This window comes from Cataglyphis hispanica, chromosome 1 (genome assembly GCF_021464435.1).
Source record: "Cataglyphis hispanica isolate Lineage 1 chromosome 1, ULB_Chis1_1.0, whole genome shotgun sequence".
NCBI lineage: Eukaryota > Metazoa > Arthropoda > Insecta > Hymenoptera > Formicidae > Cataglyphis > Cataglyphis hispanica.
The window spans coordinates 9,752,530-9,824,618 of record NC_065954.1 but is presented as its reverse complement, the minus strand read 5'-3'; the positions used below and the strand labels follow the sequence as shown (position 1 = coordinate 9,824,618).

The window sequence follows — 72,089 nt, the reverse complement described above, 5'->3', positions numbered from 1 at the left end:
GCGGGGAGCACACACTTTTGCATAAGCGCATAACAATAAGCATAAGGAAATTGATTGGTTCATTTTCTTATGCATACATTTGTGGACCAATCAATTTCTTTATGTTTATGGTTATGCGCTTATGCAAAAGTGTGTGCTGCCCGCTTAAGAGTGAATATAAGGTTGTAAAGGAAGATGCGGGATAGTGACAGTTAGGCCATAGGATATAGATAGTGGAGAGCGTAGATCGGATTAGCGGATAGCGAGAGTACTCATAGAGGGCGCGGGAGAACAAGATGGCGCAGATCGCCCTGAAAGATGGGAAGGAAAGAAGAGGTAGCTACGGAAATGTGGAGCTTTTGAAAAGAAAAAAAGAGGAGCCGGGGTTAAGAAAGGGAGAAGAGGAGGTGTTAAGGAGTAGGACAAAATCGAGATTAATGATAGATGCGGAGTTAGGAAGGATGGAGGAAGAAGGGGAGTCACAGCATATGATGAGAAGTTGGAAGATAGAAATTGAGGAGGTAATGAATGAAATGAGAGGCATGAAGGGGTGGTGGAGGGAAGAAATTAGAAAAATGAAAGAGGAGGTTAAGGAGGGAATTAAGGAGATGGAAGGGTAGGAGGATAGGGAATGAAGAATGGAAGAGATGGAAGGAAGAAAGAGAAGAGCAAAGATGATAAGAGTGGAGGGAAATGGAAAGGAAAATCGGAGGAAGGAGGGAAGGAAGATGGATGGAATAAGATGAAAAGAAAGGAATGGAAAGGAAGGAAGAGGAAAGAAGGAATGGAGATGGAGAAGGAAGGAGATGGAAGAATGGAAAGAGAGATGGAGGTGGAGGAAGGAAGGGAATGGAAGAAGATTGAAAAATGAGGATCAAAGAAGAGAGATTTGGAATAGGAAGAAACTTTTGAAAGGTAGGAAGGAAAGAATTTTGGAAGATTGGAAGGAAAGGAGAATGAAATGGAGATTAGAAGGGATAGCAAGGAGGAGAAGAAGGGAAGGAAGGTTTTAGATAGGGTATGGAAAAATAAAAATAGATGAGAAATAGTGGAGGTGGGATGAAGTGGAAGAAGTGCTGAAGGATGGGAATGGAAACTCAAAAAAGGGGAAAGAGGTAAGGAAGAAAGAAAAGGATGGAGTGTAACGTGGAATGGAAAGGAATGGATGGAAGGGATGGATGGAGTGGATGGATGGAATGGAATGGATGGATGGAAGGACAATGAAGGGATGGAATGGAAGGAAGATGGAAGGAATGGAATGAAGAAGGGAATGGAGGAATGGAAGACAAAAGATGGAGTGAATGGAAGGAAGGTAGATGGAAATGGACAGATAGGAATATATGTAGGGGATGGAGAGGAAGTGAAGAGTGAATGAATGGAGGAAAGGAGGAAACAGTAGAATATTGATTGGAGGAATGTAACGGAAAGGGAGGGAGTGGAATGAAGAGTAGGAGAGACTGGGAAGAAGGTCGAAGGACAAAAGAATTAACAAGGAAGGAAAGGAGTTGTTGAGATAGATAGAAAAAGCGAGGTGGACAATATTCAATGGATGCAATGAAGGAAATGGAGGGAATGGACGGAATGGGGAGGATCAGGGATGGAGGATGGAGGTGTGGAGACGATGGACTTGACCAACACAGTTGGATAAAAGGGAAGGAATGGAAAGGAAGGGAAAGAGAGAAATGGTGTGACGCAAGAGGGTAGAAGAGTAAGGAAAGGAAATGTAAAGGAAGTGGTGGGAGAGGTAGATGAGGTGTGGGAAAATATGAGGGATAAGATAAAGGAGGTGATGATAGGTGGAGAGGAGGTGGAAGGGTGATGGAAGTGCAAGAAGGAAAGAGATAGTGAGAAGACAGAATGAAGGAGGTGGAGGGAAGGAAGGGATGGAAATGGAGAAGGAAAATATAAATAGAGGGAAGGAAGGAAGAGGGAAAGATGGAATGGAATGGAAGGAATGGAAGGGGATGGAAAGAGAGAATGGAATGGAATGGATGGATGGAATGGAAGGGATGGAATAGTGGATAAATGGAATGGATGAATGAGAAGGAGAGCATAAGCAGGAATGAGATAACGTCAGTAATTGGAAGGATAATAAAGCGATAGAGGTGGATGGAATTCCGGCGGAGGTGTGAAAGTACGGAGGGCAGAATTTGGAGGTATGAATGTGGAGAATATGTAATAGGGTTTGGAAGGGAGAGGGATGGATAGATGAGTGGAATGAGGGGGTGATTGTGCCGATATTAAAGAAGAGAAAAGGGGAGAGGGTAGAAGAGTATAGGGGAGTGTCGCTGACGCCGACGCTTTATAAGGTGTACGCTTCGGTGCTGGCAAGTAGATTGAGCGATGAAGTGAAGAAAAAAGGATTGGTGCCGCAGAATCAGACGGGTTTCAGGAAGGGGTTAGGGACAATGGACAACATATTTGTACTGAATTATTTAGTGAATAGACAGTTGAGCAAGAAGAAAGGAAAATTGGTGCTTTTTATAGATCTTAAAGCTGCGTTTGATTCAATGGATAGGAGAAAATTGGCGGAAGCGATGAGAGAGAGGGGGTTGAGGGAAGGGCTGGTTAGAAGGAGTTAGGAGGAGTTAGAAGGAGTGAGGATATTTTGAGGGAGATTAGAAGCAGAGTGAGAAGAGGAGAGGATTTGGGAGTAGGGTTTTGGACAGGAAGGGGAATAAGGCAGGCATTGAGCCCTCACTTATTCAATTTGATAACGGCGGATATGGAAGAGGTAATGAGTAGAGGAGGATGCGGAGGAGTTAAATTAGAGGGGATGAAGATTTACTTGGCATACGCGGATGATGTGGTTTTGATTGCGGAGGAGGAGGATGGGATGAAGTGTATGATTGAAAGGTTAAAGGCTATCTGGAAAAGAAGGGGTTGGAGTTAAATGTAGGAAAATCGAAAGTATTAAGATTTAGGAAAGGAGGAGGGAGAGAAAGGAATGTAAGCTGGAGATGGAAAGGGAAGGTGATAGAGGAGGTAAAAAAATTTTCTTATTTGAGTTATGTAATGCAGAAAAATGGAGGACAGGAAGCACAGGTAAGAGATAGGTCAAGGAATGGTGCTGCGGTAATGAGTCAGGTTTGGGGAATGGGAAAAAGGAAATTTAAAAATGATTGGGGAAGAAGATTATGGCTCTTCGATAAACTGGTGTAGACGGTGGTGGGGTATGGGATTTGAAAATTTGGGGATGGAGAGAGAGAAAGGAGTAGCAGAAGCTACAGGAAAGGTATCTGAGATGGGTGTTAGGAGTGGAATGAGTAACGCCGGGTTATATGGTAAGGGAGGAATTGCAGAGGGAGAAGTTAAGAGGTAGGGCCGGGAGAAGGGCGTGGGGATTTGAGAAAAGGTTGGTGGAAGGTAGCGGGAGTGGGATTGGGAGTAGATGTTGGGAGGAGTTGAGAGAGAGGAATAAGAAGAAGAAGGATCTATCGAAATGGGAAGAAGAAAGATGTGGGTTCTTTGAAGACGAAGGTATGGGCATGATGGAGGTAGAGGCGAAAAGGTCGGAAGGAGTGCTAGACTTCGGACTTTTTTTATTTTGTGAAAAAAGACATAGAGATGGATAAGAAGGAACGTTGGGAAAGGATAGAGGGGTCAAGATACAACAAGTGCTACGGAAAAATCAAGGGGAGTGGGATACCAGAGTACCTGAAGAGTGATTGGGGGAAAGTAAATGGCAGAGGATGGCAAGGTACAGGTTGGGAAATGGAATGAGGGGGAACTGGTACTGAAAGGATGAAAAGAAAAGTGGATATGTTGGAAGGGAGGGAGGAAACATGGGAGGCAAGAGATGGAAAGATGGAGAATGGAGATGGAAAGGATGGATCGAAGAAGAGAGATGGAGGAAGAGAAGATGGAGAGAGAAGGAGAGGGATGGAGAGAAAGAGAGGAAAGAGAGAGAGCTGGATATGGGATGTGAGAATGAGATGTGTGAAAGGATTGGAAACATGATATGAGCCGGAAGCGGAAGTCCCAAGTTAGGGTTGGGCAAATAGCGTTGTGTGTGTGTAGGTAGGTTAGAAATAGATAAAGATTAAGCTAAGATAAGTTAGAGATAAGTTAGTTGTAAGCTAGAGTTATAGTATAAGATAGTTGTAAGTAATTAGTGTAAGAGATTGTAACCCCAAGGGGATTCAATAAATCTATATCTATCTATCTATCTACAGAAGAACATGTTAAATTTTGCACGTCATATTTTTTAAACATTTCGGACTTGTTTTCCAACATTTATGTTGTGTGACAACATCAAAGAACACTCTACGAATTGATTCTGGACGAATATTGCAGTCAGTGTGGCAGGCCGTTGCATCAAATATAGCCATGCAACATATGCCCCATTTGCACAAATTAAAATAATTGTAAGTATTTTTCCAAATTTATAATACATTAATATTATTATTATTTAACTAATAAAATCTGTTGTTATCTGTTTCAGATGGCGTTTATTATTTTTATATTTTTATTTTAAAAATTTTTATAATTTTTATATTTCACACACACACACACACACTTTATATGTATGTTACACACACACACACACACACACACACACACACACACACTCTTTATATGTATTTTACACACACACATATTTTATTTAAATAAATATTATTATTATATATAAAAAGTGCAGTAATAGCACGTTGTGGATAAAGATAGTAAGAGTTAGGTTAGAAGTTGTAAGCGTGGAAAAGCAAGTGGAGGACAGCGGAGGAGATAAAGAGTAGGAGAGAGAGAATGGAGTGAAGTGAGTGGAAGAGAGACGAGTCAAAGCGTGAGAGGGGAAGAATGAGGTGGAGCGGTAAAGGAGAGAGAGGGAAGGCGAATAAGAAGAGGAGCAGAACGGGAAGAGGGAAGAGGCAGGGGAAAGAAACGAGACAAGCAGAGACGGATAAAAGGAGATGGAGAGGAGAAAGTGGACGGAGGATCTGGTGGAGGAGCTGAGAGGTATAAGAAAGGAATTGAGAGGGTTGAAAAAGGAGATGAAGAAGAGAAGATAAAGGGGGGGAAGAGCAGTGAGAGGAAAAAGGAATAAGAACGAGCAAGAGAACCAAGAACAAAAAGGAAGAAGGGGTAATCAGAGACATGCGAGAGAGGGAGAATACGATAATGATTTAGAGGAGGAAAGAAAGAAGGGGACGATCGAGAAGAGGTGAATGGAGAATCGAGAAGAAGGCCTATGATATCAAAGGAGGAGAGGAAGGGAAGGAGAATGGAGAAAAGGATAAAAGGAAGTAGAGAGATATGAGAAAGAGGTGGAAGAAGAGGAAGAAAGATGAAAGATGGAAGGAGAGATGATGGAAGAATATCAAAGGAATGGAAGAGAGAGAGGACAGAGGAAGGATGGACAGGAAGGATAGAAAGAGACGAGTTGGAGAAGAAAGGAAGGACAGGAAAAAAGAAGAAGGAAGAGGGGGAAAAGCGGGAACAAGGGAATAGAAGAAAGAGGAGAAGCTAAGAGGAAAGGTGAGCAGAAGGTACAAAGAAGACGAGGAACGTACGGAAAAAAGAGGAGAGGAGGGAAAGGAGGTCTTGAAAAGGATATCGGCGGAGAGATCAGAGGGATCAAAGGAGAGGGGGTACAGGAGCTACAGAGAAAAAGGTAAGGGAGTGATGAAAAACACAAGGATGGGGAGAGCGGAGAGGAGCGAGAGGAAGGAAGAGAGGTAAGAAGGAAGGAGGCTGGAGTGAAAGAGGGAAGGAGGTGGAAGGAACAGGAGAAGGAAGGAAGGTAATGGAAGGAGATGGAGTGGAAAGAATGGACGGGAAGGAAGAGGATGGATGAAGGATGGATGGAGGATGACATGGAAGATAGAGAGAGATGGAATGGATGGATGCAGGGATAATAGAAAGGGAAGGAGAAGGAGGAAGGAAAGTTCTATTGATAGAGGTAGAAGAGGAAGGGGACAGAGAGAAACTTCTGAAAATGAAAGGCGAAATAAGGAGGAAATTGGTATGTATAGGAGGGTATTGGTGTGAACAAGGATCTATCAATGAAAGAAAGGAAGTTTGTAACGATGCGTACATCGTTACCCGGCCGTCCACCTGCCGGACGCCGCGGCCCGACGACCACCGGTCGGGTCAACACGCGTGAGACCGCCGTCCCACGCCCACCAGTCACGGAACCGTTAGAGCGAAGGCGCTATGCGCCCTATTATATTTTAAACCGGTAAGCGAATATACATAAATATTTTGTAAATATTTATAAGTGTTTACATTTATACCACCGGGTCGGCACACCGTACCGGAGCACGAGTCGCGCGCTCGGGAAACCGCTCCGACCATTTCCGAAACTTCCCGAGCCGCGAACGGGCTCAACCGAATTGTTGAAGAAACAATTATCGCGCCGACGCGATACCGCCGACGCCGGGTATAAATAAGCGCTCCACCAGCTAAAAGATCAGAATCTTCTCCGCCGTTCTGAAGTCGGTAAGACGCTCAGAGCACTCCGAAGAAACCCATACGCTTTACAAGCAAGATAGAGGTTAGGTGTACTCCGCCTCTGCTGGGCTTTCCCAGCATCTCGCCATACAAGCGTTCCTACCGAACCTCCGATCATCCGGCAATAATTCTAGCAGTGGGAAATTACCTACCACCGACGGATATTCCCGTCTGCCGGACGCTCCTATTCCGCCGCGAACCGTTCCCGCAAATCCGGAAAAGCTATCGCGAGGTATCTCGCGCGCCGACATAATCCAATTAAGACTCGCCATCTTTACGGTGACAAAATCCGCGCGGCTAGGGCCGTGAGACCGCCCTATGCACCGAATTTGGCCATACGCAATTCGCCAAGACGCGAGGCCCCCGCCCCTTGCGTAGACATCACCGCGCGCCATCACGATTACCTAGCCAACAGGTGCTACCACCCATCGACGCCAGGTATCGATTATCGCACACGATATTTCGATTCACCGCATACGATCGCGCCGTTCGCGAATGCCCTCCACGCGTGCACTCGAGCGCGTCCCGAACCGAATCGCACCACCGCGATGCATCCGCATTACCGCCGAAAATACATATACGCATTCACGCGTCACTCGCATCCATACGTTGTTACACACGCATCCGATAGACGTTATATACACACACGCTCGTACGATTGTATACACACACACTCATATGATTTATACACGCACATTCATACGTTATCATTCACGCACGTTGTATACACACCCACTCATACGATTATATACACACACACTCATACGATTTATACACGCACATTCATACGTTATCATTCACGCGCGTTTATACACCCATCTACATTTGTAACCCCACAGTATGACATAAATAAACACACTATTTATTCTACACACGCCTTACGATACTTGCTATACCTTCCAAGCCCTGATCCCGGCCGAGCTATCCCGCAACAGCGCTCGGAAAAATCCGACTGTTACAAGTTGAGATGGAAGATGGTGGAGAAGGCAAGGGAAGAAAGAAGAAAAGATAGGAGCACGCTGGTGGACAATAGAAGATTATGAATCGACGGGAAGGAGTGGAAAATGGATGAGGTGAGGAAAGTATGGTGAGAGAAGAATGCAAGACGGTGAAGCAAGGAGTGGTTAGAAGAACGGGAGGCGTATGGAGATAGCAACGGACACTGAGAGGAGCGATAAGGAGAGGGGGATATACGAGAGGAGGACGGGGAAACGAGAAAGGGGAGGGAGTTATTAGTTTTTTGTAAGCCTTACAGGATAGGACGAGGTAGGAGAGGGGAACTGTATAAACGGATAATTGTAAAAGCATAAATGTATTTGAGTATTTGTATAATATTGAATCCCCTTTGGAAGGCAATAAAGACGCTATACTATTCTATTCTATATATAAAAAGTGTTAATTATTGTTAATTAATGTAATGATCGATTTTTCTCGTCGACCATCACGGGATAACTCGGTCGGAATAAAGGTTCGGAGCGGAAAACAAGCAATCGAAATACACGGAGTTAGATAAATAAATAATGGTATATTGTTCGTCTAGATATAATGTACAATGTATGTGTGTGTGTGTGTAGGTGTGAGCGTGCGTGTGTGTGTGCCTAGGTGTGCGCGGGGCACGCAGGTGTACGTTTACGATGTGGGCGAATGCCTGTGCGGAGTACAATTCGTAGCCGGTGTGGTATACGCGGCGTACTCGTGTACGGGCGCGTGTGTGTGTGCCGCACGTTTTGCCATTAGGCGCGTGTACAGTGAGGTCGGGTGCACGCCTAAGATGCACCTGAGAACGGCGACATTACGTGTTGAGTCGGAACACGGTGCGCGAGATTCGATATTCGCGATATGGGCGATCGATAGGCGGTGTCACCTGTCGGATCGACGGTTCGATGGCACTCGGCAGTGTCCTCGCGAGGGGCGGCTGACGAATCGCGTGTTTCCTAATTCGGCGCGTAGGGCGATCTTACGGCCCTCGGTGCGCGGCTTCGGCCGCCGTAAAAATGGCGAGTCCCAGCCGGCTTGTGAAGACTCGCGGAATATTTCGCGATAATCTGGGATCGGCGGAAGCGGATCGCAGTTGAAAAGGAGTGTCCGGCAGACGGGAATATCCGTCGGTGGCGGGTAAATTCCCAGCTAGAAATATTGCCGGATGATCGGAGGTGATTCGGTCGGAAATGCTTGGCTTGCGGGATGCTGAGAAAACCCAGCAGAGGCGGAATATTCCCAACCTCGATCTCGCTTTTCAAGCGGTTTCACGCTCTGAACGTCTTACTGACTTCAGAGACGGCGGAGAAGATTCTGTCTTTTTACGCGTTGAAAGCGCTTATTATACCCGATGTTGGCGGTTTCGCGTCGGCGCGATAATTGTTTATTAACAATTTGGTTGAGCCCGTTCGCGGCTCGGGAATATTCGGAAACGATCGGAGCGCTTTCCCGAGCGCGCGACTCGTGTTCCGGTACGGTGTGTCTAACCGGTAGCACAAACACAAATATATACAAACATAAATGTTCGCTTAACGGTTTTACACAATAGGGCGCATAGCGCTTTCGCACTATGATCCCGTGACTGTTAGGCGTGGGCGGTATTTTACGCGCACTTCGGCCCGACCGATAGTCGTCAGGCGGCGGCGTCCGGCGGTGGACGACCGGGTAACGATCTACGCATCGTTACAATTTCTGCGCCTCTTTTCCTGTTCGTACTCAAGCGCTATCTCTCTCTCTCTCTCTCTCTCTCTCTCTTTCACACACACACGCATGCATGCACGCACGCATACACACAACAGAAAATGTGCTATCGTTTCCGCACCACCTTGCGGTAAATAGCATTTTTTTTTAAAGTGGTATCCCCAATAGGTCTAATCCACTCTCATATTTTAATGCGAAAATTGTTCGAAGTGCCTTCCTCGCTGTAGACAGAGTTCGGCCCTTCGAATAATATTGCGCGTCGCGCGATACGCCATTTCCGACGTGATGGTATTGAAAGCTGCGAGAATTGCTTCTCGCATTTCCGCTTTTGTACCATCACGCCTCTGTTCTATTAAATTTTTTATGTGCCCCCATACAAAATAATCCAAAACATTAAGGTCCGGTGATCGCGCCGGCCAGATGATTGGGCCACCTCGACCCATCCACTTATCCGGATAATGCGCGTTTAAAATGTTGCGAACTTGTCGCGAAAAATGTGCAGGCGCCCCGTCATGTTGAAAAATCAATTGTTGTCTTTCGCGGAGGGGAATATCTTCTAACAATTCTGGTAACTGATGTTCCAAAAAATTTGTATAAACTTCACCAGTTAAGCGGGGCGGTAGGAAATAAGGACCGATCTGAAAATTGCCGAAATAAGAGATTATCGAAACTGCAAAAGAAAATTATTTAAATTATTTACAATTAGTAAATTTATTACTTACAATTCTGTTCGCAGTTATTCCTGCCCATACATTTATCGTCCAACGGTATTGGAAAGCGTGTTGCCGAATAGCGCACGGATTTTCTTCGGCCCATAGTAAATAATTATGGCTATTAAAAATACCGTTAGGCGTAAACGTTGCTTCGTCGGTCCATAATATGCGGTCGGGAAAAGAATCATCCCGCCGACATTGTGCAAGAAATCCTGTGCATGTATCGCCAATTATTAATATTTGTTAAAAATAACACAAAAATACATTAAATAAATGAATAAAAATGCCTGCGCAAAAATTAATGCGTGGTTCCTGGTCTCTCGGCAAAAGTTGCTGGACACGTTGGAAATGATATGGATGCAATCCATTTTGGCGCAAAGTACGATGCACCAAATGTCGCGAGAAACCAAGTGTCTCAGCTAAAAGGCGCACACTATTTTGCGGATTCTCCTCTATCGCTGCAAGAATTTTTTTCTCATTGTTTACATCATTCTGCATTGATGCGCCAGCAATTTCACAATTTGATATCAGTACTCTTGACTTTTTTGCACGTCGTATGCATTTCAAAATTAATCTGTGATTATAGGATAGCTTTCACGCTCGGAGAATTGCTCCGTGTACAAACGAGCAGCGGCACAAGCTTTTTCTTGGCTATTCCGTACGCGATAATTATTTCCGTATAGTCCACTGCAATATACTTTATTTCTGCATAATTGATCAGAAAATTGAGAAATAACAGTAATGTACAATTAATTTTTATTATAGTATTAAAAAATTAATCTGAGAAAGAAATTAAAAAGAAAATTTTAAGAATTTGTATTAGTATTCGTCGATTAGATGTTTTGTAGCATCAAAGTATACCGGCATGTGATCGTTACCGAATGCAAGAGTATAAAATTATGCACATCGCTGAGATGTCTTTTCTGTTACATATGCGGAATCGCTTTATGTAAAGGAAAGCCTCACAAATGTCGGAACAAATGAAGAGCAAAATTCAACGTTCAATTTTTTAAATTATTTCTTCACTTTAGTAGTTGCGTAGTCTCTTATGTGTACGTTTCGTAAGAAATTTTTTTTTAAAAATGAGTTATACGGCATCCGAATATACAAATATGATTATTATGTACGGAATAGCCAGGAAAAATGCACGTGCTGCGGCTGATTTGTACGCGGAGCAATTTCCTGAGCGTGAACGACATCCTAATCCCAATGTAATATTAAGATGCGTTCAACGGGCGAGAGAATCAGGAGTTCTAATTCCAAATCGCCATACTGCTGGTGCACCCGTGCAAAATGATGTCGACAATGAAGAAAGAATTCTTGCAGTGATAGAGAAGAAAAATAGTGTGCGCCATTTAGCTGAGACACTTGGTTTCTCGCGACACTTGGTGCATCGTACTTTGCGCCAAAATGGATTGCATCCATATCATTTCCAACGTGTCCAGCAACTTTTGCCGAGAGACCAGGAACCACGCATTAATTTTTGCGCAGGCATTTTTATTCATTTATTTAATGTATTTTTGTGTTATTTTTAACAAATATTAATAATTGGCGATACATGCACAGGATTTCTTGCACAATGTCGGCGGGATGATTCTTTTCCCGACCGCATATCATGGACCGACGAAGCAACATTTACGCCCAACGGTATTTTTAATAGCCATAATTATTTACTATGAGCCGAAGAAAATCCGCGCGCTATTCGGCAACACGCTTTCCAATACCGTTGGACGATAAATGTATGGGCAGGAATAACTGCGAATAGAATTGTAAGTAATAAATTTACTAATTGTAAATAATTTAAATAATTTTCTTTTGCAGTTTCGATAATCTCTTATTTCGGCAATTTTCAGATCGGTCCTTATTTCCTACCGCCCCGCTTAACTGGTGAAGTTTATACAATTTTTTGGAATATCAGTTACCAGAATTGTTAGAAGATATTCCCCTCCGCGAAAGACAACAATTGATTTTTCAACATGACGGGGCGCCTGCACATTTTTCGCGACAAGCTCGCAACATTTTAAACGCGCATTATCCGGACAAGTGGATGGGTCGAGGTGGCCCAATCATCTGGCCGGCGCGATCACCGGACCTTAATGTTTTGGATTATTTTGTATGGGGGCACATAAAAAATTTAATAGAACAGAGGCGTGATGGTACAAAAGCGGAAATGCGAGAAGCAATTCTCGCAGCTTTCAATACCATCACGTCGGAAATGGCGTATCGCGCGACGCGCAATATTATTCGAAGGGCCGAATTCTGTCTACAAGAACGAGGGAGGCACTTCGAACAATTTTTGCATTAAAATATGAGAGTGGATTAGATCTATTGGGATACCACTTTAAAAAAAATGCGCCATGCTATCTACCGCAAGGTGGTGCGGAAACGATAGCACATTTTCTGTTTTGTGTGTGTGTGTGTGTGTGTGTGTGTGTGTGTGAGAGAGAGAGAGAGAGAGAGAGTAATAATTGATGCACAAGATTCAGCAACTTACTCTTAGATTTAGAGAACGATAGAAAAAACTGGAAATAAATATTGAGTGCTAGGAATAAAAATTAATTATTTTATAACAATAAAATCGAAAGGATCCTGATATACAAATTTAAATATAAAGGCCTCTTAAACTCTTGTACTCTTATTAAGAGCCCCTTATAATCGAATTAAAATTTGTATATCACGAGTCTTTCGGTTTTATTATTTTAAGATTATTTCTGCTTCTACGCTGAAAGAATTTTCTGTTAGAATTTACTCTAAAAAATCATGATAATCATGAAACAATATGATATGAAAAAAATTTTATGAGAATTTTTCTGTTTGGTATTAATCTCTATAAAAATAATAATATCTATTAAAATAAAATATAAAATATGTTTGATTATTTGTACTAAACTGCATAGTAATATATTAATCAAACATATTTTATATTTTATTGTAATAGATAATATTATTTTTATTGAGATAAATACCAATCAGAAAAATTCTTTTATCTCATCTTTTATATCATATTGTCTCATGATTATCATATTTTTCACGATAAATTCTAAGAGAAAATTCTGTCTATGTCATATTCATTATTTTATTATTTTTATTTAATATTTATTATTTATTTTTAAAATTTCTCTACGCCGCTCGTACATACTAACAACTGAAAGATCACATACATGAAACGGAGCGCACATTATGTGTATAATTCTTTCGATTGCCAGAGCGAAGCACGCTCGCAAACCGCTCCTCCCATTGCTTCGCCGCGGACCAAGTATCAATTGACAGTGGGAGGTATCTTCGCGCCGCGAGCTTTTCGCGGCACTTCGTTGGCTGACCTTTTAAAATTAATATTTTCTTAAATATTGAGAAAATCACAAAATAGTACAGGACTTTTCTATTCAGAATAACACCTTCTATCTTCCCTTAAAGGGTAATCCGCGAATTGTAGGACACCTTGTATATATATATATATATATATATATATATATATGTATATATATATATATACGTCCGGATTTTCTATCAAACTTATCAATACGTTAGTCTTACCGCAGTTCGAAGGACCGCAAATGATACCGCGTATAGTAATCGGTAGCATGTTTCCATGCTTGCGTATTTCTTTCTCGGACATTAGTCCGAGTTTTATCGTCAAAATTTGTCACTTTGATTATCGTCACTTGTCGCATGAATTGCATGTTCACACTCGCTAAGCAGTTTTGGAAAACGTGAAGCCCTATTTATAGAGATGCATCGAGTCAAAACCACTCAATATCGAAAATGTTTCTATCGATTAATAGCGATATTTTTGACCTTACCACCGAGCAGTTACAATTTATTCCAAAGATTATTTTATTACGAGACTTTAATAGCTACGTGGAACAATTGTGGGACAAGCTTCCCGAACATATAAAGGCTAATTCAGAGGTTCAACGATATCGTAGATGCATGCGACATTATAATCAATCGCAGCAATAAACGCATATCGACGGTCCAGCACCGCTAAAAAATTGTGGCAAACGTACTTCCTATCGAATTACATATTTCCAGTTATCAGTTTTGCGAACGGGGAATTCATTTAGAAACATGATTGTCTAGGAGCGATCAATCCATTGGATGCTGCGTGTCACGATCACGACATAACTTATTTTCGAAGCAACGATCTCGGCGAACGACACGTTGCAGATAATATACTCGCTGAGAAAGCGTACTACCGCGAGAGATTCGACTCTTGGCGAAAAAGCAGCCGCTACGGCTGTTTGGACGGCTATAAAAGCAAAGACAAAATTCGGTATGGATATAAAAACAAAAAATCATCAATGAAAGAAAAGACTGTGAAAAAACGAGTACTTCCTGTAGCGATGGTATCTTGCCAATTTTATCATTATTGGGAGTTCTCGGTTCTTTGACGGAACAGCGGGAATTGCAAAAGCGGTAAATGATAATAAGGCTACGCAACGTCAGCTCGAAGAAATTGCAATGTCATAATCACGCCATGGAAAGTCACAGACTTTATCTCGCTCCATACAAGTGTGGACGAGGGTTCTCAACAATGATTAAGAAAAAAAGAAAAAAAACGTCAAAAATACTGTAAAAGGTCTGCCGGTGTAACAAGCAATGTGCAATTGCAGCAACTTGCAAGACGTATGCATATACTATTCTTTAGAGGCGTTTTCATGCGCAATAATTTACCGACAAACGGTGTACAACGAAACGAGAGCGGTATTGTCAATTTGGATGACGTCGATGGTCCCGGTATTCATTGGGTAGCGTACGCAAAGAGGGGGAATCGCGCTATATATTTCGATAATTTTGGAAATCTTCGAAACCGCCCATAGAATTAGTGATATATTTTGGACAGAATGTGGCGAATATAGAATACAATCATACGTCCTATCAAAATTATAATCAATGTATTTGTGGACAATTGTGTCTACGATTTCTTCAAACTAGATTATTTAGATAGATTTGAATTTAAAACCTGATAATACACCATTACAGCTCATTATTCGTTCAACATGATATTGACATTGCGAATATCCAATTATGCTTTGCGCTAATCATAATACGCTAAAGAGAAAAATCAAATGTATCTACAGAATAAATTTTAATAAATCAGAAAATGTAGAATCGTTGTTGGGATTCTCAGCGAATCGTATATTGCAACCTTGAAAATGACATGAATCGGATGCACAGATAAATATTATTAACGTAAATATTATTCGTATAGAATGTAATGTGACCACTGGTGCGTAAAGCAATGACAAACGCGTGCACACGATACATGAATTTTCACCGAGCGTGCCGCCAGGATATAAGATATCAGAAACGCCAACACAGATCATTTATCTACCGATTCTACTTCATCGCATGAAGCATTACTGATTTAACGAAAAGTATTATTGATCAACAAGGACGATTACTTGATTTTGGAGGAAATGAAATTACTGTAAGATTGCATATACGGCGACGACAGAAACAGCATGTGATAAATGAAATGTTCGTGTTGAAAACACGGAACAAGCGAAAGAGAATATCTTTACGAGGGACAATATCTTCACGAAGGACAATATTTTTGCAAGAAGGCGAGTGACTGAAGGCGATATCGGATGATAATTAGATATCTACTAAAAAGAAGCTCAACGTCTTGAATCGTGAATTTTTGAAATCATTGGGATTCGTTGTAGGAAATACTTAATAATATGATTGACATCTTGAATATTGTAAGCGAGCCGATTTTTGATGATCGCATCGTCAAGATTGAAACTCATACATATAATCCGTACGTCAACGCAATGCTTGGATATAGTGATAGGATACGGATACCAATACAACATCAAGATTTGTACACGTTACCATGTGCGAGTTATGTTGAAGGAAAGTTAACGGTGCATAAAATGGATGGAGAGGCAAGAGTGGTAATAGGAAACAATTGTGTCGCGTTTATGTTTGATGAACTTCGATATGAATTCAATGATGTGGAGATTGATTGCAACAGAAACGTTGGAATAACTTCCACGATTAAAAACTATGTCTCTTTAACAACCGAAAGAGGTAAAATTTAGGAGAATGCAGCGTGGAATTTGTCACATAATACTGTCAGTGCTAATTTTAACTTTTGCGTGCTAAACATGTGACGGGCCGCTTCACGAGCTGTCGAGGATGCGCGAACAGTGTAGTCGGAATCAGGGTTCGTGAAGAATGAGACAAACGATCGATTTGGTTATTAATTTAAATCATTTAATTGCCTTTATCGGCAATGGTCAGTTACATCTATTTACAAGTCTTTAAATTCGTGTTGTTGTGACGCAAGTCGAGACGGGCGTGCCCGTGTTGTTGTCTGGCCCGTTGAAGACGCGGAGCGTGCGGGGCGCGGGCGCATTATGTTAACGCACCGTACCTCGGCGGCGCGGGGCGCGTGCGGTGGAGCGGGCGCTCTATTCTTAACTCGCGCTTTACAATTGAGTCAGGGCGCGGGGCGCGCGGTGGTGCGGACGGCGAGGCGTCGTGACTATCGATATTTCGTGTAACGGAGCGTCGGCGTGCGACGGTTGTTATTTCGCGTGATTATAAATCGCCGTAACTTAAATGTCTCGTCCCGATGGCCCGTAGGCCGATTCTGCCTCTCCGAGGAGCTCGTTTATTTCGGCAATTATGTTCTCTTCGATGCTCATCGTGTAGGCTTCTGAGCTGTCAGGATCTATTGTTGGTTTATTTATTCGTTTGAATTGTTTTCCTCGATGTCTTCCTCGTCACTGTTTTTGTCGTCAGGTTGTTTCTCTCTGTTTTTGTTTTCCTCGGGGGCGGGTTTGAGGTCTTGTATATGTACGAGTCGGTATTATTTCCAGCGTGTGTTCCGGAGGTCAGCGATCACAAGCGAGATCATCCGACGTACTTCTAGCGATCCGACGAACTTTGGCGCGAGTTTCGCGTTGAACACGTTTGCTTTGTTCGAGAATGGGTACTCGCGCTTCCACACCATGTCGCCGATTTGCGCCACTGCCGTCGTCGCAGGTTGTAGTAGTGTTCCTACCGTTAGACGTTTCTTGCAAGGTTGATCCGCACTACCTCCTTGGCTTCCTATAGGCGACGTTGGATGGTGTCGTGGCGTCGGGGCCTCTGGATTTCAGGGACGGGCGGTATTAACTCGCGACCGTGATTGATAAACGCCGGCGTATATCCGGTCGCGTCGTGTACGGCAGTGTTATAGGCGAAGTGTAACGCTGGCAGCACTTTGTCCTCTTCCCGGTGATCACGGTCGACGTACTGGACAATCATTGTCTTGATCATCCGGTTCGTGCGTTTCACCGGGTTACACTATGGGGCGCGGACAGGCGCGGTACGGTGTTCTACGTTAAACGCTTTTAGCCTGGCGGCTAGTGGCGCCGATTTGAACTGCGTTCCGTTGTCCGTAATGACGATATCGGGACGGCCGTGTCGCAATATGACTCGTTAGTACGTTAGAATTCGCTGATCACTGCCTTGGTGGAGGCTTACCGAAGCGGGGCGAGTTCGATCCACTTTGAGTATCGGTCCTGCACCACCATGAGCCACGTGCGGCCGCGGCGTGACCGTGGGAGCAGGCCTATGAGATCGATCGTGACATGCTCCCATGGGCGGTTCACGTTCATTGCATGCATGTTTCCGGCGGGTTTCTGTTGCAGCGGTTTATGCGCCAGGCAACTTGAGCAACGTCGGACGTACCCCGCGATGTCCCGGAACATCCCTGGCCAGTAATACCGTTCGGCGATCCGCGCAATAGTTACCCCCTGTCCGGCGATGGGCACGTCATGGAACTGGTGCAATATTTCCGACCTTTTCTCGCGCGGAATGCACAACTTCCACTGTTCCTCGGTGAGGGTATCCTTGAAATTTAACATGTGCAAAATGTGTCGGTATAATCCGCCTTCCCTGACACGGTAGTTCAGATGTGCGGCGGGTTCGCGGCGTACTTTCGTTTTCCGATTCTACCAGCGGCATCGGGTAGTCTGGATCGCGCTAAATTCTTGACGGAAGAGGGTGTCGGGCGCGCGATTGAGAATGCCGCGGCGGTATTTTATATCATAGTCGAACTGTTGGAACTCGAATAGCCAGCGGGCGAGGCGGCCGGTCGGCGCTTTCAATTTTTAGAGCCAGCGGAACAACTGATGGTTGGTAATGACTGTGAAGGCGTAGCCTTCAAGGTAATTCCGCATCTGTCGGATGCCCCATACGTCCGCGAGGCATTCAAGCTCTATCGCGCTATAACTCTTTTCGGCGCCGGTCAGTAAGCGGCTTGCATAGGCGATTACCTGCTCGCTGTCTTCGTGGTACTGGGTTAGGACGGCTCCGAGGCCGATGGTACTCGCGTCGGTTTATAGGAAGAAGCGGCGGTTGAAGTCTGGGCACGCGAGTACGGGCGCGGTGGTCAGGGCGTTCTTTAACTGTTTAAACGCCGCTGCCTCGACTTCCCCGCATGTCCAGTGGGCGTTCTTCGTCAGACGTGAGGGGCGCGGCGATGGTCGAGAAATTTTCTATAAACCGTCGGTATCACGAGGCTATGCCCAAAAATTGGCGTATCTGTTTGACCGAGCGCGGTTCTGCCCAACTTGCTACCGCTCTGACTTTCTCCGGATCGATATGGAGCTCCCGGCGCGATCTACGACGTGGCCGAGATATTTTAGTTGCTCGACGCAAAATCGGCACTTCTCGGGATTTAGACGAAGACGGGCTTCGCGGAGACGGCGGAATACTTCGGCGAGCAGGTCTAAATGTTGTTCGAACGTACGGCTAATGACGATGATGTCGAGATACACGAAAATGTTCGGTTCGAGCGCGGGGCCGATGTCGGAATCGAGCAGACTTTGAAACATGGCGGGAGCGGAGTGTAACTCAAAGGATATGACCCGGAATTGCATTAGCCCCTTCCCCGGTACGGTAAATGCGGTGATTGGCCGGCTCTCGGGTGCGAGTGGTACTTGCCAATACCTGTTTTTAAGGTCTAAGGTAGTGAGATATCGGACCCTTCTCAGTTTAACCAATGTGGCTGTGATTTGCGGTAATGGGTAGGCGTCTTTTTTCATAACTTCATTGACCTTCCGGAAGTCGATGCAGAAGCGATGCTTTCCGTCCTTCTTTCAGACGACCACGATGAGCAAGTACATGCGCTTCTGGACGGCTTGATAATTCCAGCTCTCCATTTCATCTACTTCGGTATCTATAATTGCCTGCATGGCTGGATTACGTGGCCGGTACCTCTTTTTGATCGGCGTTTGGTGCTTCAGGCGGATCTGGTGCTCGGCCAATGGCGTAAGCCCGGTAACGGCCTGGAATCTGGATAGCTTGCGAACTATTAAAGCGTGTAAGCGTTCGCCCTTCTCGGTTGTGCGAGCGGCCAAACCGCAGGCTGGATGGCGTTGTTGGCGATGCTCTTGTCGTGCTAGGATGATGCTTAGTCCTAGTTGGCTCCACAGATCTACCCCGATGAGCATGGCTTCCTGGAGGGATGGTAAGATCACGAATACATGTGTGTACATGCGCACCTGTAGGCGAAGGGACGCCTGGATATAGCCCTGTGTCTCAGCATGCCATTCGTCCATTTGTATCTGGCCCTCCTCCTTGATGGGTTCGAGGCTTTGTTGTCGCATTCTCTCGACCGTCTCAGCATCGACGAACGAGAGCTCGGATCCGGAGTCCAGGAGTGCGTGGATATGGAGCCCGTGGACCGTGACGGTCAGGTGCAGCCGTGGCGTGTATTTCACGCGGTGCTGGGCGTCCGGAAGTCAGCCATAGTATTCCCGGCACGATTGGCGTTTCTCGGCGGTGGCTGGCAGTTCTTGGTGAGAACCCCGTCCTTTGCGCATTGTGAGCAAAACCGTCGGGGTGGGCGTTTGCAATCGAACCGGGTATGCCCCCTGGGTATGCTTGCAGCGCCAGCAGCACTCTTCCCGGTTGTATGTTGCAGCGACAGTGGGTGGGATCGCGGCGTTTTTCGGCGTTTTTCGAAGCTCGCGAGTCTCCTGCTCGATCCCCTCAAATTCGGGGGTCTCCTCGAGCAGATCATTAAGGTCGTGTACGTCGCGGCGTTTGATATATCCCTTATACTCGAGACGCATGTTCGCGTATATTCGCGCGAGCCTTTGTTCGCGGGTGAACCCCCTGGCGCAGCACATTATGATCATTATCGCGTCGGCGTACGGTGCGAATTTTTCGGCTTCGCGCTGTCGCCGGTCGGTAATCTGTCGCTCCAACTCCTCTTAATAGCGTGGCGACAGATACCGGCGGCAAAAAACGCGGCAGAATTCCGCCCAGGTTTCCCAATCGCGGCGGTTATTGCGGGCCCATGCCAAAGGGTCTCCGCGAATAATTCCGACAACCCTCTCAGCAGTTGTTCGCCGGAGAACCCGTATTCCTCGCGCAAGTCGTCGGTCCGTTCAAGGTACTCTATGGGATCACCATCCTCACTTTCTTAATTGGTTTAAGATCGGATTGTCCAGCGTACGATCGGTGAGTGTGGTCAGTGGACACACTTTGATTCGCGGCGTCGGCTGCGGACAGCGGGTTCTTCCCCGAATTCTTCCGGGTTTCGACATGAGCGCGCATACGAATTTCGTCGAGCGTGCCAGCCGTGTCGAGATCGTATGCGGCGGCGATCGCAACGAGCTTTTCTTTGAATAGCGAGTATATCCACGTTTTCATGTCGGACGGATGGTTCGGGCTGACTAAACCTCGAGAGGAAAAAAAATCGTATCTCACGGACAGGTCCCTGTTTGGGCGTCAATTATAACGGGTCTTCACGAGCGGTTTCACGGGCGCGGACAGCGCAATCGGAATCAGGATTCGTGAAGGGTCGAAACATAATTATAAGACGATAGGTGAAAGATACGTCGTTTATTTGCCTCTATTTGGCAATGGTCAGCTGTTACAATTATCTCGATAGTATTCGATATCTTGTGACGCCGGTCTAGACAGAATTTTTGCGCGTCTCGTTAAACGGCGCGGCTTGTGGCGCGGGGCGCTTGCGGCACGGCGGACGCGTGTTTGCCGGCGCGTGCTTGTAGGCGCGAGGCGCGGTAAGGCGGGCGCGTGTGTCGGCGTGTGCTTATAGGCGCGAGACGCGCGGTGATGCGGGCGGTGAAGCCACTATAATGTATTTTCGCGAATGTTTTATTACAAGGCGCGAGATTGCATTCTATATTTCACGGTGCGATGTATTTACAGATAGGCGCGAGGGCGCGTACAGTATCTCGCAGAGTGTTTGGAGCGAATAGCAGTGCAGCGATCTGCAGTCAGTGCAAGCGTCGATATCGGTGACGCGGCGCGTATTCCCAGAACAGATTCGTGGGATGCGTCGTTACGCAAAGTTTGGACGGTCAGGTGTGAGGACTGTAAAGCTCAAAAATACTCGAGGAGAGTATTCGTCGAATACTCGTCCACTCTCGGTTTCTACGGAGGTTTTGTGAAAGGATTCGTTCTCTGGAGCAGATAGTCGAGAATCCTCGATGGAGTCTACGAACGCATCAACCTCCGGTTCCCTATCTTTTGACGGTTTTTGTAGCAGTTTCTGGAATTGTCTCATGCGTACTGCTCGAGCGGAATCAGGCATGGTCTGGTACAAATTTGAGATCTGCCGGGCTTTTTATACTCGTCGGTTAACGGCACCCGCGTCGTTTAACGTCCCCCTCGGAGTGGGGGAAACGGCGCGGGATTTATAGCTCGGGGCGCTCGGCGCTTTTCGGCGGTCGGGTCGTGGTGTACCGTCCGTATTTTTGGTTTTATTAAAAATAGGGCGCTAAGCGCCTCTGCCCTTGCCCGGCGTTCGCCGGGCGGCATGTCGGGAATGATGAGAGGATGCATTGTTACAAACTCAACTATCAACCTCGTCAAAAGAATAATAATAAAAAAAAGAAAGACTCCCAAAAGGTCAATCCCTCGCATATTTTCACTTCTTCTGTCACTTCAGACAATAACATAATTTCAATGGCGAAGAAAGATGCTGATTCTGATTCCGATCCTAACCCCAAAAATAATAGATCTACATCCATTAACCTCTTTTCTCCTGATGAGATCGCTGACGTTGATCCCTTAACTACCTCTTCATTAAACCCTCCTACAGAAATTCTTAACACATGGATAGCACAATGCAAGTTCTCCTCCATCAAATTTACCTAGTAAACAAAATGCGCGCAATATGCCAGCAGATTGGCAACAGATTCTCTCAATTCTTGGTAGTAATTTAGCATCTGTTATGTCCGCATTAGGCTTATGATCTGCTAAAAGAGCCTACTTACAGAATCTGATAGCAAATTGGCAGCAGAAACCGAGCAGGATCTGCTAATATCACTTGACGTTAGATTGGCGGCAGGAATCGAGCAGGATCTGCGTGCTCGCAATCTGATGGCAGATTGGTTGCAGAATCCAAGCAGAATCTGCTTTTGGCCATATAAAATAGTGCATTTATATATATTTAGAGGTTTCAATCGTAGAATGACAGTAAATTTTGATCACAAAATATTCAATTAGATGTCCTAAGTTAAATTTCATGAGACCAAAAAATTATGTCAATAATCGATATATCACATTCATGGGGCATCATTTTCTGACATTTGTATTAATAGCATATAAATATAGAATATTAATAACATATGTAAATATAATATACATAAAAAAATTTTAATAATTTTAATTAATGAAATTAAAAATTTTATTTATATAGAAGTTAATTTCTATTTTATATTTTAAATAGCTAATAACAAATGATTTTTATTTATTCGGACAGTTTCTGTTCGATTCTGCTCGGATATTTATTTATCCGATTTTCCAAAAATCATCAGTTCAATATTTGATGAATTTCCCTGTATGAGAATCGTATCAAAAATTGAACTGATAGAAATAATTACAAATTGTTATTAACTGTATTTTGCAGGCTTTATATATGCTCATGATAAGAAATTGAATACAGGTATAGAAATAAAATTGTGCGTCGCATAACGATAAGCGAATAAACTATACTATTTCAATAAATTGAAAAATACAAATTCTATTTGGTTTCTGCTGCCAATTTGCCGGCAGATTGCGTGTAGACTGATCTTGCTCAATTTCTGCCTATAATTTGACCTCAAGTCAGGTTAGCAGATCCTACTCGATTTTTACTACCTATCTGCCATCAGATTACGCTCATACAGATCTTGCTCGGTTTCTACTATTAATCTGCTATCAGATTGCGCACAGGCAGATGTTGCTCAGTTTTTATCGCCAATCTGACGTCAAGTCATGTTAACAGATTCTGCTCGGTTTCTGCTGTCAGATTCTGCGAGCAAGCTCTGTTTAGTTTTTGGCACCAATCTGTCGATTTAATCTGTATAATAATAACTTCTGTATCAAATTTATATCTTTTTTGCTAACAACTGATAGCAGACACGTGGTATAATCTGCTGTCGACAGACTTGGCTATCTGGGCATACATAGAGACGTTCTTATCGAAATGGGCAACAATTTCTTAAAAAGAGCAGTATCCAAACTCTTTTTCACCTTTTACTTGATTCATACACATTTTCTTATTGCATGTCTTCCACAAATTCATCTTTAAAGATATTCCAGTGGAATTATCGTTTGACGTTAAGACGTCTCCGTGAGATTTGTTACTTACTGGAGGAACATAAGATCAACATTTGCAACTCTTTGAAACACGACTTACATGATACACATGTGCAACCAACTTTTGCAAATCACGTTATTATTCTCAAAAATTGCAATAGACAAGGGGGCGGTATTGCTATTGTAGTCGAAAAAAAATTCAGAATTACGATCATACAGGATGCATATATTTGTTTTTATCAACTATGCTCTCGTAATGCAATTGAATTTATGCTATATAAGATATGGCTGGATTTGAATAATTACATTTATGTTTATTCTTTATACAGCCCTCCTCGTGACAGCAATTTTCGTGCCACTGAGCCGCATGCCTGGAGAGACATCCTATAATATTGCTTCTCTTTCGAACCCATTATAATATGTGGCGACATAAATGAGAAAAGTCCACTTTGGTCTTCACATGTCTTAAAATCTGACGGAAAAGGAAATCGATCAGGCAATTATCAACATCAACTTGGTTTGCATTAACAATGGTGAATTAACTTGATCATCCCAGCACCTCTCATCCTTCTCGGTTCTTGATATAATATTTTTATTAGCTTGAATTGCCTACAACTGCACTTGGCAATCTCTTTCAAACTATGGAAGTGATCATTATCCCATTCTCGTCAACATAAAGAGCAATCCTCCTAAGCATCTTCGGCAGGCCATCCTTCTCTACTTCTAAAATTTGTTGGAATACATTTCAATCTCTGTGCCGTGCACAAATAGAAAAATTTCAAGTTAACAGTACAAAGTCCATCCAAATAACAATAATCTTCAATGATATACTGATGCCGGCAAACAATCTAGTAAGATTTTTTAGAAAAAAAGAGAGAAATTTAAACAACATTGCTCGTCCTTTAATTTAAATATCCTCATCACCATGGTCTGGAGTCACATCCGTGCTTTTATAAAATCCACTTTAGAGAAAAGCAACCATATTATTCTCTCGGAAGAGCAGTTTTTTTACTGCATTCGAAACTGGCACCACTCAATCCTATCCCCCCTCATATAGATCTGGACAACATCATTTACTCTTCGAAGGTAACGATTTGGATGCAGCTTTCATGCTCCTTCGGTCGGGCAGAACACATAGCAACTATCTCCTCTCTCAAATTTAAATCCGAATCAGGTCCAGATCTAATATCCAACAAAATTAAACATTTCCCTACTGAATTACACTCCCTGATTTAAAAAATTTTCAATTTAATGTTTCACAAGAGTAAGTTCCCTAAGAAATGGAATGATTTCCAGATAACAAAATGCTAGCAGCATGCGTGCAGATTGGCAGCAAATTTAAGCAGAATTCCATGCCAAAACCATAGTCATCTGTGTCCGCATTAAGCTCGCTTTTGTCAACAAAACCTGCTGACAGGCAATGTGAGCAGATTGAGCACAGAAACCGAGCAGAATCTGCGCGTAATTTTTGACGGCAGATTGACAGCAGAAATTGAATAAACTCTCCAGCTTTTATACATTCATATAAAATAGTACATTTAAATAGATTTAAACATTTTAAGAGTCTCAATCTCAAAGTAACAAAATGACGATAAATTTTAGACACAAAATAACCAATTAGGCTCCTAAATTAGATCTCATGAGACCTAAAAATGATGTTAATAGTCGATATATCACATTCATGGGACGTCATTTTCTGATTTTTGTAATAATAACATATAATAATAACTGTGTATAATAAATATGTAGTATTAATATAATAAATATAGAAGAATTTAAATAATTTAATTTTTACAGTTAAAGATTTTATTTATATTTCTGTTTCTATTTTATATCTTAGATTTTCAATTTATATCAGATAATAACTAAATAATAACTAAATAATTTCGGACAATTTCTGTCCATATAAGAAAAATTGGACATTTATCTGTTCGATTTTTCAAAAATTGGTTCAATCTGGAATTCCCTGTATCCTATATATATATGGGAATCGTATAAGAAATCGAACTGATAAAAATAATTATATATGTTATTAGACGCATTTTGTAGGCTTCATGTACGCTTATTCATTTGCGCACTGTTTAATTAGAGAGGGGGGGGGGCCTTCGGCCCTCCTCCCGCACCCTCCACGCCGGTAGGCTGGGCGGACCTCGCTTTACAACTTACAAAGCTACAGTGCCCGATCGGACCTGAAATGTATGCAAAAGAATATGCGCAAAAGAACTGTGCGCAATAGAAATGTGCGCAAAAAAATGTGCGCAAAAGAACTGTGTGTAAACGAACTGGAACAAATATTTATTTACCAAATGGAGTTAATAATAAATGTCAAAAAATTTCAAAAATTATACATGCATACATGCGTGTGTATGTATTTTAATTTATACAAAAACATGTGTTGTGTCCAAAAACAACGTGTTCAATTGAACGGTGTGCAAATGAAATGTGTCCAATCGAACGGTGCGCAACTTTATGTGTCTAATATCACAGTGCGCAATTGCAACATGTCCAATTGTACTATGCGCAAGTGAGTCGCTCCCGGTTTCTGTTACCAACTGCTCACATTGTCTGTCAACAAATTTTGTCATACATCTGATAACAGTTTGACAACATCGTTTGATAAAGCAGATTCTATGAAACTTAATGTTTTTTTTTACGTCAAAAATTGACTGCAGGCTCTGATCAGAATCTATTTGCGCAGGTTTGGCTATCTGGGTTATTATGTTATCTTTATTCCTAAATCCGGCAATAAAAGAGCTCTTAGATCCATCGCACTTTTTAACAATTTACACAAAATATTCGAAAAGCTGGTGCACAGACGAACAGAATGGTGGTCTGAAAATAACAACATTCCTCCCAAATTTCAGTTTGGATTTCGTCCTGGCCTCTCTTTTGTATCGACGTGGCTACACTAGTTATCAATATTCGAATTGCAAACCAACAACGTAAATTTACTGGAGTAGTCTTTCTAGACTTGATTAGCGCATTCAATAATATGTGAGTCTGGAGGTGCTTATGATACTGCTGTTCAAATATGGTTTTGAAAAAAATCATCGCTTTCATCTGAGTAACAACATATCATCGAAATCTGCTTGGATACGCAGCTGGCGTAAATCTCCAAAAAAGAACCACTTCTCGAGGATTACCGCAAGGTTTCATCCTAAGCTCTATTCTGTTTGATCTGGGGATGATTGAAAATTGTCCTCCCTCTTCCTGTTCACATTCTTATGTACGCCAATGATATCGCCATATATTGCTCAGGAATCCTTGGAATATATTAAAAATCATCTTAATATCGCCTTAGACAATTTAAACAGCTTTCTTAGAAACTTAGGTCTTTCAATTTCGCTAGTGAAGTCTATATATACCATCTTCTCAAATCAGAAAGCCAGAATCTTGAGGATGTCGATTCGTCGGAATCAATTCTCGTTGAACATATTCGGTGAATATATCTCATGCTCCTGGTCTCCTCGCTTCTTAGGTGTCTATCTTGATCCTGAACTCAACTGGAAAGCTCACATCGTAAATATGAAAAACAGGGTTACTCCTAAAATCAATGCACTCAAGTCAATTTCCGGCATACAATGGGGCGCACATCCCTCAGTGCTATTCATAATTTACAAGGATCTTATTCGCTCGGTTCTGGACTGGGGGTCTCAGATCTTTCACCTTCTGAATGAGAAACTATTTCTAAAGGCCAGCAGACTCCTCATATGTTGTCCTGAGAGTCATTTCGGGTCTTATGTGTACAACACCCACAAATGCGCTGTTCGACTTAAATGGCGAACAACCTTTTCTAGATAGCAATTCTTATTAGAGAAATTTTTATGTGAAGTCACCGCACGCCAATCACATCCCCTGAATAACATTCTTCATTCCTTACACACTTGCAACTCAGAGGAAAGAATAGCTTCGGGATCGTTAATAGACACATTTCAGTCAAACAAATCTCTTTTTGACCAAATTGATCAGTTCCAGCTACCAGGATACCTGGAATTTCCTTACCCTCCCCTCAGTCAGACATTTTATCCCATCTATTGATACTGATTCTGATTTCTGCGTTAAAGACAGCAACAACTGCCTTCAATGTTAAATCGATAATCTTTTAACCTATCTCTTTCCCCTGATGGCTCCAAAATCGTTTAGGATGACCCTGCTAAGGTCGGATAAGCGATCTTCTCTCCATATTCCAATCTCATTAAAAAAAAAAAAAACAAAAACGAATTAATAACTACTCTACTGTCTTCGACGCTGAGACCTCTGCTATCAAAGATGCCGTTCAACATTCTCTGGACAATGAAATAAACGATGTTGTTATTCTTTCAGACTCACTCAGCATACTCTCAAATTTACAATTTCCAGACTGCTCTAACAAAACCAATCTCATCATTCTCCGCATAAAACATCTCCTGTTTAAATGCGCGAAACAGAATCTCAAGATAGAACTTATGTGGATTCCTAGCCACTGTGGTATTCCCAGCAATAAACTCCCTGGCCAAAGAATCTTTGCGCCTCCCAGACATAGACATAGTAAGTATAGACTGCGCGTTTGATTATATCGATGTATAAACTTTAGAAGGAGACAACATGCTTTCACAGGGTACGTGTCTCTATCAATATTTAGAGTGGGGCAGAAATTCAATATGACTGCGAAGCATACTACGAAGCAGCAAAGGTTTCTTTCCCTCACCACGCGTCCTTCTTTCCCTCACCATTAGACAAAGAGAAAGAGCCTACAAACAGAGACTTTCTCTTTCACGCCGCCTAAACAAAGGAAAGATAGGAAACGCGTAATCTACATTTACTATATAGGCGATTTTTGGCGATTGTTTGGTATATGTACTAAGGTTGTCATTGGCAGGAGTAGAGCTTATTCTGGTACATGTACAAGTAACTAACAATATATACCCTGCTTCACTGCTTGGTATAGCGTGATATCAACCGATAAATATCAAAATAATTAGCCACGTCTCTATCAAATTACTAACCACGCGAAAACATTCTGGTACACATTGGTACATGTACCAAACGATCACTAAAAATCGCCTTATGTCTGCTCCCAGACCCCTTCCTCATAAATGTAAATGCCACTATTCCAATCTTTACTCTAAATTCAAAAAGTTGGCTAAAGAAAAAGCCATCAACACTCTTGTCACTGAAAATCTACACAAAGATGCGAGATACTTCCAGAGAATTAAAAATTCCCTTTCTCCTCTATTGTACACAAAAACCAATAAAAATCTCACTCGACCAATAATCACACTCATATCAAGCCTCAGAACACACCATGCAGCTGTCAACTCCCATCTCTGAGAAAAGAATATAATTTCTTCTCCAGCATGCACATGTGATAATCCAAACCAAGACTTCAACCACCTATTTTTTCACTGTCCATCTCTATATAACTTTTCCATCAATCTCATTACCTCCTTACTACGCACAAATCGAACCATTACTCTGGATATTCCTTCCAGTTTTTTCCAATAATATCAAAGCTTTTAAAGCTTTATACATTTTCTCGAGAAGCGCTGACTTGAAAATTTGCTAAATTTTTGAGTTAGCGCTTTTTGAGAAAAGACAACTTCTTTTAGCAAAGATAACCAGGAACTTCATTCAACATCAACTAGCGTATAGGCATATTCGTCCAGTCTATTCATCAAGTCTAACTAAGCCACATAGATAAGAAGAAGTTTCCATCCTTATCCCTCCCTCATATGAACGGGAAATTTACAATTTTTACAGTAATAAACACAACAATGCCGTTATATTCCAACTTCACATATTGTGAAAAAAACATTTTTTATGTATTTATATTTTTTCATAATATTTTGTTATTAGATTAAAAATAGTCTACATAAAAGTATGTATTTATTACAATTGTGAGATACAGACAAATGAAAAATTTGCTTATAATATCGCTATTGTTCGTTATAAACTTATCATTTAATATAAGTAAGTTAATATTCCTTAATATTATTACTTAATATTACTTAATATTAATACTATTAATACTACTACTAATATTATCAGTATTAATATTAATAATACTAACTCTCATTAGAGATATCACGCTGTTAGATTCCTACTCAAGAGAATTTTCAATTATTATATTTATATTTATATTTATAATATTCCATTATTAATAAATACTATATAGTAGCAAGTGATATACATAGAGCAAAAATTTATCAGAGGCAAAGCATATCGAACTATTTATGATAACATTCAATACCATTCATGAGTAATGCTTGGAGGCCTAGTAATTTTTTTCCTGTTAACTATACGTGTACAATAGTTATTCAATTTAATATTTAGTAAAGATGAAGCAATAAGTTTTTGAGCAAAATTTCTTGTACCATAGAAAATGATGTAAATATATAAAAAAGCTATTCAAAGATGATAACATTTTTAATCGATAATATGTATATATCATATGTATATATCAGATAATACCATCATTAATATCATCTTTTTTTCAAATTTACTATGTAAATACTTGTCCATTAAAAAAATTCCGTGATAATCTTTAATAATATATTATAATTAATAAAATTATTGATGCTTGCGTAATATTAAATTTTTACATTATAAGTGAAAAAATTTCATAAAAATTTTTTTAATGTATTAAAATAAATTAATTTTTGTCGTACGCCATCACTCGTGTTTGATAGTATATTTTGGTAAAATAGACAAGTTCTTTTTTCGGAATTCGTCGATTAATAATAAATAACCGTAAATCTTAATCAATTGTAAAAAAATGTATTTCCGTTGTAAATATATATAGAATATAGAATATATATATAGGATAGAATAGATTTGGTTACATATGAATTTACTGCAAGTAAACAATAATAAAAGAGATTTTTTGCAATACATATTATGGAAACGCAAGTAGTGATATACAAAAAAAAATTAATTTATTTTTATATATTTAGTAAGAAAACAAATCACTTTTTTACTTCTGATATCACATTACAATATCGTTGCAATGGAGAAAGCTTTAGGAGAGCTTTATAGTAAGATTTGCGAACTGACTATTTTGATATAATTTATGTTGACTATAATTTGACAATTTATAATAAAATATTTTTAGAATATTTTTATAATAAAATATTTTTAGAATATTTTTATAATAAAATTCTTTTTAAGAAATTTTAATAAATTTACTGCTTATCATCGAATGCATCTGCTAATAATAATTATACAATTCATTATACAAATCCATTTGAAATCTAATTATATATACTAACAGTAAGTCAAATTGTTATACATAGGTAAGATATGCAGTATTTAATCTTTTTTTTAGTTCTATAAAGAAAACAATAAATAATAATATTAATAAATTGACAATATCTCTGTGACAATCATACTTTTAATGAGTTATATTGTTAAGAAGATAGGCTATATGCATTTAAACAAATCTCTTAAGCTTTTAACCAAGTGAATCGATAGCTGTAGTATTAAGACCATTCTGGTTAATAGTAGTCTTAAATTGTTCTGGTACTGGATATTCACTCTGTAATGTAATATATTTATATAATTGCGAAAATTACGAGCGCACATCTGCAAATTAATTGAAAAAAAAACTTACATAATCTCCATTAGCTTTGGGTACCATAACATTCATTTCACTAGATTTGCTAGTAATAAGTTCAACATTCAGAGATTCTGTATTTAAATACATTTGACAACCGTCCGTTTTGTCAATGGAAATTGTAGGTACTTTCCCAAGAACCTGCAAGTAAAAAAGTTTCTATTGTTAAAAATTATGATTATATACTGGCACAATATCTCCAACTCTTAATATTCAAAAAAACTAGCAATTTATTCAGAATGAATAACAATTGCTAGTGCATGCTAACTTCTCAGGATTGTTGAACATTTTATTGAACATATCAGTAATGGAAGATTTGACAGTTCTTTGAATTTTATGCACAATTTATTTATATTAGTCGAACAAAACCGTTCATAAAAATGCCGTGGAAAATTGGTGAGTTTACTTTTATATTGTTATATTACATTAGATTTAAAACACTAATCTGTACTGAAGAAATCTATTTTCCAAAGAATTCAACAAATGGAAACCTTTAGGTGGAAATTTCGAAACTGTAGCAGTCACGTGCGAAAGAACTTGGAAGGAATGTGTAATCGTGGTGGCAAATTATTTATGGTGCGAAGTGGTGTCTGATGTCGTTGATTATTTAACAAAAGAAGAAATGATATGGGTAAGAAAAGTAACATAATTATTCTGTACATTATTAGCACACAATTAACTTTTTAAATTTTTATTCCAAATTTTTTGTTAAATTTAGGATTTCTCTAAAATATCAAGTATTATTTTTAAAAATAATTTTAGATTGTACTTCTTGTCTCTAATATTTAAAGGTTCTTGTGACAGCGATAGCCATCGCTTCTACGATACTTATCCGTATAAAATATTGCAAAAAGATACATGCGGAAAATATTGTATTTAATAAACAAATATTAAATAAAGTTGGACATAAAATTCACGATTTAGAATTGAAAATCAATGTCCTAACATATAAAATGCAATATGGAACATGGCCATTACCACATCAAATCTACAATTTAAATCCAAAAAAATTGCGGAAGAATAGAATGACATTATCCAATCCGAATGATCGGAAAAAGTATGTATCTTAAAAGTACATAAAGATAAAAATATTAACTAATTAATTTTCAATAAATTAATTATAAAATAGTAAATAGATTTCGTTTATGTAAAAATATTATGTTTTAGTCATGTAAAAAGCAATATGTATACACTCCTTATTTGAATGCATATGTTTTATTCTTAGTAAAACTAATTAATTTTTTTGACATAGAGGAAGTAATCTTTCTAAAAATGAAGATTCTATATTACAACGGCAAAATGTACAATTTTTACCTTTAAATTCGAACGAAATTAATCGTCAATTTTCAAGAACGTTTTTAACACAGAATGGCAAATATTCCACATATTCGACAAACAATACATATAATTTATGCCAAAAATTCACAGATACTGTCCATAAATGTAAATCGTTTCTTAATGAATTGGAATATAACAATAAACGTTTGCATTCGTTGAGTAATTCGTCAGAAACTAGCAAAGCTTCTTCTTTGAAAATTGCTGATTCGGTGAAACAGGTAAGATTATTATCAATCACTATATTTGAAACATCAAATAATTGTGTATAATCTAATAATTCTATATTTTTTATATATTCTAGATAACTTTTTTTATGACAGAAAAAAGGGAGGCATCTCATGATTCTTATATAATGAAGAAAGAAAAAAAAATAAACAAAATGAAATGTATGAAAAAGGAAAAGGATAAAATAGAAAATATTAAAGAACTATATAGTCCAAATAACGTAAATATATCTACTGGCGCTACAGTTTTAACAAATAATGATGCATTACCGAAGGAACTTGTTTCTATTTTTCCAATAAGTCAACCAACGCATAATGTACAATCTTCTCGGGAGATTCTATACGAAGTTAAAAAGAGACTTCGCAGTTTACATAACGTGTTGCGAACCTATCAGAATATAAGCCGATCTTCGGAAAGACAGAAATCAATAGATAAAATCAATGAAATCGATGCATTTACATCCATTGAGAAAACTGGTGAAAATAAAATCGATATAAATTGCAATAGCAAAGGAAAATTTTCGGAGGAAAATTTGCCACAAATACAATGCTCTGTTGTAAGCAGTTCCGAATATTTCGAATTTGATTGCACAGAAGAAAGTTCATCTTCCTTAGCCGAATATTCACCGAATATATCTAAAGCGTATCAATATTCCAATGATGTCATATTGCAAAATGAAGATATAACAAAAACAACTTTATTTAATCCTAGAAAAAAGATATCCGAGATAGTATCGGGGAAAATATGTTACATTTCATCAACCGAATCTCTCGAAGACCAAAATATTCAAATTCAAAATAAAACATCTTCAATTAAAAACTTTACTACTAAAAAATGTAGAGATATATTTGACGAAGAACAATGCCAAGAAAATGTGATAACATCTCAAAAAAGCGGTCAAAGTAAAATATCAAACGATAGCGACAGAGAAGATAAATCTACAACATTATTGCTTCAAGAAGCTTTACATTTTAAGAAAGCTTTACTAACACGTGTTCAATCGAAAAAAGAGTGTCCAATAGATAGCATAAAAGAGAACAATATCAAAGATGAACTTTTGCCAGAATTAAATAACAATAATTTTCCTTCCATAATAATAGATATTAAAATGGAAAAACAAATTACTAATAATTCTCATGAAAAAGTTAATCAGTATTATATTTATTTAGAAATGAAACAACGACACGACTTATTTCCTGAATATTTGCAAAAAATAAATGCATTTGCGCACCATGAAAGCAAAAGGAATATAGAGAATCAAAATCATACTTCTGAAACATCTTCGCAATATTTTAGCATTACCGATTTGACAATTCGTAATAGTAAAGTTGGAAATAATGTTTCTATGAAACCTCCAGTTTATGAAAAAGTTATTTCAATCGTGATACCAGTCAGGCTGGAATGTCAAAGTGAAATCGATATAAATGAAAAATTGATCCAAACAAAAACTGTTTTGGGAAATATTAAGACTTGTGTAAATTCACAAAAAAATTTCAGAATAAATGTTGACAATATAGATAATAATGTAACCGATAAACATTCATCGACGATAAAATTCGAAGATCATATATTAGAACATATTAAAAACATCAGAGATTACATTGATACTTTTCTTCAAAGTCAAAATAGAGCAATCTCCAAAGCATGTAAAGTACTTCAGTATCAAAGTAAACGCGATATTTTACGATGTTTAAATGAAACAAGTCACATAATATTACACAATAGATTGTCTGCATTGTCTAATTGTAACAACACTGATCATGTTAATTCTTTAAATTCATCTAATCTTTTATTAAATGCAGAACCAAATTATAAACAGCAAATTTCTATCAAAAATAATACCTTAAAATGCTATTCAGACATATGTTTAAGAAGAAATCCAGAAATGTTTATGCCTCTTATTAAGGATAAGTTCTCTAACAAAAATAATATGCAGCACTTAACAGCAATAGAATTAAAAAGGAAAGAAGATTTATCTCGTCCAGCAACTTTAAAATATTATTATAAAAATCGTTCAAAATCTACAGACAATTTGGATTTAGAAAAATATATTATGCCAGATATAAAAAATGGCAAAATAAATAAAAAAAAGAATAGTTGATATCAGTGTGAATTTTCAGAAACGTGAGAAACAAACATAAATCATCAAAAATAAATCCTGAATAATATTATATATTCCAGTTAATGTCGTAACAACTGCAAATATTATTGAAATGCAAAAATTGTGTGACAAAATTTAAATACAATTTGATCTTCTGCACCAATTCATGCTTCACCAACAAAAAAATTATAAAATAGTATATAATGTATATTTTAAGTCTCTATCAAATATAAAACATTCACACACAGTTAATTTTCCAAAGAAAATAAATCAATTATATTATTGAAAGACAAATCTCTATAAATGAATGTCCAGATACAAATTTAGTAATTTGCTAAAAAAAAAAAAAATATTTCTTAAATTTCATATATTCGAATTTGATGAAATTTGTTGACTTAAATTTCATTTTAAATAAAACTCAAGATATTATTTGATGCAAGAACAACTAATGCAGAGAAAACACTAAACACAAATGCCAAATAATTTCAAATAAAATAATAAAATATCTGCAAGCGTTGCACATTTATTGTTTCTAACGAAAAATTATTTAATAGGACATTTATTGCAAACACACATTGTATTGTTAAATGAAAGCCAAAAGCAATAGATATACTTAATAACAAGTAAAGAAGTAAGGATTTAAATATCACAACTTATATCTAAAAAAATCATATTCAGTTTTTGACACCTGAAAGATAATTGGAGAAAGTTGCATCAATTTTATGCAAACTTATACAAAATAAATGTATAAAAAATAAGTTATAATCTACAACACTACAAGCTAAATATATTATATCACAAAATACATTTATTATATCTTTTATATTATCTTAAAAAATTGTTTAGACCTTGTAATAATAAAACCTCAAGTGCATACAAAAAACCATTAACTGTGCTACAAAAGAAGAGACTCATATAAAAAATCTCATAAGAGATGAGGAAATTGTGCAAAGAGACAATGTTTCAATAAATAAACATTTGTACATAAAGGATATTTTATCAATTAAATTAAACGCAGAGGAAAACAAATTTGTTAAAGAATTGGAGAAATATAATACAAGATAGTAATATAATGTCAAAGAAAAATTCAGGAATTCAATTTCTAATGAACAAAATGTAAAATTCTTAGCAACTGACAATAAATATTCAGATAAAATATCTATATATGGTAATAAATCAAATATAAAAATACGAATATATAAAATATAGTTCTCAAACAGCAACTATTATATCTATTACATCAAATGAAAATCTATGGAAAAATTATTCAATAAGTTCATTTATTTTGAAAATAGAGAATGTTTACAACAGAGCTAATACACAAAGATAAGATTATTGGAACCACAGAAAAAAATTACAACAAAATCTTCCATTACAGATGCATAATATATATCAATCTCCAACTTACATTATATAAATTGACATGTACAATATTTGTTTAATCACTGTAAAATTATTTAATAACTGTTAATATTTAAAAAATTTTTATTTATTGCATTCTCTTTTATAAGAATATATTTTTCTAAATATTTTTTACATTTTTTATACATTAAACTATATTCAAAATATTCTAAAAAATTAAGAATGCCAGAAATTTCTCATATGACAAAAGAAAAGTTCTTTCTTATATCAACATTTTATATCAACATTATTATTTTTTAAGAATGATTGATGACTTCCATATCTTTGTTTAAAACGTGATATTATAGCATACATTAATAAAAAATATTGCATTCATACATACCTGCATTTGTACGCTTTGACAATTAACGAATTCGATACTGGATACAAGAGAATCAAATACAACGGATGATTTACGACAAGAATCCATAATAATGGAATTTACTTTGCCTTTAATAGTAAGTGTACTATCTTGACATCGAAACATATAAATAACATTATTCATTTCCACATTATCGATTACTAAATTTTCTCCTTTCTGATACTCCTATAAAATAAATGTCTTTAATATACATATAATACATTAATTAAAAAAAAAAATATATATATATATATATATAAGTAAACACACACATACATATATATATATATATATATATATATATATATATATATATATATATTATAATAAATTATGTTATATAATATGTTTTATAATATTATACAGGATGTTTGGAATCGGTCACACCACCCGTCGTGTGTAAGTACAGCAGATAAAACTGAGGAGAAAAGTCCTGTACCATTTTTTTCTATAACTCTTAATAAAAAAGTTATTATTGGGTGAACTCTTAGTAAAAGAGTTATCGAATTATTATTGAGTCTGGTCTATCATCGCCGATTTTTAGCCGGCCGCACATCGGTGAGCCGCGCGCCTGGTAATGTGCGTGAGCAGCTATACAGCGCGGCTCACCAACATGCGCTCGGCTAAAGATTAGCGATTGACCAGACTTCACTCAATAATAACTTTTTTTATTAAAAGTTATAGAAAAAAATGGTACAGGACTATTCTTCTCAGTTTTATCTGCTCTACCTACACACGATGAGAGATGCGACCGACTCCGAATATCTGTATATATTTTATAATAAATAAATAAATAAGTATATATATACAGGGTATCCAGCAACTTTTCACACACCCAAAGTGTGAAGGTAGAAATATATATATATATATATATATATATATATATATATATATATAATATAATATAAATATTTGTATCTATAATTACCTACCACAAGCCATTTTTTACCATCACGAGTAAATACTGGTGATTTGTCAATAGGTACATTTGCCAATAACACATTTTTTATCGGTGTCACATTCGTAACTGCTGGTGCTTTAAATGGTGCAGGTCCGGATCTCAAAGCAGGATTTTTATGCGTTTGCATATCTGAAGTAACTTTTTTCAAATCTATGGTATAAATATTAAGTATCATAATGCTCTCAAATATTATAATCATAAAAAAAACAAAATTATAAAAAAATGGAATACAATAAAAAAAATAAATATTTACTTTTTGTGATATTTTCTCCTTGATTTATCTGAGCAAAAAGGGCGCTTCTGTCATCATTTACCACTGATGAAATATCTTCAGTTGGCATCGAGGGAGGTGGAGGAGGTGGTATACCCACAGGTGCAATACTAGTTTTTCCCCATACTAAACCCGTTGTATGATGTTGGCGAACGTATTGTTGAAGATCGGTTAACGTTTGTATCCACGCTTTACACCAATCTATGTGCATTTTATCCCTATAAATAGGAAACATTATAGCATTTGGATTTTTATTTGAAATTTTGAAACAAATAACTCTAGAAAAATGTTACTTTTCCTTCCAGTCTTTCAATACACGATTGGTATAAAATTGACCAGCGTCATTCATTTCTTTTATATATGGAGCAGGTGTAGGAGATACAGCAACCCATCCTAAAGCCGGAATACTTTCACTAATTGCTGATAAGTGATTAAAAAATGGCGATCCACGATTTCTTTCGCGAAATTCTTGAATCTGCTGAATCTGCATAGACATAGGCGCAAGCAGAGATATTTGTTCAGATTGATTTGCCGGTGCAGAACGGTTCGCCGCCGTTTGCACGAATTGAAGTTGAATTCTAAAATTAATCAAAATATATTTATTAATAAAATACAATATTCTATATTTTATAACATATTTACATGTGCTTTTAAATATATGATATTTCAACAAGTGGGAATACTAACTGAAAAGCCTTCTCCACAAACTTGCTATGAGTAGCTACATCACCACCAATCTTTTGACTTAATTCTAAGTATTTTTTAAGTGGCCCATTCAAAAGATCTTCATATCCGGCTATAGACATGTTTATTGACTGATTCAAAATTATATCTGGCTTCGTGGATTTCTTGGGAGAAAGTATATTTGTTTGTATAGCAGTGTCTTGAGTTTGGACTGCACAGTGTACTTTTTCGAGTCGTCTTGTTACGTTTTCTAGCCGGTTCAGCAATTCTTCTAGATATTCTTCTTTGTCACTACTTTCGTAACCTGTAATTTATTTTGCAAATAAATGTATTGATGCGATTTTAACAATAAAAAATTATTTATTCACTTATGTTTAAGAATAATAATAGAAAATGATAAGTAAATAAGAAAATTAATAAGTAAAAGAGAATAAAGAGTAATAAAAACTCCTTTCTATAGAAATTCGAAAACATCTGGAAATCTCAAATACTTGGAATGCTTCATCGAATATTTGAAACATGTTTATAAATAATTATTAGCATAATCCAATTGTCACATTAAAAACAATATGTATATATGTACATATATACAGGGTGTCCGGAAACTTTTGACACACATAAAGTGTGAAGGTAGATTGGGCCAAACTGAATCGAAAAGTCCTGTACCAACCACATGTACCACGTGTCAGCGTGGCTCATCAACGTGCGCCCGGCTAAAGCGCGCAATCAAAAGGCACAATTGATGTGTTGTTGATAGGACGCTAGAATCCATTGTTATGTATCGCTCGTATGTAACGGTTGTCATTTGTAGAGTGCTCCTTCCAAAATTTTGTCGCACGCCTAGCGACCCCAAACTTTTGGGTTGTCTTTGGGCCGTACTTTCTCACCGCGCGCTTATACTCACGCGAATTCGTCGATATTTTTTAATTAATTTCTCGAAAATTATTGCAAAAATAGCAAAGTGATACAGGACTTTTCTTTTCAGTTTTACTTGCTGTACCTGCACACGATCAGTGATGCGATGACTGATGTGATTGACGCCGGACACTCTGTACATGTACATACGTATATACCCATAATTCGCGGATCACCTCTCGTGTGCATGTAAAGTATGTTGAACTGGATAGAAGAGTCCTCTACCGTTTTGCGATTTTCATGACAATTAATAAAAAATTAATTTAAAAAGATAGGCCAATCCGCGTTTTGCACAAGCGTGCGGCAAGAAGAGATGTCTTACTGTAACGTGATACTAGGCGCGCGGCACACGCACGCACGCACGCGCGCACGCACGCACGCATTTATTTATTCATTTATATAAAATTTTGTAAAATTATGAAATTAAAATATCTTGTAAATTATTCTTGGTCAACTTACTCTTATATTATTTATTAGGAGAAATCAATTTATAAAAAAACTATGGTTTCATAAAAAATGTAAGTTAACTTTTCCTTGACTTTAAATAAGTTTAATTAAAATTCAATATTATTAATTTTTTTTACTAATTTTTTTACTCTCAAAATCATTTATAAAGTTTGTATAAATTATTTTTTGTATGACATCCGACAAACTTTATAAAAGATTTTGAAAGCAAAAAAATTAATAATATTGAATTTTAACTAAGATTATTTTTTAATATCATTAAAAAGTTAAACTTTTTTTTAATGAAACCATTCTAATTTTTTTGTATAAATTGATTTCTCCCAATATTCGGCATAAATAATATAAGTGTAGGATGGCCAAAAATTGAATAATTTACAAAATTATTATACTTTAATTTGATAATTTTATATGAACTATAAAATATTTCGTAAATTATTCAATTTTTAGTCATTCTATCCTAAAAGAATTATTTCAGTAGAAATATTAAGGAAAACAATTTATATAACAAATTAGAATAGTTTCATTTGAAATAAGTAGATTAACTTTTTCATGACTTTTGAAAAATGACTTTAATTGAAATTCAAGATTATGAAATTTTTTCTCTCAAAATCCTATAAATTTTGTCTGAAATATTTTTTTGTATAATGTCAAATTTCGAAAAAAACATCTTGTAACACTATGTGAAACGTTCTGTTATATACACACATTTAATTTAATTTTTTTGTTAAAATATTATTTGTCTTGTAAAAAATTTTGCAATGTTTCTTAGTGATGTTACATCTATTAGACTTTTTGGAAATTGGCAAGAAACTGAAAGATATCTCAAATGATGTCCGCAAAACGCGAAAATACTCCCGACTATTATTAGAGAAACCATTAATATCTCATACAAATATATTTATACTTACACACATAAATACGCGCAACAAATCATTTATAATGCAATATTGCAATATGGGTGAGGCAAATAAAATGTTACAAGTCAGTAACTCTAAAAATATTCGTCAAATCAAAAAGTTGCTCACGAGATAATTTCATGTATTCGAGGGCCCTTTTTAGCTACGTAATAAATCACTCCCCACTCTCCCTTTAAGGGAGGCGGAAAGTAATCTTATAATTTCAAATGGAATCCCCTACAAAATGTTGCATTTCGATTCTACGGGAAAAAAAATAAATTTTATCTGAAATATTTATTTGAAAAATACTATCAAAAGTTATAAACATTTAAACTTTAAAGTAGAGTCCATTCAAATTAATGATAAAACTATAAATTAAATTAAAGATCATAGATTTTGGTTTCTTACTTTATTAAATGTTCGAACTGTAGTTCGTTCTCATCTAAACATTTATTAATTTTGTTTTACAAAATTTTATCTAACTCTAAGAGCCGGTTTCTTAATAATAGTTCAACTTAGATTAAAGTTTAAACTCTTTTTTCTTTTCTTTTTTCTTTTGTTTTATTAAACTGTAGTTTAAACTATTATTGAAAAACTGGTTCTAAACATTCCTGGAATCACGCTAGCGCAAGCTTTGTAAAAGGAATTAATAAATGTTTAGGTAAAAATGGATAACATTTCAAAGATTTAATAAAGTAGAAAACAAAAAACTATAACCTTACATTTAATTTATGATTTTATTATTAGTTTAGATGCATTTTATTTAAAAGTTTAAATACTTATAACTTTTAATAGAAACATTTTTCAAAGAAATGTTTCAGATAAAATTTTTTTTTTTCCGTGGAATCGAAATATGTAATATTTTCTAGGGGATTTCATTTGAAATTATAAGATTACTTAAAGAGAGACGAGTGGGATGAGTTTATAGAATCCTTGAATACAAAACTTTCTCATGAACAACTTTTTGATTCGACAAATATTTTTAGAATTATTGGCTTGTAACGTTTTATTTGCCTCTTTTTATGTAATTAGAACATATGTTATAATATATAGGATGTCCGAAGTCGATTGCACCACCCGTCGTGTGCAGGTAGAGCAGGTAAAACTTAAAAGAAAAATTCTTTACCATTTTGCGATTTTCGCAATAATTAATTAAAAAAGAAATTAATTAAAAAATATTGGCCAATGCACGCAAATATTAGCGTACAATAAAAAGGGACAACCCAATGATGTGTGGTTACTGGATGCGAGAATCCATTGTTATATACTACTCATACGTAATCTTTGTCATTTGTAGGAAGCTGCTTCAAAAACTTCATCGCAATCGCAAACTTTTGGGTTGACACTGGATCATCCTTTCTCGCCATCGGCTAATACTCGCAAACATTGGCCAGTTTTTTTAAATTAATTTCTCAATAATTATTGCAAAAATTGCAAAATGGTAAAGAACTTTTCTTCTCAATTTTGCACACGATGAGTGATGCGATCGATTCCGGACCTCCTGTATATAAAAAGATTCCGTCATCATATGTAAAGATATATGATATGTATTACATAAAACTCTGAAGTGATATATTTTAGTTATATATCACATTATTACATGATTATTATCATATCTCATCATATTATTACGAATCGATTGACTAGGTTACTCTGCTTCTTTTTTTTTTATGTATAGTATATATAGTATGAGCGAGACAAATATCTGGCACAAATGACACACCGAGAAGCCGAGAATAAAATACGAATTTCTTCATTTGTTAGATGACTGTTCTTATTACTATACTATTCATACTAAACTCGGTCTAGATATGTTTAATGTATTTCGTGGGTGTAGCACCGCCATTTTATAAAATTTTTCACAACAAATTGTATAAAATAAATTATATAATTTGAAACGCGGACATGCATTGTATTGACATTAGAATATTGAATATTATAAAATGTCAAATTAATAATTTTAATTTAATATTTTAAATCCTCTATTAAAGTTGTCAGAAATTAAACTGATAAAAATAAATACTACATATAGAGTAAATTGTGACTTGTGAGACAAAGTGGATTACTTTGACTCCCGAATCACGGGCATATATACATATAATAAATAACTGGAAATTCAAGTGAGCCCTAACCGGTGTGCACCATCGGTCCTAGTGGGTCGAATCTCACTCTGTGTTCCGTCGAATTCTGCGCAGCTTGTAACAAATCGGAGAAGAATCTGTGCCGCCTTAAAGCTAGCTCATCACGAGCGACTGGCGTCGCTGGCGGCTCCTGCATGCCGCTACATGCTTCTGAGGCGTATTCGCCGTTGTCTTCCTCCAACAACCAATGTGGAATTGAAGCAACTGCAGAAACGATACACATACAACACGTCGTACTTTTATTCTTCTTAGAAAGAGATTTATCTTTCAAGAGCTTATGCGCTCTGCATTGCCCCATCCATTAAGTTTAAGAATAAGTTAATCCCATCTCTCAGATATTTTTTTTGTAAACTGATATAAATTGATAAGTATTGGATCACTTGTGGATATCGAATGTTTTCTTTACTAATAATACAAATATAAAATAAGATTGGAATAGAAAACATTAGTAAATTACAAATAAAAAGACAATTTTTACTCATAAATCAAAGTGGAAATTATTATGTGCCCTAACTTTACTCTAATTTTAAACTTACATATGCATGTGAGAAATATTCAATTATGAGTGTGTTTGGGGAGACGCTATTAACACTAACATCTATCTTTGTTATTTGCTAAAAATTGAAAGTAGAGCATGCTCATAATGCTAAAAGCGTGCTTCCCGAATGAAGCCTATTATAGTGGGCATACAAAAAATATTATATATTATTTTACAAAAAATTAAGTATGCAAAAAAGCTGCAACAAAAAATAAGAAACAAACTCTTCAAAATATTATATATGAATATATATATATATATATATATATATATATATATATATATATACATACATACAATATAACTATTCACAAAAATTAGAAAAATATCTAATTTTTCTTTCTTTTTTTTTTAATATACAAAATTCAATCAATTGTAATATCGTTAAAAGTGAACAAAATACAAAACAAAAGAATTTAAAGAAAAAAGCTTAAAATCTTTATTTTCGAAAGATTACTATTGTTTTCGAGTTTCTGAGTTCGAAAATTTTTACATATTTAAAATTAAGAGCTGGACAAAATGCGAATTTTCTTCTCAGGTTTTTTGTGTGTCCAAAAAGATCTGCAAAAATTTTCGACTTTCTAATGTGAAAACGTAAAGTTTTCTCTACAAAATCGTTTTTTTTATTTATCTATGATTTTTTGTTGCTGAATTATCGCCGATTAAAAAAATGAGCATTTTGATTTTGATTGCTTATAAAAATGTCCATTAAAAATCATTGTACCGTAATTCTCTAAAAAAAGATTCTTAAGACTGAAACTTTACTTTATCTAATATATAATTGCCAAAATTTTTTTTGAAAAACATGCAAATGAATATAAACAACGTAAAAATTAGATTGATTTTTCCTTTTTTCATTTTTATCTGGAAAACAATTATGTAGAACAAGAAAAATTATTAAAAAAATTTTTTTGTGTTGTTAAGTACCATGAATTTGAAAAAAATTGCTGAATAGCTATGAGATTTTTTTCATAATAGGGTCATTATGATTTTATGGAGCAAAACGTAGAAGAAATTGTGAAATTGCTTAATTTCAATAAAAAGAAGAAGATTCAATAATGAACTTCAATTAATACTTAAAAAATTTTCAGTGTACTGATACAGACTACATTTTTTTTTAATTTTTTAGTTTTTTTTTTATCGATGTTTGAGAAAAAATATCGCCGGCGTTAGCATTATTTATATCGTGTTACAAGGAAGTCAAATTTTTTCAAATTTCGATAAAAAAAGACTAAAAATACTTTTTTTTTATTTTTGCGGATACTTAGTAAAGATAATGTAAATATCAATACACTGAGAATATCAATTTTTTTATCATTAATTGAATTTTATTTTTTCTTTTTTTACCACTAAAATAAAGAAATTTCACAATTTTTTGTACGTTTTACCTCATAAAATCATAACGGCCATCATAAAAAAAATCTCATATTCTCTATTCGGCAATTTTTTTTCGAATTCATAGTACTTAACACCACAAAAAAAAACAGAGAGTAAATTCTTTTGTTCTACACATTTGTTTTCTGAGTAAAAATGAAAAAGGGAGAAAGCACTAATTTTTACGATGTTTGTATCCAGTTGTATGTCAACATGTTTTTGAAAAAATTTTGGCAATTATACATTAAATAAAGCGAAGTTTCAGTTTTAAGAATTTGTTTTTGGAGACTTATGATATGATAATTTTTAACAGGGTTATGAGTAATCAAAATCAAACTGCTCATTTTTTTATTTAATCGATAACTAACAAAAAAAGTAGATAAATTTAAAAAAGAAAAAAGGATTTTGTAGCAAAAATTTTATGTTTTCACATTAGATAGTTCGACAATTTTCGCGATTTTTGAGGGAGGAGGGGGGGGGGAGCATGCGACTAGGCCACAAAATAAGAAAATTTTTCATTTGGTCTAGCTCATAATTTATTACACATATATAACAATACCCAACTTTGCAAAAACTCAAAAACAATAGTACCCTTTTAAAAATAAAGATTTTAAACTTTAAAACTTTTTATATGGATTTCGTTTATTTTTAACGATGTTATAGTTGACTAAAATTTGTCTATTTAAAAAAAAATAGATATTTCTCTAATTGTTGTAACTAGTTTATATATATATATATATATATATATATACAGAGTATTCGAAAAGAGTCGGATCCCCCCTCCGATCTCCAGAAGTACTCATTTTCACGGAAAATGATTCGCACAAAAGTTATATAGCTTCGAGGCGGACATAAGATGATGTCATTAATTTGACCTTGAATAGTTGCTTGAAGGTCACCTTCAATTTTTTAAATAAAACTGCCTACTTTTTATTGCACATTCTTATAGCTTATCTCGAGAGCATTTCAAAACACTATAATAAAGTATTTATTCATTAAGTATTTTTTGAGTTATTTTATATCTTAATATATTTTAGTATAAATTATAAAATATCTCGAAAATTATTTAGTTTTCGATAATTGTATCGTAATACTTTTATATACAGAATAATAAGATTAATCAAATGGTGTACAGGAAATAATTGTTTTTTAAAAAAAGTATGCAATTATTTGCAATATATTTTTATAACAATTATTTATTTTTTTTTACACCATTTGATTCATCTTATTATTCTGTACATAAAAGTATTACGATACAATTATCGAACACTAAATAATTTTCGAAATATTTTATATTTTATACTAAAATATGTTAGATTAAGATACAAAATAACTCAATATTCTTAATGAAAAAATACTTGTATTATAGTATTTTGAAAGGCTCTCGAGATAAGCTGTAAGAATATGCAATAAAAAATGGGGGTTTCCATTTAAAAATATTAAATTGACCTTGACCTAACTTTGCCACCTATGATCAAATTAATACTGTCATTAAATGCGTCTTTTTAAATTACAACTTTTGTCTGAAATATTTTTTTCTGCAACGTTTACGAGATATTTGACCGTTTCCAGACTTTTCTAACACTCTGTATGTTTAAATCAGATAACATACAATGAAGTATAACCGCAAAGGAATGTAATTCCCCATACAAAAATTAGATGTAGATATAGAATTAAATTTTTCGTTCACAATTTTCAAAAAAATTGATTTTGAAAATTGTATTATGCTTTTTTAAATTTAAATAATTTATAATGATCTTTTGTCATACATCATCGTATTCGTCTCGACAATAACTATTAATAAATATATAAAAGCATCATTAGTATTAAAGCGATAACATCATTTTCGTTTTCAAATTTCTCCAAACAATATTTTTTATCTGAATATTTTTTATCTAAAATTCCAATTAGTCAAATCTGTTCAAATAGATTTTGCCAAATCGCTAAAATCTGCTGGCACATTGCGCACTTTTTGCTTATTAAAAATATTAACATTTTGCTTACTAGAAATTAACATTTATTAAAATTTATTAACATTTATTAAAATTTTTAATTAGCAATATTTCAGTATGTTCAAATAGCAAAAATATAAAATTAACTTGAATAATTATAGAACAAATAATATATATATTTGAGTTAAAAATCAACACAGACTTAAATAAATTGAAAAGAAAAAAAAATTGTGTAATAATTTCGAATAATTTATATTAATAACGTTACTGTTCACACATACACATGTTTTCTTTATGATCAAATATTAACCAAAAAAATTTTTTTTTAATGTAATAATATATAATATATAAATGTTAATCAAAATAACTACAATTTAAACAATTCCTAAAATTGTTTGTGCGCACGCGCGCGTGTGTGTTATGTGTGTGAGTAAAAAATTCACATTAAATATTTTACTTAATTCATACATTACGCCAAAATTTAAATTATAAAATATAATAAAATTATAAGATGTGTTCATACTCTGATAAGGGACAGATGTACATACATAATGTTATAGATATAACATTGTTACATGCTACATCAATAATGTCATTAATAATGTCATCAACATTTTTTTACTCATTAGTGATCAATTCGTAGAAACAAAAGATTACGGAAATTCTAACAAATAGTGATACCTGGTAGCGTTTTCTTAGCCGTTTCATTTCCATTCGAAGAGGCTTCAAAAACCGAATCATCGCCTTCATCCTCCGGTCCATCATCGATCGTTCTTTCTATGTATCCTGATGCATCATAAAGATTTGTTTTAATAGTGCATTTAGCACCAAAATTCACATTTTCCGTTTGTTCTTCAACAATATCATCAAAATTGCTATTATCTTTATCAATTAAATTGCCGGTTTCTTTTTTTATCGAAACAAGATTTGACTTATCTTTAATATTGGCATGTTCATTTTGTGTAATCTCACAAGAATTCTTTATCGTGGAATTAATGCGAATTGGAGTAAAGTTCAACGCAGTTGAAAATGTATCTTCCGATCTCTGCAAATTGCCGTTCAGTTTATCCGTTCTCATTAAAATTTTAATCTCGTCATCTACTTTTGCAGATATTGCAGATAGTCCAGGCGATCCAATCGGTGCGTCGTCTGTTTTCGATTTTTTCTCGGCATTTGTTTTCTTCGATATATTGTTACAAATGCAGCACTTAAACATTTTTATATATCAATCTCCTCAGCGTTATCACTCGCGATTATTATCGTTGCTACTGCTCTTCTCTCTTCAATACTAGTTGCGAATAGTCGATGTACAGTAGTATCATTTCTAATGTGATTACATAAACACATACACACACATAATTTCCTGTTTAAAATGTAGTTTCAAGTGTAGTTTCTTGAATATAAATTACACTACTATTTTTAATGAATTTGTAAGCAATTTAATAAATATATATTTAATATAAAACTCGATGATATAAATTCAATATGTTTATAGTCTATACTTCTATTGTCTCGATATATATAAATATTTATTTTAATTTCTTACATAATCATCGGTCACCTCGTGAGGGTTGAATATATTTTACTTGAATTGTCGACACAGTCTATAAGATATCAATAATATATAAGAATATCTGAACATTTTGCAGCAACGTCAAAGAAATAGATTCCAGAGTGCTATAAATGAAAAATACAGCTATTCCTATTTTAAAAATGCAGAAATATCCACTTATAATTTAATAATCAACTAGAAAAATCAAAGCTTAAAAATACCCAATTTTTACTAATTCGACCGTATCGCGAGAAAAAAATAAAATTTAAGAAATAACAGCGACAGGGAAAACGGTGACGATGATGAAAGCGGAAACAGAGATAAAGGCGGCGTCTAAAGAAAATATCCCAACCTGGATTCGACGTTTCCAGTTTCGACCGGCGCAGTACAGTCTCATCTCATTTTACCTCGCCTTGTTTTGCCACCCCTTATCTCACTATGTCACATTTTTCGCACTACCACTATTCGGACAAGAATCACTGTATTTTCACAAACATTTATATCCAAAAAAAGTTAATTATTTTTTAGTAAAAGATATATTGCTACAGCATTTTTCTTCAATGTTGTGTATTCAGGGTGTCTAATGTTGCAAAAAAAAAAAATTCCTGACAATTCCGTGATTTTCCAGGTATTTTATTCAAAATTCCAGATAAAAAAATATCTTAAAGATATTTCGGTGTAAATTTTTAAAATAATATTTTTTATTATATGTTTTCTAATATTTCTAATAAATTTTCTTTATTTTATTTATATGAAGAAAAACACAGAGGCCCTTAAGTTTTAAGTGCTAAATTTACAAATGTATTGAAAAAAAACTAAACATTCATAAAGTGAATATTTTCCACTTGCATATTTTAATTTTTTTATCGTTAAAAATTAGAATAAAGAATATGTACTGCATACTCAATATTTGATTAAGATATTGAATATATAAACAAGGAGACAAATATATATTAAACACGTAATATATATTAAACATATATTTTAAATACATAATTCATAATTTGGCTTATCGAATTGCCATCTGCTTACAATATAAGAACAAAATTATCAAAAAAAGAATTTTTCTAATTTTCCGAGTTCCAGTAGAATTCTATGAGAATTCCCTGATTTTTCCAAGTATAAAAAAAATCCTTGAGAATTCCAGATTTGCCATGTTTTTCTAGGGAGTAAATATCTGTGTACTAATACATGTATTTTTATTTTTATCTCCTATTTCATATGCAAATAAAAATATTCGTAACACACATTAAGGAGAACTTAAGAAATTTAAGATTGTCTCATATTCATAATGTTTATATATCAATTGGATTTTTCTCTATAATGAAGCAATCAAGCATTCAAATAATTAAGCTGTGCATATAGATAACAGAAAAATTATTCACTGCTTGATCGCAAATGAACTGACATTTTTACAATTTATTTTTTGAGAGATTTTTTCATCCATATATTTAATTTTATTACAAATACAAATGATATATCAGTTATCACATTTTATATATATATATATATACATATATATATATATATATATATATATATATATATATACATATGTGCAGCATCTTTATACATTATATATATATATATATATATATATATATATATATATATATATATATATATATATATATATAACTATTATAATATTGGCCTAGTTTACACCGAAAAACTTTAATACGTACTAAATACTATACTGGCCAATCACCATTCCATTCTTTGTAGGAATTGCTATGATTGGCCAGTATAATATTCAATACGTATTAAAATATATCAGTGTAAACTAGGACATTGTTAAATTACAAAAAATTTTTGATGGCAATTAATAATGACTACAAAAATAACTTACATAAAAAAAAAAAGAACAAAAAAAAATAAAATAGCAATCGCTATTTATTTAAAATGCATAAAATTCTGTTCATTTTTTCATATAGCACACACATACACACATACATTATAAACATATAAAAATATACAAACATACATCAAAAAATATATGTTTGTATATAATGTTTCAGAATTTTAATAAAAAAAACAAATTCATGTGTAACTATCTTACACAAAAAAATATGTAATATAATCAAATTGTATTGATATATATTGATATATTGATATATAACTAACAAATATGATAACAAATCGCTTACTCGAACAGCAGAACTTTAAACAAATTCATTCACTTATACTCCTACTTGCTGAAGGTTGCTATACATAAAAATATTCGTAAATAAAGTTATTAAAATGTAATCCAAGTTATTTTAATGTAACCTGTATATTCTAACTAATGAAATGTACCAATCTTCTGCTTTTTTGTATAAATTATTAAATTATTAAATTACAATAAATATTAATATAATATGATATTATTTAATCGAATATATGTTATATATATTTCACATACAAAAATATTTTAATGTGCAGTATAAGTAATTGAATTCATTGTTAATCTTGTAACTGAATTGCCAGAGTTTGAAAAATGTGATTAATAAAACATCGAATTTTTTTTGTAAATAAATTAAATTAAATCTTTCGAAATTATCATATTTACATAATAAATATAAAAATTAATAAAATCAGGAATCATCATGAGATATGAAAATTATTTGGAAAATAATGTTAAAAAAAAAATTAGTGAGTGACGCAGTGCACGATTCATGAAACTATATATATATATATATATATATATATATATATATATATATATATATATATATGCATACATACATCACCGGTATCAAATGGTAGATAGAATGATTCATACGAGCAAAAATATGATGGCAGATATAACCAAACTTTATCTATATTACAAAGTTTTTCTAACAATTGACTATAAAATAAAGTAAAAAGAAATGTGTATATGTTCTTAATTATATATTGTTCCGCGATTTCTTAGTTGTGCTTAATCTCTTATCGAATTAGCAAAAAGCCTTTGGAACGTTAACTTATATTTGTGATATTTTATGCTCTTCATCGCGTGATTACATTTTATAAAGAGCCTGTCTACTCACCATGAGCAAGATTTCCATGCGATTCACCCCCTGTTCCTTTGTAATCGGTAAGAATAAGACAATCTATCAGCAAAAATCTTTAAATAGAAATTTCAATTCACATACAACAATACTATAGATACACTAGGGCGTTTGCCGGATGCCGAAAGTAGTTTTCGATTACTCAGCTAAAGGTGCCTTTTTATATTCTTTCTCCGGTACTCTACCATAGACTTACATATATATAGGGAGTTTTCTAGTAAGATAAACACGATGTCATGCAATTGGTTATTAAGAATGGAGAATTTTCTAATCTTGAAAATCTTTCTATTTGTAAGGGTGCAAACCATATATGTAATTGTAACGTCCTATCAATTTTAAAAACTATATTTTAGCTAGTAATTAAGTACCGCTTTTATCCCTGCAAAATACTTAAAGAATAATTATGTAATCCATTTGCTTTTATTTTAATTGTTAACTAATTTCATTAATCGCTTATCATTCTAGTTCCATATGGTTATTTAGCCTAAAAACCGAATATATTTTAATCCTTTTAGTAATAATAATCGATGGCGCAAGGAATTGAGAATTCCTTAGATCGACGAATCAGGAAGAATTATTTAGAACTAGCTAGCTGTACACTAGAGACTTTCTAGAACTAACCTGCTGATTACTTTAAGAACGGACTTGCGAGCGAGTTTCACACTCGATAATATCGATACTAATATCTAACTTTTAAGATTTTAATATTTAAGCGGGGAGCACACACTTTTGCATAAGCGCATAGCAAGAAGTATAAGGAAATTGATTGGTTCATTTCGTTAGGCATATGTTTGTGGACCAACCAATTTTTTTATGCTTATTGTTATGCGCTTATGCAAAAGTGTATGCTCCCCGCTTTAATCGTACAGACAAATATATATATAATAATTACTCACTCTTAAATTGAGGAGTAAATGCGCCGTACTTTATGGAATCATAAAACGTATATAATAATAATTTGTTGACAATAATTATAATTATTTTATCCAAAACATCACATATAAAACTTTCAATACTATATCCAATACAATTATACTTTATAAATAATTAAAATCATATTAATTAAAACAGGTTATTATATAATGCGCGAATGCTTCCATAAAGAAATAATTTTAATAAAATTAATATGCTTTATTGTAGTATCGATCAAGCGACCATAAATATAAATTTAAGAGGCTTATATTTTATGGAATCATAAATTATATACATTACATATAATACATATAAGTTATCTAAAATATCTATTTTTTTTAAACTATAGAATGCCATAACTTTATATAAATTGCCAACTTATTATCAGAACTGAAATAAATAGAACAAATGATTCCATAAATTAATAAGCATAAATATTAACCATATTATTAAGGATTTTATATTATAAAATATTAACTAAGCTGAAAAGAACGCGCATCAGAGGCCTCATATCAGTGAAACCTGATATTGCGAGCGATAAGTCGAACGCGACGGCTACGACCACGAGCGCCGAAACTCAATAGTCAGATAAACATATCGATCGACAATTCTCAGAAGAATTGTTGTTAAAAATCTTCTCAGAAGTCCTTCACTGAATCATTCTAAGAATCTTCCAGAGCGCGACGCGTGTGCTGCGCACGGCCCGAAGACCCTTTGTTTCGACAGTATATAAGCCGGCGATTTCGAACCTTCGGGGCAGTCAAATCGGGCAGTCAATTTAGAGCATTACGTTCATTACAGTCAAATCGGAGCAGTAAAATCGGAGCAGTCAGTTCGAGCATTCAGTTCGGGGCATTACATTCAGATCATTCAGTCATAACATTACAGTCAGTTCGGTCAGTCAATTAAGAGATCTTCAAGCATTCAAATCATTTATTCTTAGCTAACATTATTCATTACTAATTCCTTACTATTTCGTACAAGTATTCGCTCCGTATTATTCGTTCATTATTCGCGTACTATTCACTATTCCATTTCGACTAATATAATTGTTGATTCAGTGTTAAGTTGTGTAAAACTAAGGAAATAATAAAAGACTTTGTGCATACATCTGTGTTCTTTTATCCGGCCTACTTCATCCACGACCGAGGTCTTAAAGGACGAGAGAAGGGCTTAACAAAGTATGACCAGAACTTGAACAGAAGGAAGGATTTTCCTGCCACATCACGGTAAGTACTTACAATTACTATAAATCCCCATCTTTCCATAAATATTAGAACTCTATTTGAATTAACTGACAACCCCTAATATCATTTAATTACCTTTTCATCCTTTAAATAATAAGAAATCCTTTGTCAAGCATTAGCATGTGGCTGATAGTTCCCAGTCAGTCAACTTTAATCTATTATCCTACTATTATTTAAAACACACCCATAATATCAATACTAAGTAAGATTTATAAATTCCATGCAAAATATATACTACTGTTGTCATTTGAACTAGACTTAATCTTGCAACACCTTGCTCTTTTTCCCGAAAATCCATCGTTGCCGAGCGCTTATGGTGCCCCTGGCGACTCCCTCCTTTCTTCCTAAATTCTGAATATAATCCTTAAACCTCGTTGCCGAGCGCTTATGGTGCCCCTGGCGACTCCCTTTTTCCTAAATTTTGACCTTGTTGCCGAGCGCTTATGGTGCCCCTGGCGACTCCCTCCTTTCTTCCTAAATTCTGAATATAATCCTTAAACCTCGTTGCCGAGCGCTTATGGTGCCCCTGGCGACTTCCTCCTTTCTTCTTGAATTCTTTATATAACCCTTAAACCTAGTTGCCGAGCGCTGATCGAGGTGCCCTGGCGGCGTTTCCTATCAATTTAAAAATCTCCCACAAGAAATGACAACAGGAGATTAAATTAAAATCAAATTTATTATCTAATTTTCTGAACACAACCCAATCCTTGAACCTAGTTGCCGAGCGCTAATTACGGTGCCCTGGCGACATTACACATTCTCCCTAAAATTCCATCGTTGCCGAGCGCTTATTACGGTGCCCTTGGCGACATCCGACCTCTTTTCTAAACCTTCCCTTTCTATCAGAAATTTAGAGTCATAATATAATCAAGTATTGATATTAAATAAAAGACCTTATTCGTTAGACAATTCTCATAATAAATTAATTCGATCTAACTAACTCTCTATTATTTAATGTCCACGATTTATTAATTACTCTTAATTTCTATTATAATATTCCTTTCCGAATCTTAATTCCCTAACAGTTGTACTGTTTCTAATTAATATATATATTTATATATATATCTTAAGTAATAAGCCCCTTGCATATGGTGCACCCGCAATACAAGCGGACTTGCCGTAAAAAACGGAATCATAGATCCGGCATAAAGAAACGCGTCAAAAGCATTTCTAATCTATTTCAGTTTAAATGTTCTACTAATAAATCAAAACCTCGTATAATATCTTGTAAAAGAGTTTTTTCCTCTCTAGCTCTTATAAATCGCCCGAAATTCTCACATAGATTTTATAAAGACATTCAAAAACATTCACGAACGAAACTTCATAATGAAATCAACTTAACTAATAACGGCCTCTATTTAATAAGTGACCCTACTGGCCTACGTATACGCCAGAATTTATATTACTAAACCAACTATATCAAAATATAACACATGTTAAGAGCAGTTATCGACATAATTTAACAATTCCTTCTCGTGATCTAAGCTCTCAATTAAAATATCAATTAACTGAAAATCATTTGAACATAGATGAATATATTAGGTATTTAGATACATAATCGATATATTTCTTTTATTATAATATTAAATTTCTATTCTTTAAACCATATTAACCTTCGAATTACATATACCTAGTTGCATCCATATCCCTAAAATACCTAGTGAAATTCCTAGTAACCAACTAGTTTCGCGCCTACATCATTCCCCTAGATCCACTAGATTAGTCTTAGCTCTCGGCGTCCCTGGGGTATAGCCGGTGGAAGCAGGTTGCCCTATAAAAGTAGAGAGCAATCTTTTTCTCACTAACTGAGGTATAGAGAGAGAAAGAGCGTCGCTGAAACGTAACAGGGTATATCCGGTGAAAGCAGGTTGCCCTATAAAAGTAGAGAGCAACCTTTTTCTCATTAACTGATGTATAAAGAGAGAAAGAGCGTCGCTGAGACGTAACAATAGTTAGCAAACATAATTTACAAAGAAATTTTTTTTATTTTAATCAACGTGGAATTATTTGGTAAACACGTCTGTAATGTTTCTAACGTTTAGGAAATAATAGTTTATTTTAGAAGAATTAATTTACTATCAGGAGGTCAGTCATGTAACTTTTTCTTTAGGGCAAAACGTGAAAAGTGAAAAATTTTTCCATTAATTTCAATGGAAAAATTTTTCACGTTTCCGCCCTAGGGAAAAAGTTACATGATCAACTTCCAGATAATAATCCGGAATCGGATACAGGAGGATAAAAGGAGCTATTATGGTTCTCGAAACAAGATGAAAATTATAAAAGTGAACAGATTTAATAGATTTCAACAAATAAAATTGTAAATATTTTAGTGAATTTCCTCACTTTTGTATTTTTCACTTCGTTTCGAAAACCGTAATAGGCCTCAAGATCAAATATGCAAATCTAAATAGATGAGATTCGATATAGTCCACATTGCTAATTGGCTAGTTATTTCACTAGGACTTTAATTGGTTAATCGTACTCGATTGGTCCATTTTTTGTGCATACTTATGTGGACTAATTTTCTTGCATATTTCTCTGCGCTATTTTTATTTAGATATACTTTTACGGTTACGACTAAAATTTTTTCATGCGGCAGGCGTTGTCTACAATAGAGTCGTAAATTGAGCAATCGCAGATTACGTTTACATGTCACCCCTAATCGAGTTTAATAACCTAAAGCGGAGAACACACACTTTTCCATAAGCGCATAACCATAAGTATAAGGAAATTGATTGGTTCATTTCGTTAGGCATATGTTTGTGGACCAATCAATTTCCTTATACTTATGGTTATGCGCTTATGCAAAAGTGTGTGTTCCTCGCTTAATAGTTCTAAGGCTGGCCATTCACAGTCATTTCATTCTTCAGAGGAATAACTGTGATTAGTCAATTTAACAACGAACGTTATTATATTCGATTAAGGATAACATATAAACATAGTCATTATAGTTTAGACAGCTCCATAAAGTTAGCCGGTCAACATTCACTTTTATAATTTTTTTTTTATAAATCGTTTGTTGATTGTTTGTTGGTGATTGTTGGCCTAATTACAACATTTGTTGGTTAACATTTTTTTTTTTAAATACGAAAATAAAATTTTGTGTAAAGTTAGCCGGAAAGATATTATTTTTGTTCCAATCTTAATTCAATCGATGCGTAATCGTTTGTTAGTCATGGAAAAACTAATTAAAACGTTTGTTCATATTTGCCTTGAAAAACGAAAAAAACTAATACATTAATGGTGGCGGGAGAGGTTGGGTAAAACTTAAGATTGACTTTAAGATACACACGCGCACGCGCGCGCACACACACACTCTCGGGGGGGTACAAGGGGGGCTTTCGGCCCCCCTCCTGCACCCTCCCCTCCGAAAGGGTGGACCTTTATAACTACAAAGTACATGCTGCATTATAAAGCAAGGTCCATCCAGCCTACCGTCGGGGCGGGTCCGGGAGGGGGACCAAAGGCCTGCCTTGCATCCCCCCCCGTGTGTGTGTGTGTGTTGTGTTTGTGTGCGCGTGCGCATCTTAAAGTCAATCTTAAGTTTTATCCAACTTCTCCCGCCATCATTATTGCATTAGTTTTTTTCGTTTTTCAAGGCAAATATGAACCAACAAACGTTTTAATTAGTTTTTCCATGACCAACAAACGATTACGCATCGAGTGAACTAAGATTGAAATAAAAATAATATCTTTCCGGCTAACTTCACATAAAATTTTTTTTTGTATTTTCAAAAAAAATATTAACAAACGTTGTAATTAGGCCAACAATCATCTACAAACGACCGACAAACGACCAATAAACGATTCGTAAAAAAAAATTATAAAAATGAATGTTGACTGGTTAACTTTATGGAGCTACAGAAAATAGAGATGAAGGAAAAACAAACATTCTTAACATTTAAGTTGCCACTCTGCTGATTTTAACCATCGGTTAACTTAACCAAAGGTGGTGAAATTGGTCGTAAGGCGATAACATGAAAAGTGAAAAATTTGGAATTTTGGAAAAATTTTTCAGAGAGAAGCCTGAGAGTCGCCACTTCGACGTTTTCCGATGCTTTTTCTAGGTCGTGTACTAGCGTTATGTACATTTATTTTACGCCGCCTGGAACTACATTACCACATCCATTTTCCGTAGCCATGATAAAACGGGATCGTCCCGTTTGCGCACATTACGGATCGGACACGACAAAATTTTCCGATCGGACATAGATCCGATCAGACACAGATCCGATCGGATACAGTCCCGATCAGACACAGGCTCAATCGGACACAGGCTCGATCGGACACAAACTCAATCGAACACAGTTTTGATCGGACACATGGTTGCAAATTAGACACCGACCTGATCGGGCACCGGTCCAATCGAACACAGATCCGATCGGACACAGGCTCGATTGAACACCGGTCCGATCGAATACAGGCTCGATCGGACACAGAAGCTATACCAAAGTATATGCATGAACAGGAAGCACGCGTGCACAAACACACACATACACGGGGGGAGGGGTGGCCATCGGCCGCCTTTCCGCACTCACCCTGCCGATAGGCAGGGTAGACCTCGCTTTACAACTTATAAAGTACAGTGTCCGATCGGGCCCGTGTCTAATTGGACCGGTGTTTGATCGGGCTTGTGTCTGATTGGGAAATTTTGTCGTGTCCGATCTGTAATGTGCACTATCGAGACTCACTCGATAAAACAGTCGATTGGTTCATGTCCATGCCATACATCCACTTTCAATATGAATAAAATTAATAGGAAGAATTATGCAAGGGAATCAGTACCGTATGGGGTGCAAAATATGTTTATTAGATTATAAGACTTTGATAACGTTTCGGTCCCTTTTTTGGACCAGCGCAAACAACAAAATAAATAAGCAAAAATTAACCGGTACAATTTATATAGAACGGTTAGAATAGATGATGGTCTACAAACGCACGGAGACGCTTAAAAGAACATAGAAATAAACGGTAACAATATCTTAAAACATGTCTATTAAAAAAATTAATTTAAAAATAAATAAATTGAATAAAACAAAAGTCAAGAAATTAAAAAAATAAATTAAATAAAACGGAAGTCAGATGATAAAGTAAGCTGTTTATGTGTCGTCCGTAGGCTGCATCTCTCCATTGTTTCAAAACAGTAGAGGTCATGGATGTAATCCATCCGTCAATTATGACGATACTTTATTAAATACCATGAATGAGACATGTATATCTGAACAATAAAAAATATAGAACAATAAAATTTATAGAAACACAAGTCTAACAGAGACATTTTAAAATAATGACTTACAAAGTAATAAATTAATCCAGGCCATTGTAAGAAGTCGCATAGTCACAATTAGTCAAAGTTTAAAATTAATAAATAATAAAAATGGAAAATAAATTAAAAAATAAATCATAAAAACATGAATTGCAAACTTATAAATAATATCACGTGCGCAGTTAGGTGCGACTAATACTGATATATATTTAAAGGCGATAACAAAAGTGAGCGAATGTAAAAAGATACACTGTCTGTAATATGTCTAGAGCTTTGTGTACAAACAAGGACTCTAAAGTCAAACTTTCGGAAGCCTGTTTATTGTATTGACATACGCCTCATGTAAGCATTCGGTATCTTCTCGGTCTCCCAGTTAACACTCAATTGGCAATCAGAGCCGCTTAGCATCAATATTGAATCGTCTCCCTTTATATATATCTTCTACAAACAACATAAATCAGATCTTAAAACAATTATGCTCTACTATTAAAGATTTTTTAAATAAGAATCCGAATCTTATTATCACCAGAGCTGATAAAGGAAATGTTTCAGTCGTTTTTAATAGATACACCTATATTAATGAAATGGAAAAAAATACTCAGGGACACAGACACATATAGGATTGTCACCAAAGACTCTATAAAAAAACTCACGAATGTATATTTATTACTCTTCAGATGGAAAGGATCAAATTATATCTCGACCAACACGTACAGATCTTTATATGTTAGTGATGGCATTTTACCTAGAGCTTATGGACTCCCCAAAATCCATAAATGTAATCATCTGCTTAGAATAATTGTATTGTCTTTAAATAGTCCTTTGTATCACTTGGCGTCTCATCTTTACTGAATCATAAAAAAGTTTTTCTAAGACACAAGGTCATATTTTTAACAGCTTTCAATTGGTTGACAAGCTCTCCCATACAACAATTAATGATTATTACACGTTAATCTCTCTCTCGATGCCATATCACTATTTACTAATATTTCTGTTAAACTTGCAATTGAAAATGTTTCAAAAAGATGGGGTTTTATTTCTACCAAATGCCCTATCCCCTATGCTGAATTTATTTTAGTGGTCCGTTAACTCCACGTATTTTATTTTTAACGACACCATTTACCAAAGCAAACCTTTGGTACTCCGATGGGTTCACCGTTATCCCCCATAGCGAACATTGTCCTCCAAGATTTAGAGGAGAAAGCATTAACAATGTTAAATTTTATTCCTTCTTTTTACTTGAGGTACATTGACAACATTATTCTGGCTGCATCTCCTTCTACTTTTAAACACATTTTGAGTATTTTTAATTCTTTCTATTCAAGATTACAATTTACAATTGAGATAGGCAAAGATAATTCAAGCTCGATTTTTTGGACACCGCTTTAATTTTAAACAATAACCGCCTGACATTCGACTGGTATCTCAAACCGATGTTTTCCAGAAGATATCTTAATTATCTTTCGCAACATCCTGTATAAAAAAGAGGTACTATAATAGGCCTGGATAAAGCTTTTTTCTTTCTCATCCTTGTTTTCATCAAAAAAATTTCCATTTTATCGTTAATATCTTACTCGACAACAATTATCCATTAGATTTTATTTTCACGACTTTTCATGACAAACTTAAATTTTTATTTAGTAATAATAAAAGGAAACATAACTCGCTTGATGAGACTGAGGATACAATTAAGAAAAAATTGTTTACGATCCCATATGTGTCATCCATCTTTGAACGATTCAAAAGTATAACTAAAGATTTAGATGTCAGACTGTCTTACTTTAGTTTAAATAAACTACATCGTTTTATCAAAGTAGATAAAGATCTGGTATACTTAAATAATTTTGTAGCAATATTATTTATAAAATAGAATGTAATAATTGTGATACGTCGGCCAAACGAGCAGGCAATTACAAACTAAAATAAAAAACACTGCTAGTTAACTTTGTTGATTTGTTGCTTTGTGACTATCGAATCTATATGTATCATATCAATAGGATAGAGAAATAGCACAAAAGTTATTTGGTTGTCATAAACTTTATTCTGAAAATATAACAAATTTTAAAAATAATGATATTCAAATGCATATGAGCACACGATAAATTTAAATATGCTTTCTGTCACAAAAAGCATTTTCAGCCCGTATCTCGCCCGTAAAAGCGATACCCTAAGAAACAAGGACAGGATTGTTGCTCCTTGTCTGATGTTATCTCATCCCAATAATCGCATTCGTGTGCTCACATGTCAATCATGTGCCTTCATGAACGCTACACACATACGCGATGAAAGAAAGACGGCGCAATCATCTCTCTTTATCTAGCGATCAGTGTACTGTTAACAATATCGAAAAGGGGATGTTGCACAGACATGAACCATATTGAAAGTGGATGTAGCACGGACAAGAATCAATCGACTGTTTTATCATGGTTCCGGAAAGTGGATGTGGCCATGTAGTTCCAGGCGGCGTAAAATAGATGTACGTGACGCTAATGTACGACCTAGAAAAAGCATCGTACGAAAAACGGCGGCGTGGCGACTTATATTCTAGGGACTCTACTTTCTAGTTATATGATTGACCCTCTGAACGCACTCATTGTTCAATGATTTATCATTTATAACGATTAACGATATATTTGGAGTCTTTTAAATATTGCTTGAGCAGTGAAGAAATCTGATATTGGAAAAATAGAATAACTTTTGTTTTTTTCTTTATTATTATATATTAATATATATTAGTTATTATGTGCGATAAAACAAATTCTCATAAAAAGAAATGGAAAGTGATGAAAACTTCAAAACAAAACAATGATGTATTACGTTAGTATTAAAATTTTGTTTGTTATTTTTTGTTCTGTTATTTTTACTTTTTCTATATATAATGAATATGTTTTATATATACATATTCCAGTACAGAGAGAGAGAGAGAGAGAGAGAGAGAGAGAGAATAAATAATTAAAAAAATAAATAAAATTAATTTTATGTTAAGATAAAAAGAAAACTTAGTAAATATAATGAGTTTAGAGATAAAATTAAAATGTGTCAAATTTTTGAATCTTAATGTAATGTTATAATAATATTTTAGATCAAAATAAAACAGATCATAGTTCCGATAATCTCGACATTGGTAGGAATATAAATATTCCATATTATGGATGGAGATTGTTTTTTCCTGACAGTGGTAAATATATAATCAATATAGTTAAAAAAGCAAAATATTATTTTCTTAGATATGTATATATATATAAATATATATATACATACACATATATATACATATCTTGTTACATCTCTTTCTCTCACACATAAATAAATATTTATACAGAATATAAATCTAATAGTGATATTACAAAGCAAATTGAAGCTATAGAAGCATTTATAGAAAGACATCAAGAATTGTCTTTGTTGTTTACTATGGCAAATTTGGAAGCAGGCATGTCTTTTGACATTGACATCTGTAATCTGTATGAGGATAATGAATTTATGAAGCAATGGCCAAATTTTAAACATGAAATTCATGAAAATCCAATAAACACATTAAATTGTATGAAACTTAGTATTCATCAGGTATATATATTTATTTCTTTTTATGATTAAATAAATATTATTTATATTTTTAATTCTTTATTTTACTTTTATAATAACTTTGAATATATCGTCATTTGTCAATTTATCATGAGAAGGGCTATAAACATGTAAAAAATTAGGATCCTTTAAAAAAAGATGATCTTTATTTTGTCTTAACACTTTATCCTAAGGTCAAATCAATAGTATCACTTCACCTTCTTTTTGAAACTCTACAACTTTAATCTGAAATATTTCTTTTTATTTTGCTTTGTTTTTTATATATTTGGGTCTCAATCTAATGTCGCATTCTATGTGTGTGTGTATATATATATATGATTAAATTTCTTATTGTTTACATTATTCATATATACATATATATATATATATATATATATATATATATATATATGTGTGTGTGTGTATATATGAATAATATAAATAATAAAAATTTAATTTATTTATGAATTATTTATTTACATAGTTTTAAAAACTTTGATTTTTGTTATTAATCAAATCCTTGATTATTTGTTTTTTCTTGTACTTCTTAAATAATTAAATTTTTGATATTATAATTTTAGAAAATTTTGAAAACAGTGCCAGAAGAAAATTTACAATATGTTTTGAACTCTATTAGCAATTTACCAACAGTCAAATTAAGTATATTAAATTATCTACCAATTATATGTTTGCGAGACCTTAAGCTAAATTATTATGGTATGTGTATGTAGACTTCTATATCTAAAAAAGTATATCTAACATTGTGCATATACATACATATATATATATATATATATATATATATATATATATATATATATATATATACATATAGATTCATTAGAATAAAAGTTTTTATTTACATATTAATTTTTTATTTTTAATCAGATAATTAATTTTTATTTTAATTTTATTTTATGGAAATCTTTCTAGAGCGATTGATATCTACTAGAGGTTGCGTAATAAGGGTTGGCAGAATAAAACATCTCATACAGTGGATGGTATTTGTATGTTCCAAATGCCATTTGCAAAAATTAGTCAAACAGTCTCAAGAAATATACACATTGCCAAAAAAATGTGATATTTGTGGTATATCAAAATTTTATCCAGTCTTGGATTCACCTTTTGTGAAAAGTATTTTATTCCAAATAATCAGGATACAAGAACCATTGGATGATGAGCAGGTATAATATATTGTATTTATAATATAATTAAATACTTAATAAAAAATAACTAAACTAATTACTTTTTTGTAAGATCTTATAATTTAAGTTTAAACAAATATATTTTAAAGTTTTATTTTTTATAATAGTTATATAGTTGATAAATTTTAAATTGCTTTAAAAGTTAAAAATTTCAAACAAACAAACATACAAATAATGTATTTTAAATATTTTGAAATAAAGCAAATGTTAATAAAATTGTGTATATTAGTATGCATATGCGTTAATATTTTACAGGAGAATAAAGGTAGAGTGCCTAAAATTCTTGATGTGGAACTTATGGATAATTTAGTTAATATTTGTATGCCTGGAGACGATATAACACTTACAGGCATTATCAAGGTAATTCTCAAGAATAGTTACATAAAGATGCTTATTGTGTTTTGTCCAAAAAATCTTCTTTTCTTCTGCATAATGTAATAATGCTTCTACCTATCTCGATTAAAAGGAAAAAATTTTTTTTTTAATATTTAGATGTCTGTTTATAATGCTACAAAAAACAAGGAAAAAAATTATATATCTTGAAAAATTTTAGATACAAGGAGTCGAAGATACAACTAAAATACAAGTTGGTACTCCATTTTCATTATATATGAAAGCAATTACAGTTATCAATAACAAACGTAAATATGAAAATAAAAGTTCTATGAGTAATGAAATTTTTTTAAAAAACTACTTAGCTATACAGGTGTGTATTTTTCTTTTTTAATATATTTAATATATTTAATATATTTAATATATTTTTCTTTTTTAATTCTTTTCAAATATAAAATTGGATTAAATGTTGCATTGATGCAAATTAATTATATTTATCTTTTTTTTTGTTATATATAGAATATATATAAAGAACAAAATATTTTTGCATTATTAGTACATTCATTATGCCCTAGTATATATGGTCATGAAATAGTCAAAGCTGGATTGATATTGAGTTTATTTGGAGGTAATGTCAAACGCGCGCAATTACGAGATGGCATACATATTTTGTTAATTGGAGATCCTGGTCTTGGCAAATCGCAGATGTTGCAAGCATGTGCTCGAATATCTACAAAAGGTATATCAGATAAAACCAAGTTTTTTTTTGTAAAATATAAATGTTTTATATAAAAAGTTATAAAAATTTTTTAAGGTATATACATTTGCGGCAATTCAAGTACATCTTCTGGACTAACAGTAACGCTTACAAAAGAAACGGGATCAAATGACTTTGTTTTAGAACCTGGTGCTTTGGTTTTAGCAGATCAAGGTTGTTGTTGCATCGACGAGTTTGATAAAATGTGTTCTCAGCATCAGGTAAAATAATATGAATATCCATAAACAACAACAACAATGTATATGCTAAGATAATAAATAAATGTTAATAACAGATGTAATATTATAGTAATTTTCTCATTTTTTCTCATTCTTTCTTGCTTTTTCTCTTTGTAGTATTCTCGTATAATAAAATTAATAAAGCAAATTTTTTAAAATATTTGAAATATATTTTTATATGTATATATTATTCCAGGCATTATTAGAATCAATGGAGCAACAAACTATTACTGTTGCAAAATCAGGTATAATATCTTCTTTTCCTGCACGGACGTCAATTCTTGCAGCAGCTAATCCTATCGGAGGACAATATGACAAAAGCAAAACAGTAACTGAAAACTTAAATATTAATCAACCTATTCTCTCACGATTCGATTTAATTTTTTTATTATTGGATAAACCAGATAAGGTAAATAAATGTCTGTAATTTGAACAAATATTGAATTACTTGTAGTAATATTATCTCTTTATTTATGACAGCACTTTGATAGTTTATTATGTAAACATATTATGACAGTTCATACCAATTCACATAAAAATTTCAATCAAGAAGTTATAGAGTCATCTACTAATGATTGTTCCTTGAGGTAAGTAATATATGATCCTCTGATGATAATCCATTGGTTTGTTGAAAATGAAAACGAAAGTGCAAAACATAATCATATCATTACAATTTATTATTTTTCCAATTATGCAATATGTATCTAATTAAAAAAAAAATAGTATTTTATATTATATTCGATTTTGTTTTATGTACTATTTTGTTTAAGAAAAGCATCTAAACCCAACTATAATAAATATTTCAGAAAAAAGCTAATGCTGCCATTATCTACTGAGGTTATACCACAGTCTATTCTTCGAACTTACATTTCCTATGCACGACAATATGTGAAGCCAAAATTGTCAGCTAAAGCTGCAGCTGTATTACAGAAATATTATTTAGAACTTCGATCAAAACATAAACAATTTGGATGCATACCTATATTTAATAGACAATTAGAAGCCATGATTCGTTTAACTGAGGTTTAGTATCTTTTATTGTGAGAGTTTATTGAGAGAAAAATATATTATGTATTAGAGAGATATTTCATCACTTATTTTTTTATTATATCACTTTATTATTATAGGCTAGAGCAAAACTAGAATTACGTATTGAAGCGACTGAATCAGATGCATCAGATGTAATAGATATATTGCGATATACAATGACAGACATATTAGAAGATTCTATAACATCAAGATTAAATTCTGATAGTAAATTAACAAACAAAAAGGTAAATTGTCTGCATATAGGCTAATTTATTTACATTTATGTGAAACTGTTCACATGCACACATAAAATTCAATAACATTTCATATTTATAATTTTTTTTATACAGATTAAAACGTTTATAAAGATACTTGAAGAAAAAGTAAATGTGGATAAAAAACAAACATTTTCAACAAAAGAATTAAAAACATTTGCTACATGCAAAGGTATTTTGATAAATGATTTTGCTGTTTTAATTTCAAGACTGAACGAAGAAGGTATTTTATTAAAAATTAAAAAAGATACATTTAAATTTATTTATGATAGTATATAATGTGTTTATATATATATATATATATATATATATATATATATATATATATATATAATGTGTGTGCGCGCGCGTGTGTGTGTGTGTGTGTATAATAAACTATATAATACATCATATAATACATTAATTTACTATATACTATATATAATACTATTATAAATCTATTATACGTTATTATATCATATCTATTATGTATAAATATATCATATATTCTGTGATATTAAACATTTAAAAATTATATTTTTAATTTCTATATTTATATTTTTATTATGACATATTTTCCAAAGGCATTAAAATATAAAGCTGTATTTTTGATAGTTGCATTTTTTATTTTAAATAAAAACAGTTTTTGTTGTAGAAATTTTAAAATAACTTTTCTTTTATGATAAATAAATATCAACTGGAGAAAAAAGATTTATACTAGATATATACTTGGGTTGCGTTCACGTCAAGACAGAAATTTATTTTTTAGATTGATAAAGAGATAAAATGATTAATAAAAAACCTTTATCTCACAACATAATCTCTATTTACATCATAACATTTTTGCCAAGGATGTGCCAACGCATAACCGGCAGCATAGGAGTTGTCCTAACATCTGTGCATTGATATATCGATGGCAAAAATACTGTGATGTAAAGATATTATGTTGAAAAATAAATATTCTTTATTAATCATAATTTTGTCTTTTCACTGTCTAAAAATTAAATCCCTATTTTGACGTGAACGACTCAATGTATAATTCCATCAAGTATAATTCAAATATAACTATATATATATATATATATATATATATATATATATATATATATATATATATATATATAGTTATATTTAATTATATTTATATTCACAATATAATATATTGAATTATATTATAATTATAATTATAGTTACATTCAAATATAACTATATATATATATAAATCAAATATAAACCCTCGGTGAGCTGCGCGCCTGGTAGTGTGCGAGAACGCTCCACCGCTACGGCGGCGCAAGATTTTATTAAGCATTATAGAGAAAAATGATACAGGACTTTCCTTTTCAGTTTGATTCAATTTACTTTCGCGCTTCAGGTGTGTCAAAAGTTATTAGACACCCTTTGTATAAGCTGCGATTCGATATTCACTGCCAGTACTGAAAATCTAGTTTACGTCACGTACACTATAGATTTTCAATACTTGCAGTGAATATCGGAACGCAACCACAGTGCAATAATATTTATCATGCAGTTGCTAGGAAACTCATTATTTTGATAAATTGACAATTATGATCTTAAGAAAAATTCTCGGTTGATACCAATTCAAAATAATTATTTTAAAATTAATACAAAGTTACTAAATTTTATATAGTCCATATGCATATTAATATCACAAGATAAAAATATAGAAAATATAACAAAAAAATAGAAACAAATAATTTTAGAAGAAAATTCTTTTTCCTAAAGCTATACAATCTAGAAGCAAAAATGCCCTGTGATGGTAAAAATCCAAATTGTGATAGAAGACGCGAATTATTAGCGCAACTGAAATGTTTAATCAGCTCTATGGATAGGAAGTAAGATTTTATTTAGCTTGATGTTGATGAGTATGTGTGAAATGTGGAATGAGTAATAGTTTATCGGTATCATATGTGTAGGAAACCATGTGAATGGGATGAGCCGCTTTGTCCACCTATGGTATATTGCCCTACAGAAGTACCATCTTGTATTCAGCCTTGTGTAAGTTTCTAGCACTAATTTTTTCTATTTGCTCTCTTTAAAGAATCAGTAGTTAATCGTCTTTCATTAATAAGAGTTTAATTAGTCTAATTTACATCAATATAATTTAAAAGGCCATCTACAATAGAAGGAGTAAGGCTGTAGAAGTAGGAAATAAATTATTTTCGACGGGATAAAAATCAAGAATAATGGGCAATTCTCACAGATTTCTATATATTATTAGACAGCTAACTCTCTTATATACTGTATCAAAAAATTGACTCCAAAAGTTATTTACATACAATAGATATAATAAGCTTTAAGCTGTAAGAAATTAACCAATAATAATCGATTATATTTTTTACATTCAACTGTGATTGATCAATTTCTTACGGCTTAAACCTTACTATCCTGGTTGCGTTTCATAATTCAGTGCCAGTACTGAAAATCTGTAGTGTACGTCACGTAAACTATAGATTTTTAGTACTAACAGTGAATTTCGGAACGTAGCCCCTATTGTAGACGGCACATTACATATGAGAAATAAGCATCTGTACATGCGTGACTTAAGCGGGGAGCACACACTTTTGCATAAGCGCATAACTATAAACATAAAGAAATTGATTGGTCCACAAATATATGCATAAGGAAATGAACCAATCAATTTCCTTATGCTTATAGTTATGCACTTATGCAAAAGTGTGTGCTCCCCGCTTTAATCTATTTCCTTAGGCTTATGGTTATGCGTTTATGCAAAAGTGTGTTCCAGCCCTAAAGCGGGGAGCACACACTTTTGCATAAGCGCATAACCATAAACATAAAGAAATTGATTGATCCACAAACATACGCATAAGAAAATGAATCAATCAATTTCTCAGAGCTCGTATCAAGAGCTCGTACAAATTGACATAGCTGGCATATGCATAAAATCGATGCGAGCATATAATCTGGACCAATAAGCATAAAGCATAAAATCGCCATATTGATTTACATAACATGCTCATTGGTCTAAACGGTCTTATGCTATGCAGTTATGTCAATTTGTGTGCGATAGCCCTTACTCCTCATTCTTGAGGCCTATTACGGTTTTCGAAACGAAATGAAAAATACAAAAGTGAGGAAATTCACTAGAATATCTACAATTTTATTTGTTGAAATCTAGTAAATCTGTTCACTTTTGTAATTTTCACCTCGTTTTGAGGACCATAATAGCTCCTCTATACTGCCTATTTCTATTGTAGGCGACTCTTAATGTACTAATCCGATCAATCACAACCATTTCATTGTTTAGAGGAATGGCTAAGATTGGCCAATGTAGTATTTAATACATATTAAAATATATTTTAATAAACTCTGAATTTTTTAGAATCAATATTTATATAATTTACTTATGAAATATATTATAAATCGACTGATTTTAAACATATTGCAGGGATTTGTCAAATCGTGTAAGAGTTTCGATTTTCGCTCCAGCGTATGGTACAGATGTGAATGTATTAAAAGAAATGGTCTACAGGATAGATGCATGATGTGGGATTGCATGGGGAGACCAGAATGTATGACAAAACTGTATCCAGTTTGTGAACCAGGTCGGGCCACATTATTGAAGTTAACGGATTTGGGTGATGCAGAGGTTGCTCTTAGAAAGTTCTATTGTGCAGATCAAGCTAGAGAGGCCGCTCTGGCTGCGTATTGTAGATTAACTTGCGATAAAGCTCGTCAAAAACAAATTTTATCCTGTAATAATGAAGATTTTTGTGCGCCTTCAATATCTTGCATCAGAAATGACGCATTGAACGACAATGACAATTTGTGTAAATCATTTTGCGATGACACTTTGTCACCATATCAAGTTTGCATACCATCAGTATATCCTAATTGTATGTTAGAATCTTGTGGCGTATGCTATTCACCTTAAACTTGTTTTTTCTAATTTTCTTCTCATATAATTCATCATCATTGTATTTGCCTTCCTATCCATCAACTTGCTTATCTTGTTGTTCGACAATTTAATTTTCAAGATTTTTTAATTAACTTATTTAATATTACTCAATTGACTATATATCTCTATTTTTCTTTAAACGATGTTATATATTTTGAAATATATATTTTATATCATTATGTGTGTATTAATTATATATATAGATTTTTACATATATTTTATCATGACAGAATAGTAAAAAGACTATATAAAAAAATGCAAGTAGTATTGGATAATATTGGTAAAAAGTTAAATTAGAGATCAAAGCATTTTTTATCAAAATATTCTATTATAATATTCTGGTTTTATTCTTTCTTTTAATTTTCTAGAATTACTTGTTTTATAAATGTATAAAGGCTTCCATACAATCAAAAATATAAGGAACAAAGAATAAATATTAGAGATAAGGAGCTCTATTACGGTTTTCGAAACGAAGTGAGAAATACAAAAGTGAGGAAATTCACTAGAATATTTACAATTTCATTTCTTGAAATCTGTTCATTTTTGTAATTTTCATTTCATTTTAAAAACGATAATAGCTCTCAAGAACTGACTTGACTTTTATTAAAGTAACTTTTTTTAATTTTGTAGATTATATAGCGTGTACATAGCTTGTACAAGCTATATACATATCAAAAAACCTGAAAAATTGAAAAGAAAGTTATTAGCCTTAATACTCATTAAAAAAAAAAAGATTATATATACGTTGTCAAGTGTATGTATGTACACTGCACATCAATGATTCGTTCTGTTGCCCTAGCGAGCAAAGCAATATCTATCCTTTGCTAATGCATAAAAATCCTATGCATATTAAAGTATAGACATAGAAAATATAGAGACCGAGCATAACTTCTGGGATAGACGAGGGGAATGAAGCCACTGCGGGACGATGCGACGAGGTAAATTATGCCTAATTTTGATTGACGTGTTATATCACAAGTTCAAGTCAATGATACTCGTATTGGCGGCTGTCAAACTATCACAGGTATTTTGACACTATTTGTCTATATGTTAAAGAAATTTGTCAGAAATAAAATATCTAAATATATAAATATATAAAATATATATTTATATATTTGTAAATATATAAATATAATTTAACAATTTTTAAATGCATATATAAAGTATACATAATAAAATATACTAAAATTGAATATTATATTTGTTATGGAATTAAAGATAAAATATAATAATTATATATATTATAATTATATTATATTATATTATTATTTAATTCAATATTTATAATAAATATTAATAATACTTATAGATTTATTTGATACACTATACTAATAAATATTCAACAATACAACATATAATACAATAATACAACATATAATAAAATAAAATGCAACACATAATACAATATTCTTCATTGAAACATATAATGAGTTTATTGAAAAATTAGCGCTGACATTTTTTATCTGTATTATTTAAAGCTATATAATGTAATTTAATTTTTATAATAAATAATAATAATAATAATAAAAATAATAAAATTTCTTTAGGACTTCCGTTTCCGGTTTCTGGTAGAGTGCCTCGTGGTGATTTGGCGTGTGTGTTTTTGCAGGGTGCAGAGTGAGAAAGTAAAGAGTGGAAGAGGAGCGAGTGTGGTAGAGTGGAATAGTGAGTGTGAAAGAGTGTGGAGAAGGGGTGCAAGCGGTGGCAAGGCGTAAGGGCAAATAAAATGTTATTAAGGGAGGTGTGGGATCGTAATAGTTAAGCGGGGAGCACACACTTTTACATAAGCGCATAACTATAAGTATAAGGAAATTGATTGATTCATTTCCTTATGCATATATTTGTGGACCAATCAATTTCTTTATGTTTATGATTATGCGCTTATGCAAAAGTGTGTGCTCCTCGCTTTAGGGTGTGAACCCATGCAGTGGAATAGCATAATGCGGAACGAAAGCGGAACCAATCACGAGCATTCCGCAATTTTTGCTACGTGGATTCTAAATTTCTACATCCCCATGAAGCGTAACGAGTGCATCGCGGACCAATTCGCAACCAATCACAAGTCATTATTTCAAAAGGGCTAAAACCGCATTAAACTTATTTAATTTATTTAACATTTTTAATCAATATTTCCAATTAAAACGCATTTATTTAAATATTTCTGTACATGATAAAA

The 72,089-nt window shown here is 34.2% G+C and overlaps 3 protein-coding genes across 12 annotated transcripts; 2 read left to right on the top strand and 1 right to left on the bottom strand.

The window, feature by feature from the left end:
* Positions 1–29,221: 29,221 nt before the first annotated feature.
* Positions 29,222–51,338, bottom strand: LOC126850039 (adenylyl cyclase-associated protein 1). 3 transcript variants are annotated; one of them, XM_050592656.1, is made up of 9 exons: positions 51,153–51,338; positions 42,720–42,932; positions 38,315–38,615; positions 37,921–38,205; positions 37,610–37,845; positions 37,328–37,506; positions 36,378–36,581; positions 30,967–31,110; positions 29,222–30,891 (listed from the first exon to the last, which is right to left on the bottom strand). In XM_050592656.1, exons 2-9 carry the CDS (start codon positions 42,862–42,864, stop codon positions 30,808–30,810), a joined length of 1,578 nt encoding a protein of 525 aa, XP_050448613.1. In that variant the 5' UTR covers positions 42,865–42,932; positions 51,153–51,338; the 3' UTR covers positions 29,222–30,807. The 3 variants fall into 3 exon arrangements, with proteins under 3 accessions (XP_050448613.1, XP_050448604.1, XP_050448622.1); XM_050592647.1 differs by lacking the exon at positions 51,153–51,338 and adding an exon at positions 47,274–47,823; XM_050592665.1 differs by lacking the exon at positions 42,720–42,932 and having other exon boundaries at positions 51,153–51,336.
* Positions 31,885–35,258, top strand: LOC126850057 (reticulocyte-binding protein homolog 1-like). Its single transcript, XM_050592678.1, has 3 exons — positions 31,885–32,026; positions 32,398–32,525; positions 32,609–35,258. Exons 1-3 carry the CDS (start codon positions 32,014–32,016, stop codon positions 34,631–34,633), a joined length of 2,166 nt encoding a protein of 721 aa, XP_050448635.1. The 5' UTR covers positions 31,885–32,013; the 3' UTR covers positions 34,634–35,258.
* A 9,666-nt stretch (positions 51,339–61,004) lies between the features above and the next one.
* LOC126849883 (DNA helicase MCM8-like) lies at positions 61,005–69,636 on the top strand. 8 transcript variants are annotated; one of them, XM_050592262.1, is made up of 16 exons: positions 61,005–61,074; positions 61,681–61,776; positions 61,937–62,162; positions 62,741–62,876; positions 63,093–63,343; positions 63,620–63,724; positions 63,918–64,070; positions 64,217–64,436; positions 64,512–64,675; positions 64,890–65,102; positions 65,174–65,280; positions 65,500–65,716; positions 65,821–65,967; positions 66,073–66,220; positions 67,911–67,992; positions 69,404–69,636. In XM_050592262.1, the coding sequence occupies exons 3-16, from the start codon at positions 62,010–62,012 to the stop codon at positions 69,498–69,500; spliced, it is 2,193 nt and encodes a 730-aa protein (XP_050448219.1). In that variant the 5' UTR covers positions 61,005–61,074; positions 61,681–61,776; positions 61,937–62,009; the 3' UTR covers positions 69,501–69,636. The 8 variants fall into 8 exon arrangements, 7 of the variants coding, with proteins under 7 accessions (XP_050448219.1, XP_050448209.1, XP_050448196.1 ...); XM_050592252.1 differs by having other exon boundaries at positions 61,921–62,162; XM_050592239.1 differs by lacking the exon at positions 61,005–61,074 and adding an exon at positions 61,193–61,415 and having other exon boundaries at positions 61,921–62,162; positions 64,599–64,675.
* Positions 69,637–72,089: the final 2,453 nt, after the last annotated feature.

Bases quoted from the DNA above. Each gene is read 5' to 3' on its own strand.
- LOC126850039 (XM_050592647.1), bottom strand. From the start codon at position 47,808: ATGTTTAAGTGCTGCATTTGTAACAATATATCGAAGAAAACAAATGCC. The intron at 38,616-42,719 runs GTTAGGGCTCAC...AATAAATTACAG, and splicing joins AGGACCGATGGTGCACACCG to GTTACGAAAGTAGTGACAAA. The intron at 37,507-37,609 runs GTAAATATTTAT...TTTATACCATAG, and splicing joins AGGAGAAAATATCACAAAAA to ATTTGAAAAAAGTTACTTCA.
- LOC126850057 (XM_050592678.1), top strand. The intron at 32,526-32,608 runs GTAAGATTATTA...TATATATTCTAG, and splicing joins TTGCTGATTCGGTGAAACAG to ATAACTTTTTTTATGACAGA.
- LOC126849883 (XM_050592230.1), top strand. From the start codon at position 61,340: ATGTGCGATAAAACAAATTCTCATAAAAAGAAATGGAAAGTGATGAAA. The intron at 63,725-63,917 runs GTAATTCTCAAG...GAAAAATTTTAG, and splicing joins CACTTACAGGCATTATCAAG to ATACAAGGAGTCGAAGATAC. The intron at 65,281-65,499 runs GTAAGTAATATA...TAAATATTTCAG, and splicing joins ACTAATGATTGTTCCTTGAG to AAAAAAGCTAATGCTGCCAT.